Below are 72,089 nucleotides of genomic sequence, written 5' to 3' on the forward strand. Positions count from 1 at the left end.
GTAAAATGTTTTGTAATCGGCATCCCGAGTATTTTTGTACAAATATTTTATAAGTTTAATTAAAAAGCGAAAATTTTAATTAATCACGATTTTCATAAACCTCGTTGGTTAGAAACGAGCTGCACAGTATGTTTAAAAATCACGTAATACGCCTATGCTAGTTAGGGTGTTACAGTAATCTACAACAGAGTTTACTTGCATTTGGAGAAATGCTATGTTCTTCCCAGAGCATTGGTTAAAGTAAAGCTCAGGTTGGATGCATGGAGTATGCATCGGAAGGGACCGATATTGAACTTTGACTTAGATTTATTAAACTTACCGTAATATCTATTCAAGTCAATATCGCTTAGTTGATCCTAGATCAGATGATCTTAATCCTTTTATGATTAGGCTCAATCTCAAGAGGCTATTCGTGTTCTTTGGTTTGTTAGTTAAGCCTACTTTTAGGTCAGGTTGATACGTACATTTTGGGAACACGGTAGTGCAATTGAGTGGGAGCGCTAACATAAACATGGAATCTATAGCTTCTATTAAGCGAATAGTAAGTAAAGGATGATCTCCTTCGAGCTTGACCAAGCGAAAATAAATGGTCGAGATCTCATTTCACATAAGCTGAAATATCATTTATACGGGGTTAAGTATTTTAAGGATTAAATACATTGTAGGGTGTAACGGTAATCTAATCCCTTTACAGTGTAGATCATTCATATAGAGGATCATTGATCAAATTAGGATTATAACAATGGATAACTATTGATGTGTCTATATGGTGGTACATATAGAGAATTCTATATACTGAGAGTGCAATTTTAAGTTCTATGCGTGGATTCAACGAAGAATTAATAAGTCAGTGAATTTAGGTTATAAATTCTTGATCTGCTTATTGGAAGCTCGGTTATATAGACCCATGGTCCCCCCACTAGTTGAGATAATATTGCTTGTAAGACTCATATAATTGGTATTGATTAATCAATTATAATTCTCAAATTAGACTATGTCTATTTGTGAATTTTTCACTAAGTAAGGGCGAAATTGTAAAGAAAGAGTTTTAGGGGCATATTGGTTAATTATGATACTTCGTATGGATCAATTAATAAATATGATAATTGACAATATTATTTAATAATTATTTATAGTTATAAATAGTTAGAATTGGCATTTATACGGTGGAATTAGAAAATTGGCGTTTTTGAGAAAATCAGATGCAGAATTGAGAAAACTGCAAAATCCAAGTAAGGCCCATTACTCTACACGGCCGGCCACTTGGAATGATTTTTAAACTGATATTTTCATTATTTTAATACCAAATAATTCAAACCTAACCCTAGTGGAATGCTATAAATAGATAGTGAAGGCTTCAGAAAATACACACTTAATTTTCTACTTTTTCATTCAGAAAAAAAACTAAGCCTCTCTCTCTCCCTATCTTTGGCCGACCACTCCCTCTCTCTCTTCTTCCTAAAGATTTCGAAATTCTTTGTGTTAGAGTAGTGCCCATACACAGCAAGTGATACCTCAATCATAGTGAGGAAGATCGTGAAGAAAGACTTTTCGCAAGAAGGAGTTTCAGCACCAAAGAATTAGAGAAAGAGATCCAGGTTCAGATATTGATAATGCTCTGCTACAGAAAGGAATCAAGGGCTAGATATCTGAACGGAAGGAGTCATTATATTCCGCTGCACCCAATGTAAGGTTTACTAAACTTTATATGTGTTTATTTCATCGTTTTAGAAAGTTCATATTTAGGGTGTTAATCAACATACTTGTGAGTAGATCTAAGATCCTGGTAAAATAATTTCCAACAATGCACAAGAAATTTGAAATGTTTGAAAAATTTCATGAATTTCAAGCAATGGTGAAAAAACATTAAGGTAAGTGGATAAAGATCTTGCGAACTAATAGGGGTGGAGAAATAGTTAGTAGATATGCAGTTCAAAGATCATTAAATTGATTTTTTGAATTATATCCAAACTTACCTCTCCAGAAATTTGAGTTGCATATTGATGATTTTTTTGAATTATATCCAAACTTACCTCCCCAGAAATTCGAGTTGCATATTGAAGATTAGTTACTAGTCGTTTCCTAAATCCTTCTATGGTAATACAATTTCAGAATGATGCAATTGTTGGGTACTTAGTGTAAACCATTACTAGATTCATGGACGACCTAATCGAAATCTTAAGAAAACCTTGAACTGTTAATCATGGTTTTCATGTATGTTAGCTATTCTAAGTGATTAGGGGTGGAACATCCCATAGTCAATAGATAAGAAAGTGTTTGTTTAAACAAATACTACTTTTCTAAGAAAATGACTAAGTCTGAAAAACAAGTAGCAAATAAAGGAGATATTTAATTCTTGATTCCAAAAGTGTATCATCTTATATAACATATGATGATCCCACTGCCTCTGTTGTCTTGACACAACCAAAGAGGTCAATACCATTTAGTTTTCTTAGACACAATTCACGGTACCTTGTCGTAGTGGGAGGGTTTCTAGGAACTCACCTTCTTATGACTTGGAAGACACTAGTGATTAAAATCCATTGTGAGTTTAAACAAGTAATGGATTGTCAAGATAAGAAACTAAGAAGAAAAGCCAATAGAACTGTGGTTTGATCCATTCACATGGAGTAACCTAAAGTTTTCTATTACAAGGACATAAAAGGAAATTTTCGTTAATAAGTCTATTCAATGGACTTAACAAAACTTCCTGTTCGTAGTATTATAGGTTTGAGTTTATCTAAAGCTATGCTTATGGTATACCTGGTAATTACTTACCCTAATGCAAGCAATTTACTTTAGTAAGATGGTGAAGCATTTTCTTTTCTAATTGCAATCTATAGAAGCTTCACGACTTCTAGGCATAGATTTTATTTATCTAAGGAGAAGTCTCAACTATTCTAGAAAAGATAAAGCCATGAAAGGATTCCTTGAATCAACAGTGAGAGGTCTTAGATATGCTTTAGTATGCCTTAGACCAGACACCTGCTGTTGAGTGGGAGTAATGAGTAGGTTGTTGGAAATTATTTTACCAGGATCTATTTACTATCATGTATGTTGGATTAACAACCTAATATGTATTCTAAAAACAATGAAAATAAACACATATCAAGTTAGAAAACCTTACAGTGGGTGCAGCGGAATATTATGACTCCTTCCGTTCAGATCTCTAGCCCTTGATTCCTTTCTGTAGCAGAGCATCACCAAGATCTGAACCTGGATCTTCTTTTCTCCTTCTTTGATGCAGAATTTCCATAGTCTTACATACTATGATTGAGGTACCACTTGATGTGTGTGGGCACTACTCATCTCACAAGGATTTCAAAATTTTCTCTCTCTTTTCTCTCTTGAATTCGTGTGATCTAAAGATTGAAGAGAAGCGAACAAGGGCTAATATATATAGGGAAAAGGGAGAGCACAACTTTCCAAATAAGCAGTTTCCTCTTTTACTGTGTAATTGATTAACTGCTTTATTTTGTGTGATCGACCACTTTCCTATTATTGCTAGGCTTTGATTAGCAATTACATGGCAATTAAAATTGAAAATAATAATTGGGAAACGCTCTATATGTTCCATGATATAGACACGTCATTAGTTATCCATTGTTATAACCCTAATGTGATCAATGATCCTCTATATAGATGATTTACACTGTAAATGGATTAAATTACCGTAACACCCTACAATCTATTTTATCCTTAGAACACTTAACCCTGTATAAATGATATTTCAGCTAAGTGAAATGAGATCTCCACCATTTATTTTCGTTTTGTTAAGCTCGAAGGAACTCATCCTTTACTTTCTATTCGCCAGATAGAAGCTATAGATTCCATATTTATGTTAGCGCTCCCACTCAATTGCATTACCGTGTTCCCAAAATGTACGTATCACCCTGACCCAAAAGTAGGCTTAACTAACAAATCAAAGAACACGGATAACACTCTTGAGATTGAACCTAACCATATCAGGATTAAGATCATTTGATCTAGGATCAACAGGTGATATTGAATTGAATAGATATTACGGTAAGTTTTAATATATCTAATCAAAGTTCAATATCGGTCCCTTCCGATGTATACTCCATACATCCGATACTGGTAAACTTTGCCAATGTCCTGGAAAGGACATAACACTTTTCCAAGGTGTAAGAAGAATACATATCGCTGATTATACCATGTTAGTCTAAATCCAGTGTTCTGACAAATCAGGAAATATACTTTTGAACATATACTTAAGATTATATTCCACTGTGCTGACAACACTATATTTAACAAACTCATATGTTCTGGACTTAAAAAGAATTCATACATTATATACATATAATCATGAAATAAATCATGTGAACCATGCAATATAAAATGTTATTTCTGATCTTTATTAATAAGTAAATCTAATTATATTGAAATGAGTTTTATTTAGGGCACAAAACCCAACAAACTCCCACTTACAATAATATAAAACAAACACTTTCTTGTCTAATGAGTATGGGATGGTCCACCCATAATCTTTTAGAATAGCTAACAAACATGCAAACCAGGGTTAGCAGTTCTAGATTTTCTTAAGATTTTGATTAGGTCATCCATGAATCTAGTAATGATTTACATTAAGTATACAACCATTGCATCATTCTGAAATTTTATTGCCATAGAAAGATTTAGGCAACGACTAGTAACTAATCATCAATATGCAACTCGAATTTCTGGGGAGGTAAGTTTGTATATAATTCAAAATCAAATTAATGATCTTTGAACTGCATATCTACTAACTTTTTCTCCACCCCTATCAGTTCGCAAGATCTTTAACCACTTACCATTGCTAGAAATTCATGAAATTTTTCAAACATTTCAAATTTCTTTTTGCATAAGGTAAAATCTAGAGTGATCGTTTTAATGAAAACTCATATCTACCCCTGAATGTACATCGATCTGCGAATGATGTGAACTTAATTTCAGTGGATATAGGCATATTAACTCTTTGCAGAAAATGATCTTGTCAAAACCACTATGAACAAGATACAAATGCCATAGATTTATAAAATATGTGGTTGTATCTTTTGATGACTTAAGTTTAGTTACATCAAAGAGTTCTTAGAAAAGTGCAAGTGGATTCTGGTCACAGAGTACTAAACTCATACAGTTTTAATCCACTGATAGAAAATGGTTATGAAACACTTGTGAAAGTGTAACTGTATAATTACTAATTCTTTCTTGGACCACCACTACTAATCAAACTCTATGATTTGCCTATACAAGTAGGAGATTTCTAAGGTTGAGGATTTATATCATTTTGGGATAGAATTTCATGAATATAATCATATGCGTCATTTAATTTATTAAGACAAAAAAATGAATGACTTTATATGATTTATAGACCATTCATCCAATGATATGTTATTAAGCTGATTCGAAATGAATAAGCTAAGAGGAATTAGGATAATTTCGTTTTAAATAAGAATCCAACGATGCTCTGATTAGCGTGAGTCAAAGTAAACTTATTTATACAATCTTCTTGTTTCATATTGTAAAATACTAGTCTAAGGTGTCATCAATTGATGAACAGCTAGATATTGCATATACAATATTTATCTTTCGAGATCTAACACTATTATGTTAGACTAATGGTGAAAATCTATTAGGAATTTATCTCATTAGAAAAACAAGCCAAGTTAGACCAACAATGAAGATTTGAAATTAAACTACAATTTAATAACAGAAAATAACATTGTTCAATAAAAATTCATACACAATTCAGAAATTATTAAAACATATAGCAAGTATGAATGACAAGTGAAAATACTAAAACATACAATCCTAAATAATTTCCAAGGTTTTCAACAAACTGATATCAGTGTCCCGTTTAGGCGAGAGTCAAAGCTACCATCCATTGAATAGAGTTGTCAGCTCATCTAAAATGATCAACATTCTAGCAACCTTTTATTCGATCAAGATTGGAATCCGCATTGTCCCGTTTAGGTGAGAGTCAAGGCTATTCTATCTTATGAGCTTCCACCATTGTTTCATATTCTTGCTAGTCTTATACAGTTGCCACCATTAGGGTGATCAAAACTATATAAAAAACTTACAAGATTACTTACCTTTCGAGATTAAACGGTGCTAACTTGCTAATGAACGTTCCTCCATTAGGGAGGATTACTCACTAAAACAATAGCTATGTAAAACCAAAAATGGAGATCGAATATCCTAATAATAATAAAGCTCATTATTTAATGAAGGTTGTATTTTCTTCTTATATTTATTTTAATCAATTTACTTTAAATATATATTTATTTTATTAAAATTTCCAATTTAGAATGAAAAATTCCAAATATAAATTTTAATTTAATATTTATAAATTATACTTAGATGGATATGAGAATAACGTGAATTATTTCTATTTTAGTAATAATTTCCATAAATATTTAGAAAATTATTCAATTTAAGTTGTTTCAAAATTAATTTAAATTAATTTACAACTCAAATTTAATTTTCTATAAATATATATTGCATTTCGAAAAATGAAGTGTATAAGAATACTACTTTCGAAAAAATGCTTAAAAATAGAATAAAAATAAATCCTGGGAAATTACTCTAATTTTATGTTGGCCCAAAATTAATAAAATTAATTTTCAACAAAAAATATAATTTTCCTATTTAATTAAATATCTAAGAAAAATTTCAAATATTTAAGTATCATGATAAAGAATCAACTTAAATATTAATTTTCTATTTAATTAAATACACTAGAAAAATACTTCAAGCAAAACAGATAATATCTATCTAGACTTTCATTGACTAATTAATTCAATTTCTAATTATAATATATTTTCGTTCATTTATTTTAATTAGTCATTTTAATGAAAAAATCATTGATTTAGTTGGTCCAAATTAATATAAATTAATTTTCAACTTTAATCTATTTTTTAAATAAAATTCAAAATTTCTACATTAAAGAAATGTAATTTCGAAATTTTTTGGGAAATGATTAATAAAATAAAATAAAATATATTTTGAAAACTATTCATTCTTAAGTTATTCTGAAATAAGATTCCAAACTTAAAATAATTTTTAAATTTAATTAAATAACATGAAAGTAACAATATTTAAGTATCATGCTGAAAATCAACTTAGATATTGAAATTTTCAATTTAATTAAATGTATTAAATTCAAGAAATAAATAATTAAGTAAAGAGGAAACTTAATTATTAATTCTAGTTTAATACTAGGAAAATATACTAAACTTAGATTGTACCAAAATTAATTATGAAACAATTAATTTCACAATCTATGATATTTTCCTATTTAATATTAGAAATAATAACTAGTACTAGAAATAATTATCTAGAATATATATCATTAACTAAGTGTTTTTCTAAAATTAACTTTAAAATATTACATGAAAAATAAATTTCATATATTTTAAAAGTTAATTATGTTGATTTCAATTTTGATTAGGTTAGACTAATATAATTAACCTAATACAATTATTTAAATAAGGCAAATGGGCCTTCACAATTGGGGTAGTTCATGTGAGGGGGAGCTGGGTTCAGTATGTCGTACCCACTTCTATGGGCCCCTAACTCTCACACAAGGCCCAAAAGGGAGAAATTTAACCTTTAAATAAATAATTGTTATTCATTGAATAAGCCCAAATCTAATTGGACCTAAATAAATTTCCTTATGTCAAAATTTATTTTAGCAACCTAGTCCATTTACTTAGTAAAAACTTAAGTCCATTTACTTAGTAAAAACTTAAATGGGCTTCCTATATGCATCTAAGCCCAAAAGTAAACATATAGGCTCACACAGGTCAAATGATTTGGATGGGCCTTATCATGTAACTAGGTTTACACAGATGAAAGAAGTACAAAATTTACCTGTTACAAATTATTTATAAGATCTATCGTCAATTGGACTATGATTAAAATCAGATCATTGGATCTGTCAACAAGTTAATCTTGGCAATTTAGATCAAATAAATAATAGGTTTGTTAAAAAGAAATTTGAATAAACAATATCAGATAAATATACAAACATTGTCCATGTAACAGATGTGAAATAAGATATTAATATAATTAAATTATTATTCTTAAACTAACCAAATAAAGGAAACTAATTTAAAAATATCTAGGTTTATTTGAACCAAATTAATTTAAATATCTAATAAGATCAATGATTTGAAAGGAAAGAATCTCCAATATCACTTTCAGATCTTATAATTTAATAAAATAAAACAATTTTAAAATAGATTTGGCGAGATAATTATTATTTTAGGAATAAAATAATAAATGAATGATAATTACCATAATTATATGTCAAAATATCTCAAATAAAGCAATATTCAACTCTCTACAAAAATATCTATGTTACTTAAATATTTAAGATATGATTTATAAATTTCTAATAAGAAAAAAATGATATATATATAGAAAAAATATTACTTTTAAACTTATAATTTATAAATAATTAAATATTTAACAAAATAACAAAATTTTGAATTTGAAAAACATTATGGTAAGTATATCTATAAAAATATCTATGTTAATTTCAAATTTATTAATTATTTAATTTGACATATAAGATAATTTTAATATAATATTTTAAATAAAAAGACAAAGTTATCTTTTAATTTAAAATATCTTAAATATCAAAATATCTAATCTTATAATTAAATAATAAATAAATATTAAAGAAGTTAACAAATTTTTTAAATCTGACCATAATAGGAAATATTTAAAATTGGAAACATTCTAAAATAGAAATATTTAAAAAATCGAAAAATTCCAAATTGAAAATATTTAAAATTGGAAATATTTCAATTTAGAAATATTTAAAAAGGAAAAATGAATTTTGGGAAACAATCCCATGAAAAAATTGAATTTTGGGGAAAAATCCCACAAAATTCGTTTTTTTGGGAAAGGGCTACCCAGGAGGCTGCATGCAGCAGCCCCCTGCGCGCGCGGAGGTGATGCACCCAGCCAAGGTTTCTCGGCGTCTGCAGGGTGCGTGGGCGACAACTCTCGGCGCATGCAGGGTGACACGGACGTGTCACGCACGCGCTGATGGGTTGAAATTGAGCACCCATGCATACCCGAAATCCCGATTTTCCAAAATTCATAACTTTTTCAATTTTTGGCGGAATCAAGTTTCGTAAAAAACAAAATTGCTTAATTTTTCACAAGGAATCCAAAGAAAATATTTTGAAAAATCGAAAAAAGATTTTTCATTGAAAAACGTACGGTACAACATCAACATTCATCAAACAACACATAAACCAACATGAAACCATCCAAATCAACACAAAAACATATCAATCATCGTTTTAATTCATATGACATGAAATTAAATCATTACCATGGCTCTGGTGCCAGTTGTTGGAAATTATTTTACGAGGATCTATTTACTATCATGTATGTTGGATTAACAACCTAATATGAATTCTAAAAACAATGAAAATAAACACATATAAAGTTAGAAAATCTTACAGTGGGTGCAGCTGTAAAGCCCGCTTAGTTAATTTGGAAATTAGCAGTTATTTATGTTAATCAGGAAATTATTTATAGCTATTTAAATAATTTATCATGGATATTTATGGAATTCAGATATGCATGTGTATGTTATCAGCAGTTTTATATTTCGTATTTCCGGTGTCCGGTATTTTGGAACGCGGCGTTTGGCTCAGTAGAAATCACAACTTAGTATGTTAGTATTTTGGGGACGGGTTTTAGACATTGGGAATGTCGGGAATGGCCGGGAATTTAGAATGTCCCAAAAATACCCCTCAAGTATGATTTATGTGGTTTTTGTGTGGAGGGGCAAAATGGTCTTTTTGCCCCAATGATATTTTGTCTTATGTGACTTTTAATTGAAATTAAATGTTTAATTTATGCATGTTAATTTGGCTGAAAGAATTAGTGTGTAAAGACTCCTTTTATTCATTTTCATTTAACTTAGAAAAATTTAGAAAAAAATTCAAAAAGAAGCTCTTTTCCTCTCTCTCTCTATTCGGCCATTAGAGGCAGCCTCTTGGGTGATTTTTCTTCTTCAAATCCTTGTTGATTTCAGCTTGTGGTGTGTCTCTAATCAAGGTATTTCTTGGCTTTAATCTTTCCTTGTTTTTCTTGAAAAGAATATTGAAAATGGATAAAAATGCATGTAATTTTGGATGTTGTTGCTGCTGATTTCTGTGGTTGTTTTATGTGGTTGAAAAGCATGATTCTTAGAGATTAATTAAGCTAATTGTGGTGTGTAATTCCTGGGTTGAGCATGCTAGAATTTCTTATGCAAAGTTTAGTTTTCAAAGTAAAAAGTTGAGAAATAGTGGCTGTAGTTGTTGCATGATGTAGGTTTTGTTTTCTGCTATGTTTCTATGTTTGTTTAAGTGATTCTATGCTAGCTTAGAGGCTTGTGGGTGAGCTTTAGCCAAGTTTGAGTTCTAACTCAAAGCTTGGAGCTCACATGGTGAATTTTGCCTCTGTGTTTTCTGGGTGGTTTTGAGGCCTTAGAATTGTTTATTAGGACCTATGTAGGAGGTCTGGAAAGTTTGGGACCATTTGGGTTCGAAATGGTCGAGATATGGAATTTTTTGGTTGCTGCCTGCGAGGAACCGGAATTCCGGTTGAGCATCCGGAATTCGGATGGGGGTTCGAATTTTCAGAACCGGAATTCGGTTGGGCAACCGGACTTCCGGATGGGGGATTTTTCCGAACCCTAGTTTTCCTCGTTTTTGGGTTTTTAGGGGTATTGCCATGCTTTTTATCGATAGGGAAACTTTTAGTTTCGAGTTTTAGTCCCCGGGAAGTGATTTAGCGTGTCACTTATAGCGTTGTGGTTTTTATGGTTTAGGAGCCAGTAATCCGCCGTTCGGCTTCGGTTCCGGTCGGGTTGACCAAGACACCCGAAATCGGAATCCGGGTAAGATTAGTATAACAGTATGCATATGTAGATTACATGTTTATCGTGCGTGTAGGAAGCCTGCTAGATTACATTAGATATGTATTAGGCTTCGAACAATCCAACCCTGTCACGTCGGTACAGCCGGAGTATGACCAAGAATGAGTATGACCGGCTCGACCGATCAGCCGACACTTGGTTGGTGGTTCCGTGCTATTGACGTATCCCGTCGGGACAGCCGGAGTATGACCAAGACGGAGTATGACCGGTTCGCCCGATCGGGAGGATATAGTAACACGTCGGTACAGCCGGAGTATGACCAGACGGCGGAGTATGACCGGCTCGACCGATCGGGTTGTTACGTGTCAATAGTACCGTCCCCCGAACGTTCAAAACTCGGCACCATGTTGGACATGGCGGTAGTGCTCGGTACCATGTTGGACATGGCGATGGCGGGACTCGGCATCGTGTTGGACACGGCGGTCGGTTTTATGTATGATATTATTATGCTTTTCTTACCGAGTCCGTCGACTCACGCGCTTACGTTGCATGTGTAGGTAAAGGCAAGGCAGTTGCTGATGGACCGTGAGCGAGCTTATGGGATTGTACATGTCGGGGCGGTTAGGCCTGGAGCGTACGATCCTCGGGACAGCACGGCTGAGATTTTTGTAAATGGTCGTTAGACGACTTTATTTTGATGTAAAAGTTGAACAGTGAAAACGTTTGTAAATATTTTATAAATCGGGATCCCGTGACTTTTTGCAAAATGGTTTATAAGTCAATGAAAAAGCAAAAATTTTAATTAATCACGTTTTTCCATAAACCTCGTTGATTAGCAACGAGCTGCACAGTACGTTTAAAAATCACGTAATACGCCTAAATTAGTTAGGGTGTTACAACTTGGTATCAGAGCCGCCAGGTTGTCTTCCGAAGATCGTCACGACATGTACAATCTTCATCAGCAGTTAGCTCGGTTCACGGTTCAGTAAGCCTTTATTGCTTTAGCAGTTTATTTTATTCAGTTATGAAAAAGAAAAGCCTGTTAGGAAGCATGTTAGTAGCCTGATAGTAGAATAGGCGCATGTTTCATTTCTAATTTCCAAATTAAGCGGCATTAGTAAGCTCGCCCTGAATACGACCTGATATGCCAACTCTTGGTTTCGCAGGCGGTTCTAGCTAGATGGACGCCAGGCGGACCACGAGGAGTCAGGGCAACTCAGTGGGGTCGAATCAGGGAGAGGGAGCTCGGTTTCCCCCACCTGCTAGGGGCCGAGGTAGAGGTCCCCGAGGCAGGGCTCGTGGTCGGGGTGATGAGAACCCGCCACAGGCTGCCCAGGCTCCCCCAGCCGATCAGGGAGCCCCGAACTGGGAGTTACGGTTTGCGGAGATGCAAGCCAGATCGAAGAGCAAGACCTCGAGATTCGCAGGTTGAGACGACCAGGTGCTCCCGCAGCTCCCGTGCCGGCAGTTCCGGTGGCACCCGCCCTGCCGCCTGTGCCGAGATGGTAGTGGCGGCCCACAGATTGGAACCTTTATATGAGCGGTTCCGGAAGCAAGCACCTCCGGTATTCCTGGGAGGTCCAGATGTGTCGAAAGCCGAGCAGTGGCTTACGGTGATCACCAGAATTCTGAATTTTATGGGTGTCACCGGCAACGACAGAGTGGTGTGCGCCACATTTCAGTTCCAGGAGGATGCCCTGGTATGGTGGGACATGGTGTCTCAGATTCATGATGTCACCACCATGACTTGGGAGAGGTTCCAGGAACTTTTCAACGCGAAGTACTACAACGAGGCGGTTAGAAGCGCCAAGAGAAAGGAATTCGTTCACCTGACCCAGCGGGAGAACATGAGTGTCACTGAGTATACCACTCAGTTTGACCGGTTGGCGAGGTTAGCCTCGGGTATTGTGCCGACCGACTTCAGCAGGAAGGAGAAGTATCTGGACGGGTTGAATCCCAAGATCAGGCATGACCTGATGATTACCACTGACGACAGCACCACCTACGCTCAGATGGTGGAGAAGGCACTGCGAGCCGAGGCGCGGTGGGGTGTATGTCGCATTTAACCGCATCTCGGTTGGTGGCGGAGCTCCTACCCCTCCCCGCATCGGGCTTTAGCAGGGGGAGTAGTGGTTCGGCCATTGATCGAGGAAGAGGGCACCCACTTGCTTCGGCGGCTCGAGTCGAACAAGAGGTTCGGGGGAACCGCAACGCAGGAAGTCGTCCCGGTGGTAATGAGACTCGCTTCTCCTATCCCGAGTGCCCTATCCGCAAGAGGCATCATCGGGGAGAGTGCAAGGGGCGGGGATGCTTCCATTGTGGCATGCCCGGCACTTCAAGAGGGAATGTCCCCGGCTCGGCCGGAGGCACCGAGAGCTCCGGCGATGCCCACTCCGGCCCGGGGTATTCGCGATCACGCAGCCGATGCGGATGCCGGCCCATCGGTTGTTACAGTCGATTCTTATTAACGACTCGTTTTATTCGGTCTTTGTTTGATTCTGGGGCTACACGTTCTTATGTGGCGGCCAGAGTCTTTAGTAAGTTGGGTAGACCCTTTGATAGATATGAGTCAGGGTTTGGAACCCTGTTACCTGGCGGAGAGTTGGTTATCTCCAATAGGTGGATTAGGTCTATGCCAATCAGGATAGATGGTAGAGAGTTGAGCGCTGATCTGATAGAGATGAGCTTAGTCGAATTTGATATTATTTTAGGAATGGATTTCCTATCTAAATATTCGGCGAGCATTGATTGCAAGAGGAAGATGGTGGTCTTCCAACCAGAAAGTGAAGAACCGTTCGTATTTGTGGGTTCGGTTCAGGGATCTCGGATCCCGGTGATCTCGGCTATGTCAGCGAGAGAATTATTGCACGGTGGGTGCTTAGGGTTTCTGGCCGTGGTGGTGGACACCACTCGGCCAGACACCATTCGGCCAGAGGACATCAATGTGGTTCGGGAATTTTTGGACGTTTTTCCCGAAGAACTTCCAGGGTTACCACCTCAACGGGAGATTGACTTCGTGATTGACTTGGCACCAGGGGTGGATCCGGTTTCTAAAGCCCCGTATAGGATGGCTCCAGCTGAACTTAAGGAGTTAAAGATTCAGCTCCAGGGGTTGCTTGACATAGGGTTCATTCGGCCCAGTGTATCACCTTGGGGAGCCCCGGTTTTGTTCGTGAAGAAAAAGGATGGATCTATGAGGATGTGCATTGACTACAGAGAGTTGAACAAGCTGACGGTGAAGAATAAATATCCATTACCTAGGATCGATGACTTGTTCGATCAGCTTCAGGGGAAGACGGTCTTTTCTAAGATTGATCTCCGTTCGGGTTATCATCAGTTGAGAATCCGAGAGGAGGACATTCCAAAGACGGCTTTCCGCACTAGGTATGGACACTACGAGTTCCTAGTTATGTCATTCGGACTAACCAATGCTCCTGCAGCATTCATGGACCTGATGAATAGAGTATTCAAGGATTTCCTCGATATCTGTGTGATTGTGTTTATCGACGACATCCTCGTGTACTCTCGCCGAAGAGGAGCATGAGTTACATCTTCAGATGGTACTGCAACGACTTCGAGAACATAGACTCTACGCCAAGTTCAAGAAATGTGAGTTCTGGTTGTCTCAGGTGTCCTTCCTAGGGCACATAGTGAGTAAAGATGGGATCAAGGTGGATCCCGGGAAGATCGAATCCGTCAGGGATTGGCCGAGACCGAAGACAGTGACAGAGATCAGAAGTTTCTTGGGGTTAGCTGGGTACTACCGTAGGTTCGTGGAGGGGTTCTCCAAAATTTCAATGCCCCTAACCGAGCTTACAAAGAAGAATCAGCGATTTATCTGGTCAGATAAATGCGAAGCTAGTTTTCAGGAGCTGAAACAGAGGTTGATTACTGCTCCGGTACTAGCTTTGCCTTCGGACGAGGAGAAGTTCGTGGTCTTTTGTGACGCATCCAATCAGGGTTTGGGGTGCGTATTGATGCAAGCTGATCGGGTTATCGCTTACGCCTCCCGTCAGTTAAAGGATTATGAACAGCGATACCCGACTCATGATTTAGAATTGGCCGCAGTAGTATTTGCACTGAAGATTTGGCGGCATTACTTGTATGGTGAGAAGTGCGAGATCTACACCGACCATAAGAGTCTCAAGTATTTCTTTACTCAGAAAGAATTGAACATGAGACAGAGGCGTTGGTTGGAACTAGTGAAGGATTATGATTGCGAGATCCTCTACCATCCCGGGAAAGCCAATGTAGTGGCCGATGCCCTGAGCAGAAAGGGTCCCGGGCAAGTGGCTAGTATGGTTCAGATCTCACCTCAGCTAGCAGAGGATATGGTTAGATCCAGCATTGAGTTTGTGGTAGGTCAGCTTCACAACTTAACGCTGCAGTCTGATCTATTGGAAAGAATAAAGGTTGCCCAGACAACAGATCCGGAGTTAGTGAAGATCCGAGATGAGGTATTGGCTGGTCAAGCCAAAGACTTTTCAGTGTCAGATAGTGGGATGCTTTTGTATAAAGCCAGGGTTTGCGTCCCGAACAGTGTGGACTTGAGGAACGAGATCTTTGAGGAGGCTCATTCTACTCCATATTCTCTACATCCCGGCACCACCAAGATGTACCAAGACTTGAAACCGTACTTCTGGTGGAACGGTATGAAGAAGAATTTGGTAGAATTCGTATCGAGATGCCTCACATGTCAGCAGATCAAGGCTGAACATCAGAGACCAGCAGGGTTGTTGCAGCCTCTAACCCTACCAGAATGGAAATGGGAGGATATTACGATGGATTTTGTGGTCGGGTTACCTAGGACCACGGGTATGTTTGATTCCATCTGGGTAGTGGTGGACCGATTTACGAAATCTGCTCATTTTCTGCCGGTCAGAACAACGCTTACAGTGGATCAGTTGGCAGAACTGTACGTCAGGGAGATAGTGAGACTTCACGGGGTACCGAAGTCTATAGTTTCGGACAGGGATCCGAAATTCACCTCCAAGTTTTGGCAGAGTTTGCAACGGGCAATGGGTACGAAACTAAAATTCAGTACAGCATTTCATCCTCAGACAGATGGTCAGTCCGAAAGGACAATTCAGATATTGGAGGATATGCTGAGAGCCTGTGTTATGGACTTTGAGGGTTCATGGAGTAAATACCTACCGTTAGTGGAGTTCTCGTACAACAACAGTTATCAGAGTACGATAGGGATGGCACCCTATGAACTGTTGTACGGTAGGAAGTGCAGATCCCCTATCCACTGGGATGAGACAGGGGAGAGGAAATACCTAGGTCCGGAGTCAGTTCAGCGGACCAATGAGGCAATAGAGAAGATTAAAGCCAGAATGCTTGCCTCCCGAGGAGCGGTACGGAGAAGAGTTACGCAGATCCGAAACGTCGAGATGTTGAGTTCCGAGTAGGGGACCATGTGTTTTTGCGAGTATCTCCGATGAAGGGGATTAAACGTTTCGGGAAAAGAGGCAAGTTATGCCCTAGATTTACCGGACCTTTCGAGATTCTCGAGAAGATAGGTCAAGTAGCATATCGGTTAGCATTGCCTCCAGCTTTATCAGCAGTGCACAACGTATTTCATGTCTCAATGTTGAGAAAATACGTTTCAGACCCCTCTCATATACTCAGTTATGAGAGCCTTCAGCTTCAGTCAGATATGTCCTATGAGGAACAGCCAGTGCAGATCCTGGATAGAAAGGATAAAGTCCTTCGGAATAAGACCATAGCGTTGGTCAAGGTTCTCTGGAGAAACAGTAAGGTGGAAGAAGCCACCTGGGAGCTAGAATCAGATATGCGAGCTCAATATCCAGAGTTATTCAGGTTAGATTTCGGGGACGAAATCCTTTTAAGGGGGGGATAGTTGTAAAGCCCGCTTAGTTAATTTGGAAATTAGCAGTTATTTATGTTAATCAGGAAATTATTTATAGCTATTTAAATAATTTATCATGGATATTTATGGAATTCAGATATGCATGTGTATGTTATCAGCAGTTTTATATTTCGTATTTCCGGTGTCCGGTATTTTGGAACGCGGCGTTTGGCTCAGTAGAAATCACAACTTAGTATGTTAGTATTTTGGGGACGGGTTTTAGACATTGGGAATGTCGGGAATGGCCGGGAATTTAGAATGTCCCAAAAATACCCCTCAAGTATGATTTATGTGGTTTTTGTGTGGATGGGCAAAATGGTCTTTTTGCCCCAATGATATTTTGTCTTATGTGACTTTTAATTGAAATTAAATGTTTAATTTATGCATGTTAATTTGGCTGAAAGAATTAGTGTGTAAAGACTCCTTTTATTCATTTTCATTTAACTTAGAAAAATTTAGAAAAAAATTCAAAAAGAAGCTCTTTTCCTCTCTCTCTCTATTCGGCCATTAGAGGCAGCCTCTTGGGTGATTTTTCTTCTTCAAATCCTTGTTGATTTCAGCTTGTGGTGTGTCTCTAATCAAGGTATTTCTTGGCTTTAATCTTTCCTTGTTTTTCTTGAAAAGAATATTGAAAATGGATGAAAATGCATGTAATTTTGGATGTTGTTGCTGCTGATTTCTGTGGTTGTTTTATGTGGTTGAAAAGCATGATTCTTAGAGATTAATTAAGCTAATTGTGGTGTGTAATTCCTGGGTTGAGCATGCTAGAATTTCTTATGCAAAGTTTAGTTTTCAAAGTAAAAAGTTGAGAAATAGTGGCTGTAGTTGTTGCATGATGTAGGTTTTGTTTTCTGCTATGTTTCTATGTTTGTTTAAGTGATTCTATGCTAGCTTAGAGGCTTGTGGGTGAGCTTTAGCCAAGTTTGAGTTCTAACTCAAAGCTTGGAGCTCACATGGTGAATTTTGCCTCTGTGTTTTCTGGGTGGTTTTGAGGCCTTAGAATTGTTTATTAGGACCTATGTAGGAGGTCTGGAAAGTTTGGGACCATTTGGGTTCGAAATGGTCGAGATATGGAATTTTTTGGTTGCTGCCTGCGAGGAACCGGAATTCCGGTTGAGCATCCGGAATTCCGGATGGGGGTTCAGATTTTCCCAGAACCGGAATTCCGGTTGGGCAACCGGACTTCCGGATGGGGGATTTTTCCGAACCCTAGTTTTCCTCGTTTTTGGGTTTTTAGGGGTATTGCCATGCTTTTTATCGATAGGGAAACTTTTAGTTTCGAGTTTTAGTCCCCGGGAAGTGATTTAGCGTGTCACTTATAGCGTTGTGGTTTTTATGGTTTAGGAGCCAGTAATCCGCCGTTCAGCTTCAGTTCCAGTCAGGTTGACCGGCACACCTGAAATCGGAATCCAGGTAAGATTAGTATAACAGTATGCATATGTAGATTACATGTTTAGCGTGCATGTAGGAAGCCTGCTAGATTACATTAGATATGTATTAGGCTTCGAACCATCCAACCCTGTCACGTCGGTACAGGCTGGAGTATGACCAGCAGCCGGAGTATGACCGGTTCGACCGATCAGGCTGACACTTGGTTGGTGGTTCCGTGCTATTGACGTATCCCGTCGGGACAGGCTGGAGTATGACCGGCGGCGGAGTATGACCGGTTCGCCCGATCAGAGGATATAGTAACACGTCGGTACAGCCGGAGTATGACCCGGCGGCGGAGTATGACCGGTTCGACCGATCAGGTTGTTACGTGTCAATAGTACCGTCCCCTGAACGTTCAAAACTCAGTACCATGTTGGACATGGCAGTAGTGCTCAGTACCATGTTGGACATGGCAGTAGCGGGACTCAGTATCGTGTTGGACACGGCAGTCAGTTTTATGTATGATATTATTATGCTTTTCTTACTGAGTCTGTCGACTCACAGTTTACGTTGCATGTGTAGGTAAAGGCAAGGCAGTTGCTGATGGACCGTGAGCGAGCTTATGGGATTGTACATGTCGGGGCGGTTAGGCCTGGAGCGTACGATCCTCGGGACAGCACGGCTGAGATTTTTGTAAATGGTCGTTAGACGACTTTATTTTGATGTAAAAGTTGAACAGTGAAAACGTTTGTAAATATTTTATAAATCGGGATCCCGTGACTTTTTGCAAAATGGTTTATAAGTCAATGAAAAAGCAAAAATTTTAATTAATCACGTTTTTCCATAAACCTCGTTGATTAGCAACGAGCTGCACAGTACGTTTAAAAATCACGTAATACGCCTAAATTAGTTAGGGTGTTACAGCAGCGGAATATTATGACTCCTTCCGTTCAGATCTCTAGCCCTTGAATTCGTGTGATCTGAAGCTTGAAGAGAAGAGAACAAGGGCTGCTATATATAGGGAAAAGGGAGAGCACAACTTACCAAATAAGCAGTTTCCTCTTTTACTGTGTAATTGATTAACTGCCTTATTTAGTGTGATCCACCACTTTCTTATTATTGCTAGGCTTTGATTAGCAATTACATGGCAATTAAAATTGAAAATAATAATGGGGAAGCACACAAAGAGGTGGTCGGCCATAGGGTGAAATGGGCCTCACTTGGATTTTGCAGTTTCCTCAATTTTATTTCTATTCCTCCAAAAATGCAATTTTCCAATTCTAATCATTTAAATGCCAAAACTAATTATTTAATAACTAAAATAGATTATTAAATAATATTGTCATTTAAAATAATTATTAATTAGACATACAAAGTCTCTTAATTAATAATTAAACCTAGAAACCCTTTTATTTACGATTTCATCCTTACTAAGTGAGAATTCATAAAGTAGACATAGTCTAACTTTTAGAATTATAATTGATTAATTAAAATCAATTAACTGAGTCTTACAAGCAGTATGGTCTCAACTAGTATAGGGACCATGGGTCTATATAACCGAGCTTCCAATAAGTTAAACCGAATTTACCAAGTAAATTCCCTAACTTATTAATTCCTCATTGAATCCACACTTAGAACTTGGAATTGCACTCTTAGTCATATAGAACGCTCTATATGTTCCATGATATAGACACGTCATTAGTTATCCATTGTTATAACCCTAATGTGATCAATGATCCTCTATATAGATGATTTACACTGTAAAGGGATTAAATTACCGTAACACCCTACAATGTATTTTATCCTTAAAACACTTAACCCTGTATAAATGATATTTCAGCTAAGTGAAATGAGATCTCCACCATTTATTTTCGTTTGGTTAAGCTCGAAGGAAATCATCCTTTACTTTCTATAGATTCCATATTTATGTTAGCGCTCCCACTCAATTGCATTACCGTGTTCCCAAAATGTACGTATTACCCTGACCCAAAAGTAGGCTTAACTAACAAATCAAAGAACACGGATAACACTCTTGAGATTGAACCTAACCATATCAGGATTAAGATCATTTGATCTAGGATCAGCAAGTGATATTGAATTGAATAGATATTACGGTAAGTTTTAATATATCTAATCAAAGTTCAATATCAGTCCCTTCCGATGTATACTCCATACATCCGATACTGGTAAACTTTGCAAATATCCTGGAAAGGACATAACACTTTTCCAAGGTGTAAGAATACCTATCGCTGATTATACCATGTCAGTCCAAATCCAGTGTTTTGACAAATCATGGAATAAACTTTTGAACATATACTTAAGATTATATTCCACTGTGCTGACAACACTATAATCTTTAGCAAACTCATATGTTCTGGACTTAAAAAGAATTCATACATTATATACATATAATCATGAAATAAATCATGTGAACCATGCAACATAAAACGTTATTTCTGATCTTTATTAATAAGTAAATTTGATTATATTGAAATGTGTTTTATTTAGGGCACAAAAGCCAACATAGGTATCAGATTAATCCAGGAGAGGAACATTGGAAGACAATCAAGTAAATCTTAAGATTAAGAAGTTGAACTATATGTTAGTCGATAAGGGTGTGTTTAAAACTCATAGACTACACCACATCCAATTTTGAGACTTGCCTTTATGGTAGAAAGTCTGCTGATAAGATGGTGATTACTCTGGGGTGGAGTAGTAATTTTGGAGAAGTGTAAAAACCTATCTGAAGTCTCTTAGTCTACTAGAGAAAGACTGAATGTTAAAGTTGCAGGAAAGGTACTTATTAAGTCTAAGGAAAGTTCTATACATTTGTGGCACCATTCCAACATTTCTTAACTACTAGTGTTACTTCCTGAATAACCAAAAAGTAGTTGCCAAAAGTATAGAATCCAACATCCCAAGAGAGTAGACATATAGAGAGGAATTTCACTAAATCAAGGATTTTGTGATTAAGGAAGAGTAATGGTGGAGAAAAGGTTGTGGTTAATTCAACCTGTCAAATCCTATTACGAGGAGTACACTACTACTACACTTGATTTGTATATGAAGGTGTCGAGATTATTTGAAATGCACATTTTGTTTTATATTAGTGCAAGTGGGAGTTTGTTGGGTTTTGTGCCCTAAATAAAACCCATTTCAATATAATCAGATTTACTTATTAATAAATATCAGAAATAACATTTTATGTTGCATGGTTCACATGATTTATTTCATGATTCTATATATATAATGTATAAATTCTATTTAAGTCCAGAACATATGAATTTGTTAATGATTATAGTGTTGTCAGCACAGTGGAATATAATCTTCATTATATGTTCGAAAGTTTATTCCTTGATTTGTCAGTTCACTGGATTTAGACTTGCATGATATAATCAGCGATAGGTATTCTTACACCTTGGATAAGTGTTATGTCTTTTCTAGGGCATTGGCAAACTTTACCAGTATAAGATGTATGGAGTATACATCGGAAGGGACCGATATTGAACTTTGATTAGATATATTAAAATTTACCGTAATATCTATTCAATTCAATATAACCTGTTGATCCTAGATCAAAATGATCTTAATCCTGATATGGTTAGGTTCGATCTCCAGAGTATTATACATGTTCTTTGATTTGTTAGTTAAGCAGACTTTTGGGTCAGGCTGATACGTACATTTTGGGAACATGATAGTATAATTGAGTGGGAGCGCTAACATAAATATGGAGTCTATAAGTTCTATAGGAATTTAGAAGTGAAATGATGATATCCTTTGAGCTTGGCTAAACAGAGATAAATGGTTGAGATCTCATTTCACTTCGCTGAAATATCATTTATACGGAGCTAAGTGTTTTAAGGATAAAATACATTGAAGGTGTAACAGTAATTTAGTTCCTATTCAATGTTGATCATCTATTAGAGGGTCATTGATCAAATTAGGATTATAACAATGGATAACTAATAGCACATCTATATCGTTGAACATATAGAGCGTTCTATATGACTGAGAGTGCAATTCCAAGTTCTAGGTGTGGATTCAATAAGGATTTAATAAGTTAGGGAATTTACTTGGTAAATTCGGTTCGACTTATTGGAAACTCAGTTATATAGGCCCATGGTCCCCATACTAGTTGAGACCATACAGCTTGTAAGACTCAGTTAATTGATTTTGATTAATCAATTATAATTCTAAAGTTAGACTATGTCTACTTTATGAATTTTCACTAAGCCAGGGCAAAATTGTAAAGAAAAGAGATTCTAGGTTTTATTTGTTAATTAAGAGACTTAATATGTCTAATAAATAAATATATTAAATGACAATATTATTTAATAATTAATTTTTAGTTATTTAATAATTAGAATGGGCATTTAAATGGTTGAATTGGAAAATTGACTTTTTTGAGAAAATGTGATTGAGAAATGAGAAAATGGCAAAATTGCAAAGTGAGGCCCATTATCCATATATGGCCGGCCAATTTGTATAGGGTTTACCATTTATATTTTTCATTATTTTAATGCCATACAGTTCTAACCTAAACCTAAATGGCATTCTATAAATAGAAAGTGATGGCTTCAGGAAACAATACACTTGCTTCTTATTCTTTTTCAGAGAAAAACCTGAGCCTCCTAGCCACCCTCTCTTCTCTTTTCTTCTCTTCAATTTCGAAATACCCTAGTGATAGAGTAGTGCCCACACACATCCAGTGGTATCTCAATCATAGTGTGGAAGATTGTGTAGAATCCAAGAAGGAGAATCAGCATCAAGGAAGGAGAGAAAGAGATCCAGGTTCAGATCTTGATTATGTTCTGCTACAGAAAGGAATCAAGGGCTAGATATCTGAACGAAAGGAGTCATTATATTTCGCTGCACCCAATGTAAGGTTTCTTAAACTTTATATGTGTTTATTTCATTATTTTAGAATTCATATTAGGATGTTAATGAAACATACATGGTAGTAAATCTAGATCCTGGTAAAATATTTCCAACAGTAACCTCACTATCTCTTTCACATATAAATGTACATACTGATTCACTGTAAAGGTTGTTTTTACCGGTAGAAAATGTGCAGACTTCGTAAATCAATCTACCACACCCCAAATCAAATAGTACATTCCTGTGGTTCTAGGTAATCCAACCAAAAAGTCCATGGTGACGTCCTCCCACTTCCACGCCTCAAGTGCAGTGGTTACAATAATCCAGCTTGTCTCTGATGCTCAGCCTTTATCTATTGACAAGTCAAGCACCGTGATACAAATTCCACCACATCTTTCTTCATCCCGCACCACCAGAAGTAAGGTTTAAGATTTTGATACATCTTTGTAGTGCCAAGATGCAGTGAATATGGAGTGGTATGAGCCTCCTCAAGAATCTCACTTTTGAGTTCTACACTACTTGGTACACAAACCCTGGTCTTATACAACAACATTTTGTTATCTGATATCGTAAAATCTTTAGCTTGACCGGCTACAACCTCTTCTCGCATCTTCACTAATTCTAGATCAGTTAACTGAGAAACTTTAATTCGTTCTAACAAATCATATTGCAGCGTCAAATTATGAAGTTAGGCTACAATAAAATCAATGCCAGATCTGAGCATGTCTTCTGCTAGCTGATGTGAAATCTTAATCATATTAGTTACCTACTCGGGACCCTTCCTACTCAGCGCATCAGCCATAGCATTGGCCTTACAAGGATGGTAAAGGATTTCATAGTCATAATCCTTAGCCAACTCCAACCAACGCCTCTACCACATATTCAAATCTTTCTATGTGATGGTAAAGGATTTTATAGTCATAATCCTTAGCCAACTCCAACCAATGCCTCTGCCTCATATTCAAATCTTTCTATGTAAAGAAGTATTTGAGGCTCTTATAGTCGGTATAAATCTCACATTTCTTTCCGTACAGATAATGCTGCCAAATCTTCACAGGAAACACTACTGCGGTAAGTTCTAAATCGTGAGTTGGGTATCGCTGTTCATATTCCTTTAATTGACAGGAGGCATAAGCGATGACTCGATTGGCCTGCATCAGTACACACCACATACCTTTTTTGGATGCATCGCATTAAACTATGAACTTTTCCTTATCAGATTGTAGGGCTAATACCAGAGCCATAATCAATCTCTGTTTCCGCTCCTGAAAGCTTGATTCATACTTGTCCGTCCACACAAATTGCTGATTCTTTTTGGTGAGTTCGGTTAAGGGTGTTGAGGATCTTAGAAAATCCCTCAACACACTGATGATAATAACCAGCCAAAGTTAGGAAACTTCTAACTTCTGTAAATGTCTTTGGTCTCGGCCAATCCTTGACGGACTCAATCTTCCCTGGATTCACTTTGATTCCATCTTTACAGACAATGTGCCCAAGAAAAGACACCTGAGATAGCCAAAACTCAAACTTCTTAAATTTGTTATATAGTTTATGTTCTCGTAGCCGTTATAGAACAATTCAAAGATGTTACCCGTGCTCCTCTTCTGATTGAGAGTACACAAGGACGTCATCGATAAAAACATTCACACAGATATCGAGGAAATCCATGAATACCCTATTCATTATATCCATCAAAGCTGCAGGAGCATTGGTTAGTCCAAAAGAGATGACAAGAAATTCATAGTGCCCATACTTAATGCAGAAAGCAGTCTTTGGAATGTCCTCCTCTTTGATTCTCAACTGATGATAGCCTGATCGAAGATCAATCTTTGAGAAGATCGTCTTCCCCTGAAGTTGATCGAAAAGATCATTGATCCTAGGTAAAGGATGCTTGTTGCTGACAATAGTTTATTTAATTCCCAGTAGTCAATACACATGCATAAGGATCCGTCTTTCTTCTTAACAAACAAAATGCAAGCTCCCCAGGCTGACATAATAGGCCGCAAAACCCTAGGTCAAGCAACCCTTGAAGATGAATTTTCAATTTTTTAAGTTCTGTTGGAGCCATTCTGTAAGGTGCCTTAGAAACTGGTTCTGATCTAGGTGCTAGATCGATAAAAAAATCAATTTCTCTTTGCGGTGGTAAACTTAGAAGTTCATCATGAAAAACATCTAAAAATTCCCGAACCACCCTAATATCCTCTGGCCAAACTATCTCAGGTCGTGTGGTATCCAATACCACGACCAGAAATCCTAAACACCCTGTGATAAATCTCTAGTTGTTAATACTAAAATCATTGGAATTTGGGATCCCTGAACCAATCCCACAAAAATAAACGGTTCCTTGCCCTCAGGTTGGAAGATCACAATCTTCCGTTTACTGTCAATACTAGTTGAGTACTTGGATATGAAATCCATTCAAATTATAATATCGAAATCCACTAAACCCATTTCTATTAAGTCAGCTCTCAACTCCCTATCCTCAATTCTGATCGGCATAGACCTAATCAATCTTTTGGAGATGACTAATTCTCCGTCAAGCATTATTCAAAACCCTTTATCATAACTATCATGCGGTATATCCAACTATCTAAAAATCCTTGCTGCCACATAAGACTAAGTGGCCCTAGAGTCAAACAATACAAAAAAGTAAGAGTTGTTGACCAATAGCTGACATGTAACAACTAGGGGCTAGCTTCTGTATCAACCTTAGTTAAAGCAAACACCCTTGCTGGAGCGGGGTTTGCAGCTGTCTTCTGTTCCTCTCTCTTAAGTTGTGGCCAATCTCTTTTATAATGTCCTGGCAACCCGCACTGCAAACATCCTTGCCCTCTACACTCACTCATATGATGTTTCTTACAACTGAGACACTCCGAGTAAGTGTATCAAGTTTTAGATTCACCCTAACAATTTCCTCGACCCTGGTTCCCTCAGAACCTCTTATTTTGACATGAACCATCGGGTGCAAATGGTGCCTTTTATTTATGTTCAGTGGTCAAGTGACTACAACCCCTTCAAAAATAAGGGGTAGCAAGAGTAGGGGCTCCACAAGAAACCTGAGTGCATTCAACTATGCCCCTACCTCGCAGTGCCTTTCCAACCATGTCAGCATACGTGGTGTTGTCGTCAGTAGTAATCATAAGGTCATGCTTTATTTTTGTATTCAAGCCATCCAAGTACTTTCCTTTATTGCTGAAATTTGTTGGCACAATCCCGAGGCCAACCTAGCTAATTAGTCAAACTATGTTGTGTATTCAGTAACACTCATATTCTTTTTCTAGGTCAGTTGAGTAAATTTATTTCTTTTTGCACTTCTAACCACTTCGTGATAGTACTTTGCATTAAACAACTCCTGGAACTATTCCCAAGTCATAGTAGTAACATCGCAAGCAAGGGACACCATGTCCCCCCAAACCACGGCATCCTCCTAGAACTAGAATGTGGCACAAGCCACTCTGTCATTGTCGGTGACGCCCATAAAATTAAAGATCCTTGTAATAACTGTCAGCCACTACTCGACTTTCATCACATCAGGACCTCCCAAGAAGATTGGAGGTGCCTCTTTTTGGAACCTTTCATATAGTGGTTCCATCCGGTTCACTACAACAACCGGTCCTACCTACACAGTTTGGGTAGGAGCCACCTGCATTTTTGGAGCAGGCATTATAGGAGCACCCTGCTGCCTCAGGCGTCTTATTTCTTCCTCTTGCACATTAATTCAGGCTTGCATTACTGCAAACCTATTTTCCCATTCCTGGGTAACCTGTGGCGGCTCAACATCACCCTGACTGCGTGCCCTGCCTCTAGGGCCTCTACCTCCACCATGAACATATAGGGGAATCTGAGCTCCCTGACTTCAACTAGACCCGACCAAGTTACCCTGACTCCTAGTGTTTTTCCTGGCATCCATACTATTAAAATAGCTCGCGTAACTACGAGCTAGTCTTGTTAGATCGCAATTAAGAATAACTTACTAATTACCGCTTATTTTGGAAATTTAAAACATGCACCTATTCAATTAACAGGCTACTAACATGCTTCCTATCAGGCTTTTCCTAAAACAGGCTCTCAAAATAAACTACTAAAGCAATTAAAGCTTACTGAACCGTGAGACGAGCTTTCAGAGATGATGATTGTACATGTCGTGACGATCTTCGGAAGACAACTTGGCAGCTCTGATACCAAATTGTAAAACCCTACTAGTTAATGCGTATTAACGTGATTTTTAACATAATCGTGTAACTCATTGCTAATTAACGAGTTTATTGAAAATTGTGTTTAATTAAAACTTTATTTAACTAATGATGAATACCAAAATAACATATGTATATTATATTGAGATCCCATAACAAAATATTTACAACAGTTTTACAGAGCATAATACGAAAGTTTGTCGACTAGCAACTACACAAAATAAGCCCAGCTGTCCCAATGACAATACGCTCTAGGCCTAATCGCTCCGACATGTGCGATCTTCATTTGCTTCCTCTCATGGCTACTCAACCTTAGCTTTGATCTTACCTACACATGCAAACAATATCTATGAGTTGACAGACTCAGTAAGAAAAGCATAAATAATATCATAGTAATTACCCGGATTATAATCAGGTGCTCATACACCCAACGATAACCCTGTCCCCGTGTCCAACACAGTAATGAGTCTAGAAAGTTTGTACAAAAATACTATTGACCATAATATCAGTCTATAATCAGTATGCTAGTCATACTCTAGCCATGCTGATGTGATAGCGTCGATCAATGTCTAGCCAACATACATCTATCAGTATCCAATATAACTCTACGTATACTGATACCGCTATCGATATAATCTAACATGCATAAAAAACATGTAAACTAAACATGTAAATAGATATGCATATCATAATACTAATCTTACCTCGTTGCCAAATTCAAGTTTGCTGGCCAACCTGAGTGGAACAGCTGCTCAACAATTTACAGGCCCCTAAATCACATTATTCATAAAATTAGTGAGTGACACGCTAAATAAATTTTTGGGGACATAAACTTGAAACTTAAAGTTTCCCTATTGATGAATAACATGGCAATACTATAATTATTGAAAAAACTGGAAAAACTATGGTTCCCTAAAATGCCCCAACCGGTAGACTAGTACCCCAACTGGAATTCCAATTCAGTTGGGTTTCTTGGGGACCAACCGGTCGACTAGTTCCTACAGGTCCCCTAAACAAGTCAACCAGTTCAGTGCGAGAAACACACAATAAACAACTACAACCTCAGATTGACCACAAACCTCACCAAACCTTCAAGACCTGCTTATTATACCATAATGAACATAAACCAAGCAACAAAACATCTCCACATACAGAGAATCAAAAATTACCATTAAAGACCAAAGTTTGAGTTCTAAAACTCAAACATTTTCTAACAACCAAATCAAGCCACAAACTAACATCAATTCAACTCAATTCACCTAATTTTAAGCTTAGAATATAGTCTCAAACAACATGAATCACTACAGAACCTAACTAATAAAAAAACATAACACACCTAACTTGAAACTTAAGAAAAACAATAAGAGATGAGCAAGAACATTACCTTGAGTTTGAAATCACTAAAAGCTTGCTAGAAATCCTTGAATTAAGCATAAAAGTTCCCAACCCTAGCTGGTTCTAGGTACCTCGAGAGAAAGAGAGAGAGTTTAGCTTTTCTTGATTTTTCTTACTTTTGGACAAAATGAATAAATCTAATGGTTTTCTAATTTAATTAAAACAATATTCAGATTATTAAAACATAAGTAAAGATCACTAAAGGACATGAATTAAATGGCCGAAAAGATCATTTTACCCCTCATTAAATCCAAAAAACTTCTAAGTCACTTAGGAGTATTTTGGTCAATTCTAAAATCTCAACTAATCTCAACATTTTCAATGCCTAACTATACTGCCTCGCTACTACTACATACCAAAATTTGATTCTATTGGACAAATGCCGCGTTCTAATATTGTCAGGCACAAAACATGCAACAACATAAAATTTTATGTATGACATAAACAATACATCTCGAATTCAAATCAATCTCCAGAAAATGATAAATAATAATTCTTATTCTAGTTTCATAATTAAACCCTAATTATCTACTAATTTCTAAGTGAAAACTAAGCGGTCTTTACACTATTGGTGTCAGTTGTGTGCTGAAGCAAATAACTTTTCTTCAAACTGTAATCAGTGTTAATTTGTTTATTGCATTAGTTATAGTTCGACGCATATGTGTACGCAATTTAGATTTACTTTTAGTGTCGGTTATAAAACGACGAATAGTTGTAGGTAAGGGTAAATTGCAAATAAATCTACAATTTTCCCCACCTGCATTTTCAGATTTTACAATTGGTTTGTTAACAATATTTTCATGCACTAACAATAACATTTATAATATAATAAAGATAATATTTTTCATGTAACAAATAATTAATATAAAAATAAAATATATCTAATCTAACCAAAAGGAACAACCATAAAAGTTTTATTCTATACATCATAACAAAAAATTGATATAACTATAATGTATATCAATAATACAATGTATAACCAAAATAATATTTATATAAAAATATTGTAACATATTACGTTTATCAGAGTTACTTACACTTAAAAATTGCAATTGATGATTTTCTCATCAAACCCAACAATGATGGTTAGCATTAGGACAAAAATACCACCACCACCAACCCCTTCAACACTCCAATGATGCCCCAAGAAATCCAGTTATACCTCCCACCACAATTCTCCAACCAAATTTTATGTCTTGAACAAAATTTCAACCTTATTTTCTTAGAAGAAAAACATTGAAAACACAAGAATAATTCAAAGCAAAATACCAAATACCAACATATTTATATATTTGTAGAACTTACTTGCCAAACATGACTACATCCTGATCGAGTGACTAGATGTGAAGAATTATTCTTGGAGAGTCTTGTAATATAATTGGGATCAATAATATATTTTTTATTCAATACTACATAATTGTGTTAGAAGAGAGGATTTTAGAGAGAGAAAAAGTTTATTTTATTGATTTGTATCTTATGAATATTACAAGAGAAAGAATACAATTATTTATAGGCAAGGAAGTCGGCTTAGAAGCCAACTGAACCTTGTAACAGAAAAACAGAAAAAACAAAATAAACGGTAAAAACCAGAAAAATAACAGACTTGGACTAAACTAACTCTTAACAGGCCCCTTCAAGTTGGAGCGTATAGATCTCGAACGCCCAGTTAGAGCGTATAGATCTAGAACGCCCAACTTGAATACAATATCTTTAAAGTGACTGGGAAAAAGAGGTTTAGTAACTATGTCTGCTAAGTTGGCTTTGGATGGAACATGGCTCATTCGAAGAACACCTTGGTTGATCTTTTCTCGAACTGAATGGCAATCGATCTCAACATGTTTTGTTCGTTTGTGATAGACTGGATTTTCAGAGATATGGATGGCAGCATTGTTATCACAGTGAAGGGTGGAAGGGAGTGACATGTTGATGTTGAAATCCTTGGGAATTGAGGTGAGCCACCTGAGTTCACAAGTTGCATGAGCCATTGCTCGATATTCTGCCTCTCCGGATGATCGAGAGATGGTTTGTTGTTTCTTAGACTTCCAGGATATGAGTGATTGGCTGAGAAAAATGCAGTAGCATGTTATAGATCGTCGTGTGTCGAGGCATGCTCCCCAATCTGCATCAGAAAAAGCTTAGAGCTGAATAGTGTTAGTTGGAGAAGCTTAGAAGAAAAGGCCTTGTCCTGGGGAGTTCTTTAAGTAATGTAGAATGCGTGTTGCAGAAAAGGCCTTGTCAGGGGAGGTAGTGGTTCGCGCATGGACCAGAAGAGGAAATCATCCACTGCATCCGGTGGCTCAAGGTAGAACAAGAGGTTCTGAGGGAACCAGAATCGAGGCGGTCGTCAGGGTAGTGTTGAGACCCGCTATTCCTACCCGGAGTGTCCCATTTGTAAGAGGCATCATCCGGGTGAGTGTAAAGGTCAGGGATGCTTTCAGTGTGGCATGCCCAGGCACTACAAGAGGGATTTTCCCCAGTTCCGACCAGAGGCACCGAGGGCTCCGACGAGACCCACTCCTGCTAGGGTGTTCGCCATCACTCAGGCTGATGCAGAAGCCAGCCCCTCAGTTGTAACAGGTCAGCTCTCAGTTAATAACTCATATTACTCAGTGCTGTTTGATTTTGGGGCCACACATTCTTATGTGGCAGCCAGAATCTTTAGTAAATTGGATAGACCGTATGATAGTTATGAATCAGGGTTTGGAACCCTATTACCTGGTGGAGAGTTAGTTATCTCCAAAAGGTGGATCAGGTCTATGCCGATCAGAATAGATTGTAGAGAGTTAAGTGCTGACTTGATAGAGATGAGCCTAGTAGATTTCGATATTATTTTAGGAATGGATTTCCTATCTAAATACTCAGCTAGTATTGATTGCAAGAGGAAAATGGTGATCTTCCAACCGGAAAGTGATGAACCATTTGTGTTTGTTGGTTCAGTTCGCGGATCTCGGATCCCGATGATTTTGGCCATTTCAGCTAAGGAATTACTGCATGGAGGTTGTTTAGGGTTTCTGGCCGTGGTGATGGAGACCACTCGGCCAGATACCATTCGTCTAGTAAACATCAAGGTTGTTCGGGAATTTCTAGATGTTTTTCCCGAAGAATTTCCAGGGTTACCACCTCAGTGGGAGATTGATTTCGTGATAGATTTGGCACCAGGAGTGGAACCGGTTTCCAAGGCTTCGTATAGAATGGCTCCAACTGAACTTAAGGAATTAAAGATTCAGCTTCAGGGGTTGCTTGACATAGGGTTTATTCGGCCTAGTGTGTCACCCTGGGGAGCCCCGATTTTGTTCGTAAAGAAGAAGGATGGTACTATGAGGATGTGCATCAATTACCGTGAGTTAAACAATCTAACAGTGAAGAATAAATATCCACTACCTAGAATCGATGATCTGTTCGATCAACTTCACGGGAAAACGGTCTTTTCCAAGATTGATCTCCGTTCGGGTTATCATCAGTTGAAAATCCGAGAGGAGGACATTCCGAAGACGGCTTTCCGTACTAGGTATGGACATTACAAATTCTTGGTTATTCCGTTTGGACTAACCAATGCTCCTGCAGCATTTATGGATTTGATGAATAGGGTATTCAAGGATTTCCTCGATATCTGTGTTATCATGTTTATCGACGACATCCTTGTGTACTCTCAGTCAGAAGAGGAGCATGAGTTACATCTTCAGATGGTTTTGTAGCGGCTTCGGGAACACAAGCTTTACGCCAAATTCATGAAATGTGAATTCTGGCTATCACAGGTGTCCTTCTTAGGGCATATTGTTAGCAAAGATGGGATCAAGGTGGATCCCGGGAAGATAGAATCCGTCAGGGATTGGCCGAGACCGAAGACAGTGACAGAAATTAGAAGCTTCTTGGGTTTAGCCGGGTATTATCGTAGGTTCGTGGAAGGGTTTTCTAAGATTTCAACACCCTTAACCGAACTTACAAAGAAGGATCAGCGGTTTGTCTGGTCAGATAAGTGCGAAGCTAGTTTTCAGGAGCTGAAATAGAGATTGATTACCGCTCCAGTGCTAGCTTTGCCTTCAGACAACGAGAAATTTGTAGTTTATTGCGATGCATCTAGATAGGGTCTGGGGTGTGTGCTGATGCAAGTCGATCGGGTTATCGCTTATGCCTCCCGTCAGTTAAAGGATTATGAACAGCGATACCCGACTCATGATCTAGAGTTGGCCGCGGTGGTTTTTGATTGAAGATCTGGCAGCATTACCTGTACGGAGAAAGGTGTGAAATCTATACCGACCATAAAAGTCTCAAGTATTTCTTTACTCAGAAAGATTTGAATATGAGACAGAGATGTTGGTTGGAATTAGTGAAAGATTACGACTGTGAGATTCTCTATCACCCTGGGAAGGCCAATGTAGTGGCCGATGCCCTGAGGAGGAAGGGTCCCGGGCAGGTAGCTAGCATGATTCAGATCTCACCTCCGTTAGCAGAGGACACGGTTAGATCCATCATTGAGTTTGTGGTAGGTCAGCTTCACAACTTAACGCTGCAATCTGATCTGTTGGAAAGAATTAAAGCAGCTCAGATGACTAATCCAGGGTTAGTGAAAATCAGAGATGAGGTTTTGGCTGGTCAAGTCAGGGATTTCTCAGTGTCAGATAATGGGATGCTTCTGTATAAAGTCAGGGTTGGTGTTCCGAGTAGTATGGAACTCTGGAATGAAATCTTTGAGGAGGCTCATTCTACCCCTTATTCTCTGCATCCCGGCACCACCAAGATGTACCAGGATCTTAAACCGTACTTCTGGTGGAGCGGTATGAAGAAGAATTTGGTAGAATTCGTATTGAGATGCCTCACCTGTCAGCAGATTAAGGCTGAACATCAGAGACCAGCAGGGTTGTTGCAGCCTTTAACCCTACCTGAATGGAAGTGGGAAGATATCACGATGGAGTTCGTGGTCGGGTTACCTAGAACCACGGGTTTGTTCGATTCCATCTGGGTTGTGGTGGATCGATTCACAAAATCTGCTCATTTTCTGCCTGTTAGAACAACCTTTACAGTGGATCAGTTGGCTGAATTGTATGTTAGAGAGATTGTAAGACTTCACGGGGTACCGAAGTCTATAGTTTCGGATAGAGATTTGAAGTTCACCTCCAAGTTTTGGTAGAGTTTGCAACGAGTAATGGGTGCAAAACTGAAATTCAGTACATCATTCCATCCTCAGACAGATGGGCAGTCCGAAAGGACAATTCAGATGTTGGAAGACATGTTACGAGCCTGTGTTATGGATTTTGAAGGCTCTTGGAATAAATACCTACCGTTGATAGAAATTTCTTACAACAACAGTTATCAGAGTACGATAGGGATGGCTCCCTATGAACTGTTATACGCTAGGAAGTGTAGATCTCCCATCCACTGGGATGAGACAGGGGAGAGGAAATACCTTGGTCCGGAGTCAGTACAACGGACCAATTAGGCAATAGAGAAAATAAAAGCTAGAATGCTTGCCTCACAGAGTAGACAGAAAAGTTACGCAGATCCGAAACGCAAAGATGTTGAGTTTCGAGTAGGGGACCATGTGTTTTTACGGGTATCTCCAATGAAGGGGATCAAATGTTTCGGGAAAAGAGGTAAATTATGCCCTAGATTTACAGGACCTTTCAATATTCTCGAGAAGATAGGTCAAGTGGCATACCGGTTAGCATTGCCTCCAGCTTTATCAGCAGTTCACAACGTATTCCATGTCTCTATGTTGAGAAAATACGTTTCAGATCCCTCTCATATACTCAGTTATGAGAACCTTGAACTGCAGCCAGATATGACTTACGAAGAACAACCAGTGCAGATCCTGGATAGAAAGGATAAAGTCATTCAGAATAAGACCATAGCATTGGTAAAAGTACTCTGGAGAAACAGCAAGGTGGAGGAAGCCACCTGGGAGCTAGAGTCAGATATGAGAGCTCAATATCCAAAGTTGTTCAGGTTAGATTTCGGGGACGAAATCCTTTTAAGGGGGGAATAGTTGTAAAGACAGCTTAGTTTAATTTGGAAATTAGCAGTAAATTATGTTTGATTATGAAAATTATTTATAGATATTTAAATAACTATTTATGCTGTTATTATTGAATTCTGAAATGCATTTTATGTCATATAGTGATTTTTCATAATTTTGCATTTTCGGTGTCTGGTAACATGGAACTCGGTGTTTGGCTCAGTAAAATCACAACTTAGTATGTTAGTATTTTGGGACGGTTATTTAGACATTGGGAATGTCGGGATTGGCCGGGAATTTAGAATTTCCCAAAATACCCCTTTAGTGCCCTTTATGTTATTTTAGTGTGAAGGGGCAAAATAGTCATTTTGCCCCAATATTAGTTTGTCCTTTAGTGGACTTTAAATGGTCAATTATATGGTTTTAAATGATAAGTGATGGTTGAATAAAAGAGTTTAATTTTCATTTGGTCTCTTATTTCAAAAGTTAGAAAAATTAGAAAAGAAAAGCAAAAATCTCTTTTTCTCTCCTTCTTCTCTTTTTCGGTTTTGAGCAGCTAGGATTGGGGGATTTCTTTGTGTGTTTTCTTGCTGGATTTATCAAGTTCTTTTGGTCTCAACTCTTGGTAAGTCTCTTGCTTTTGTTCTTGAAGTTTTTGAAGAAAAGTGGATAGGTTGCATGCTAGTTTTTGATGTTGTTCCTGCTGTTAGTTGTTGTTGTTGTTTCTGTGTTTAAAATGCTGAATTAAATGTGATTAGATAGGTTGAAATGCATGCCAGTTATCCTTGATCTAGTTTGAGAATTTTTGGTTCAAAAGCTTTGGTTTTTCAAAGAGAAAAGGTGAAAATAGTTGCTGTAAAGTTTGGTTGTGTTTGAGAATGGTTTTTGCAGCTTTGTTATGCATGAATATGTAGTTTGATTCTAGTTTTGATGCTTGTAGGTGAGCTTTACCCAAGTTTGAGTTTGAAACTCAAAGCTTGGAGCTCACATGGCATTTTTAATATCTGTGTGTTCTGGGCTATTTTTGTTCTTTGGATTTGTTCTTTGGGGTATTTAGAACAGGTCTGGAAGGTTTGGGGTTAATTGGATTTGATTTGAAAGAGTTATGAATTTTTGAATCTTTCCTGCGAGGAACCGGAATTCCAGTTGTGCAACCGGAATTCCGGATGAGGGTTCAGGATTTCCCTGAACCGGAATTCCGGTTGTGCAAGCGGTCTGCCGGTTGGGAAATTTTTAGGAACCCTAGATTTCTCGTTTTTATGTTATTTGGGGTATTGCCATGCTTTTTATCAATAGGGAAACTTTTAGTTTCTAGTATAAGTCCCCGCGAAGTGATTTAGCGTATCACTTATTAGTGTTGTGATTGTTATGGTTTAGGAGCCTGTAAACCGTCGTGCAGTTCGTTCCAGTCAGGTTGACCGGCACACCTGTATTCGAAATTGAGGTAAGATTAGTATAACAGTATGCATATGTATTACATGTTTAGCGTGCATGTGGGAAGCCTGTTAGATTACATTAGATATGTATGTTGGCTTCGAACCATCCGACTGTGTCACATCGGTACAGGCTAGAGTATGACTAGCAGCTGGAGTATGACCAGTGTACCGAGTATAGGCTGACACTGTATCACATCGGTACAGGCTAGAGTATGACTAGCAGCTGGAGTATGACCAGTGTACCGAGTGTAGGCTGATACTAGGGTTGGTGGTTCTATACTATTTGACGTATCACATCAGTACGGGCTAGAGTATGACTAGCAGCTGTAGTATGACCAGTGTACTGAGTATAGGCTGATACTGTAACACATCGGTATAGGCTAGAGTATGACTAGCAGCTGGAGTATGACCAGTGTGCCGAGTATAGGCTGTTACTTGTCAATAGTACCGTCTTATGAACGTTCAGGACTCAGTATCGTGTGGGACACGGGAGTTAGGGTTATGGTCAGGGGTATGGGCGTCTGATCATAACCCGAGATTTCTGTATGTTTATGATTGATGCTTTTCTTACTGAGTCTATCGACTCACAGTGCTATGTTTATGTGTAGGTAAGGGCAAGGCTAAGGCTGAAGGACCGTGAGAGCGAGCCGGTGAAGATTGTACATGTCGGGGCGGTTAGGCCTGGAGCGTACGATCCTCGGGACAGCAAGGCTTTTTGTAATTGGTCGCTAGGCAACAAGTAGTTTGTTTAGTCAGTAAACTTTTATAAAGTGTTTTGTAATCGGGATCCCGAGTATTTTTGTATAAATATTTTATAAGTTTAATTAAAAAGCAAAAATTTTAATTAATCACGATTTCCATAAACCTCGTTGACTTAGCAACGAGCTGCACAATACGTTTAAAAATCACGTAATACGCCTATACTAGTTAGGGTGTTACAATAACCTTGGGGAAGATTCATGTAAACTTCCTCATTGAAATCCCCATGTAAAAACGCGTTGTTTATGTCCAAGTGATGTAAGTTCCAATCACGAATGGCTGCTAAAGCAAATATGAGTCTTAAAGTGTTGAATTTGGCCACGGGGGGCATATGTGTCGAAATAATCGATACCAGGTAATTGAGTGTAACCTTTAGCTACTAAACGTGATTTGCAACGTTGAAGAGAGCCATCAGGATTTAGTTTCCTTTTCTATACCCATTTATTGCCAATTACATGTTGGTTAGGTGTAAGTGGGACAACAACCCATGTATGATTTTTTTTGAGAGCATCTATTTCTACATCATTGCAGTGTTCCAAATTTTGAATTTGGAAGCTGGTTTGTAGGATGTAGGTTCTGGTATGAGACTTAGAGATAGGATAGCTGCTTAAAATTTAAGAGAAAATTTGTGGTATGAGATGTAATTGAGGAGAGGGTGATCTGTGCTGGTGTTAGCAGACACAAAATCACATTGATAATCCTTTAAGTAACTAGGAGGATGTTGTACACGACCAGATTTGGTCCATGGTCTGTTAGCCCTGGAAGGAGGAACTGTAATTGATGGTTCAGGATTTTGTGTTGTATCCTCGGAGATGTCTGGTGAGGATGTTGGAATATTGTTGTTCTGTTGCTGAGATGGACTGATCTCAGTAGTATTGAGAGGGTTTAAGTGAGACTGAGAAGGGTGAATCTCAGAAGTTTGGGAGAAAAAATGGTCTATGTGTTGTGTTTGAGACACACGGCCAAATGGGTAAATATGCTCATAGAAGAGGACATCCCGTGACTGAAATCTCTTCTTGGTTTGAAGATCTAATGGAGTGTAAGCCTTCATATTGGGAGGATAACCCAGGAAGGCACAAGCTCTAGCTCGAGAAGAGAGTTTGGCTGCTGGTGTGACATGCGATGCATATGCAAGACAACTAAAATTCCTCAAATGTGAATATTGAGGTTGTTTGTTATGTAGTATCTGAAAAGATGTTTGGTCTTTTAATAGAAGAGAAGGGGTTCTATTTAAAAGATACACAGCAGTAGCAATAATAAAGGACTAGTATTGCAGTGGTACGTTTGATTGGAAGGCTAGAGCTCGAGCAACATTTACTATATGCTGATGTTTTCTTTCTACCACAACATTTTGTTGTGGTCTTCCTACACATGAAGTGTAGTGTATTTTGCCTTTGGTAGCATAGAAATTAGTAAGTGTAAGGTCTTTGGCATTATCAGTACGAACTACTTTGATATTGGTCTTGAATTGTGTATGTATGAGTTGAAAAATATTTGGGATTGCCAAAGTGGCATCCGATTTTGAATGTAAAAAATATAACCAAGTGTGTCGTGAGTGATCAGCCACTATGGTTAAAAAATATTTTTTGCCTTCAATGGAAGGAAGGGAATATGGTCCCAAATGTCCATATGGACAAGATCAAAGTTTGCCAAAGTAATGTTATTATTGGATTGGAAAGGTAATTTCTTTTGCTTGGCAATGTGACAAGTAGGACAATTAAAAGAACTTGGAATATGAGGAATCTGTAACTGTTTATTGATTTTATTAGAGACCATTACAGATGGATGTCCAAGGCATGTAAGCCATTGGATATCATTCAACTGAGTATTACAAGTTTGTACTAAATGTTTGTCCTCAATGTCTGATTGTTGTAGGTAGTATAGGTTGCCAACTCTCTTAGCTATCCCAATCCTCGATGTCATTGTAGGTTCCTGGATATAGCAGCTGTTAGATTGGAAAATAGCAGCAATGTTTGTGTTGTGTGTGAGTGCACTAACAGAAATCAAATTGTACTTAAAATTGGGTACAAACAAGACATTTTTAAGAGTCATATGAGGGTTAAGGACCACAGTACCAATTTTGTGAATTTTTGCTTTTGAACTAGTAGGTAAGTGGACAGAAAGATCACTAGGAATAGATTCAATAGAAAAAAAACACTCAACGTGGCAACACACATGATGTGTTGCACCACTATCCATAATCCAATAATACCTGAAAAATTGTTTATCACGACTTTGTCAGATGTAGAGGCATTGTTGGCTGTAGTTGTTGTGCTAACATTGATATTAGTTGTAGGCATTGTGCTAGTGTAAACTGTGTGTTAAGATTAGGTGTTGAAGATGTAACTTGAGAAGCTTGTGGGTTATTGTTAGGAGTGGTGCTCATATCAGATTTTCTTGTATTGTTGGAATCATATTTCTTATTGCCATAGCAAGGAGGAAATCCGATTAAGAAGTAGCATTTATCTTTGTAGTGGCCTGGCTTTTGGCAATTGGTACAATGTGGGCGTGGCCTTTTATTCTTCGATGCTGCATTGGCTGCAAGAGCTGTTTCTTGGGGAGTAGAGGAGCTGGAAGCAGCCATGGGGGGAAGCAATCGATGGCCTAAAGACCTTTGTCTTTCTTGGTTGATTACCATAGAAAAGACCTTAATCAAGGCAGGGCAGGGATCAAGAAGGAGTATCTGATCTCGCACAGCCTGATATGAATCATTTAGACCCTTAAGGAATTGTAATAGTTGGTCCTGATTTTGATGAGCCAAGTGTTGTGTAGCAGCAGCACAAGTACATGGGATGCAGGATCTGAGTTGATGTATTTCATCCCATATAGCTGTGAGTTTTGTAAAATATGCACTAACCGAATCATCTCCTTGATTGAGATAGGTCAGTGTTTCATTCAATTCGAAAATTCTGGGACCATTTCCTTGGTTAAAGCGATTATTTAACACTGTCCACATCTCATGAGTAGTATCAAAGTACATGATGCTACTCTTAATTTCAGGAGAAACCGAATGTAAAATTCAAGACATGACAAGTTGATTACAACGAGTCCAATGATCAAAAAGAAAGTCATTTTCAGGAGGTTGAAGAAGAGTACCTTCTAAGAATGGAGTCTTGTTTTTTGCTCCAATAGAGAGCTTGAAATCTCATTTCCAAGGTTGGAAGTTCTTATCCGAGAGAACCGGAGTGACAAGAGAGAGACCAGGATGATCAGCCGTAGTGATGTAGTAGGGAGATCGAATATCTTCATAAGCTGGTCTGTCGATTAGAGTTGATCGAGGCAGAATAGGAAAAGATTGATGAGTTGTTTGTGGAGGGTTGTCAGCGGAAGTGTTCGATGGTGGAGGAGCCATTGGTGCTTCAACTCTGGAAGGATCATCAGATGTTGTTGCACAACTGCTGGCCCGAGTACGCACCATGATCTGAGGAGAAAGATCTTGATTCTTGAAGCTCAAAGTGGACTGCTTGAAGCTTTAGTTTATTTCATCTAATACCATGTTAGAACAGAGGATTTAAGAGAGAGGAAAAGATTGTTTTATTGATTTGTATCTTATGAATATTACAACAGAAAGAATACAATTATTTATAGGCAAGGAAGTCGGCTTAGAAGCCAACTGAACCTTGTAACAGAAAAACAGAAAAAACAGAATAAACGGTAAAAACCAGAAAAATAATTGACTTATTCTAAACTAACTCTTAACAAATTGGGATCAATAATATCTTTTTTTATTCGGCGCTGATTTCATTCACTGAAACTAATAAGACTAATGAATCTACAACATAAACTCCAATCACCTTCATATTATTACACTATTTTGGTCCAATAATCTTAGCCATATGATATGATGAGACACCTCACCTCAGGCCTCTAAAGATTTACTCTTTCTTTTCACAAACTCAAATCGATTTTTCTAGTTCTATATATCTATTTCTTCCTACCTAATATCTAAATAGGTTGTCCTCCTCATAATAGTACTTTCAATGCTCAAGATGTAAGTAGAATCTGACACGTACTTCTTTAATATGGGAATGTGAAATTAGGACAGGAATTAAACCATAAACATACTCCATTATCGTCCTATCTTATCTACCTTTCTTTCTAAATCTCTAAATTTTCTTAGGAGAATAACAAAGTCCACACTTGGAACCTATTATCCCTATGTTTCAACTCAATGCAACTTCTCTGTTTACTCTTGGAGACGAGCATATGGGCTCAAATCTTTTCAATAGCCTCATTAGTTCTCTGAACCTTCTTGATTTAATGCACACTTTCTCACTGGCTTCATTCTAGTGAATTAGTCTATTTTCGCTATAAAACATAAACCCAGTTAGAGAAAATAAATTTATTCTAAAACACTCTTTTATATGTCATACATACCGTAGACATATCTTCAATTATTTGAGTATTCCTCTCGAATTGTCCATTCATTTGTGGACAAAGAGAACTATATTAACCTTTAATTTGATACCTATTTGTTTCTCAAAACATACAGATAAATTTAAAATCATGACTTAAGTCATTCGACTTTGGAAGTCCATGAATTCCAACCATCTCCTTAAACCCTATTTCAATATTTTGACTCACTACACATGTCATCCGCACTGACAGCAAGTGCATTGACCTAGTGTATCTTATCCACTATTATCCTTGTGGAGTCATAAAACTCTATAGTCTTCAGTAATCCTACTACATAATCCATAATTATATCTTCCATTTCATTTGGGGTCTTCTAAGACTGATGTAATCCTGCTAGTCATCCATTCTCTACTTTTATTTACTGACAACTATACATGTTGACATTTTTCCAATCATATCATTCTTCATTCTCAACCACTAATATATTCTCGTTCCAATATACATTCTTATTCTGATACCTCGTGCCAAACACTACTCTCAGTTGATTCCTAGAACGTTACTAGTGTAAAGCCCGCTTAGTTAATTTGGAAATTAGCAGTTATTTATGTTAATCAGGAAATTATTTATAGCTATTTAAATAATTTATCATTGTTAATTATGAAATTCAGATATGCATAATTATGTCATCAGCAGTTTTTATATTTCGCATTTCCAGTGTCCGGTATTTTGGAACTCGGCGTTTGACTCAGTAGAAATCACAACTTAGTATGTTAGTATTTTGGGGACGGGTTTTAGACATTGGGAATGTCGGGAATGGCCGGGAATTTAGAATGTCCCAAAAATACCCCTTTAGTATGATTTTTAGTGATTTTATGGTGGAGGGGCAAAATGGTCTTTTTGCCCCATTAGTGTTTTGTCTTTTAGTGACTTTTAATTGGAATTAAATGTTTATTTATTTAATTGTTTTTGGCTGAAAAAGGATTTAATAAATGGTATTATATTGCTTTATTCTTTAGTTTTCTTCATTTTCCAAACTTAGTCAAAAAATTAGAAATTCAAAAATAGAAACTCTCTCTCTCTTTTCCTCTCTTTCGGCTGAGCTTGGGGGGGGGTTCAAAGCTGGGATTTTGGTTGGTGATTTCTAGTAATTTTGCTAGATCAAAGTGTATTTTCTTTAAGGTAATTCTTGGCTTTAATCTCTTACTTGTTTTCTTGGAAAAATTGATGAAAAGAGGATGAATGCATGTTGTTTTGGGATGTTGTTGGCTGCTGTGTTTTGTGATTATTGTGTGTGATTCAAGCATGTTTATGTGAGGTTATTTAGGTTGTTTTGAAGCATGAATGTTAGATTGAGTTAAGCTTTGGTTTTCTATGTAAAATATGTGAATTCTTGAATGAAATGGTTGTGTTCTGTTGCTGTGTTATTGTTGATGTTTTGGGTTGTTTTCAGAGGCTTAGTTAAGCTTGTCTAAGTAGGTTTTGATGGGTTTGGTTGCATGCTAGCTAGGTTTGCTCAAGTTTGAGTTTAGAACTCAAAGCTTGAGCTCTAATGGTGGTTTTTGAATTCGTGCAATCTGGGTGGTTTTGTTGCCTTAGAAATGTTCTAGGGGAGGTATAGAACAGGTCTGGAAGGTTTCATGTAATTTGGGGTTGAATTGTGCAAGTTATGAATTTTTGATGTTGCTTTGCGAGGAACCGGAATTCGGTTGAGCATCCGGAATTCCGGATGGGGGTTCGAATTTCCCGAACCGGAATTCGGTTGGGCAACCGATCACGGTTGGGGGATTTTTCAGAACCCTAGTTTTCCTCGTTTTTGGGTTTTTAGGGGTATTGCCATGCTTTTTATCGATAGGGAAACTTTTAGTATCGAGTTTTAGTCCCCGGGAAGTGATTTAGCGTGTCACTTATAGCGTTGTGATTTTTATGGTTTAGGAGCCAGTAATCCGCCGTTCAGCTTCAGTTCCAGTCAGGTTGGCCAAGCACACCCGAAATCGGAATCCGGGTAAGATTAGTATAACGGTATGCATATGTAGATTACATGTTTAGCGTGCATGTAGGAAGCCACGTTAGATTACATTAGATATGTATTTAGGCTTCGAACCACCCAACCCCGTCACGTCGGTACGAGCCGGAGTATGACCAGCAGCGGAGTATGACCGGCTCGACCGATCAGCCGACACCGGTTGGTGGTTCGGTGCTATTGACCTATCTCGTCGGTACAGTGGAGTATGACCGGCGGCGGAGTATGACCGGTTCGACCGATCGGGAGGATACTTGTCAATAGTACCGTCCCCCGAACGTTCAAAACTCGGTACCATGTTGGACATGGCGGTAGTGCTCGGTACCATGTTGGACATGGCGTATGGCGGGACTCGGTATCGTGTTGGACACGGCGATCGGTTTTATGTATGATATTATTATGCTTTTCTTACTGAGTCTGTCGACTCACAGTTTATGTTCATGTGTAGGTAAAGGCAAGGCTGTAGCTGATGGACCGTGACCGAGCATATGAGATTGTACATGTCGGGGCGGTTAGGCCTGGAGCGTACGATCCTCGGGACAGCAGGGCTGAGATTTTAGTAACTGTCGTTAGACGACTTTCATTTTGATGTAAAAGTTGAACAGTTAAAACGTTTGTAAATATTTTTATAAATCGGGATCCCGAGACTTTTGTAAAATGGTTTAAAAGTTAATGAAAAAGCAAAATTTTTAATTAATCACGTTTTTCCATAAACCTCGTTGATTAGCAACGAGCTGCACAGTACGTTTAAAAATCACGTAATACGCCTAAAATAGTTAGGGTGTTACAATTTGGTATCAGAGCCGCCAGGTTGTCTTCCGAAGATCGTCACGACATGTACAATCATCATCAGCAGTTAGCTCGGTTCACGGTTCAGTAAGCCTTTATTGCTTTAGTAGTTTATTTTATTCAGTTATGAAAAAGAAAAGCCTGTTAGGAAGCATGTTAGTAGCCTGATAGTAGAATAGGCACATGTTTCATTTCTAATTTCCAAATTAAGCGGCATTAGTAAGCTCGCCTTGAATACGACCTGATATGCCAACTCTTGGTTTCGCAGGCGGTTCTAACTAGATGGACGCCAGGCGGACTACCACGAGTCGGGGCAACTCCGTGGGGTCGAATCAGGGAGAGGGAGCTCGGTTTCCCCCACCTGCTAGGGGCCGAGGTAGAGGTCCCCGAGGCAGGGCTCGTGGTCGGGGTGATGAGAACCCGCCACAGGCTGCCCGAGCTCCCGGCCGATCGGGGAGCCCCGGGTGGGAGTTGCGGTTTGCGGAGATGCAAGCCCGGATCGAAGAACAAGACCTCGAGATTCGGAGGTTGAGACGGCGGGGTGCTCCCGCAGGTTCCGTGCCCGTAGTTCCGGTGGCACACCCTGCGCCGCCTGTGCCGAGATAGTGGTGGCGGCCCATAGGCGGAACCATTGTATGAGCGGTTCGGAAGCAAGCACCTCCGTATTCTGGGAGGTCCGGATGTGTCGAAAGCCGAGCGGTGGCTTACGGTGATCACCGAATCTTGAACTTTATGGGTGTCACCGTAATGACAGAGTGGTGTGCGCCACATTCCGGTTCCGGGAGGATGCCCCGGTATGGTGGGACATGGTGTCTCGGATTCACGATGTCACCACCATGACACAGGAAAGGTTCCGGGAACTCTTCAACGCGAAGTACTATAATGAGGCGGTCAGAAGCGCCAAGAGGAAAGAGTTCGTTCACCACGACCCGGCGGGAGAACATGAGTGTCACCGAGTATACTACTCGGTTTGGCCGGCTGGCGAGGTTAGCCTCGGGAATTGTGCCGACCGACTTCGGCGGGGAAGGAGAAGTATCCGGACGGGTTGAGTCCCAAGATCGAGCATGACCCGATGATTACCATCGACGACGGCACCACCTATGCTCGGATGGTGGAGAAGGCACGCGAGGCGAGGGCGCGGTGGGGTGTATGTCGAGAATCGGCCCGGTACTCGGTTAGTGGCGGAGCTCCTACCCCTCCCGCATCGGGCTTCGGCGGGGAGTAGTGGTTCGGCCATTGATCGGAGGAAGAGGGCACCCACCGGCTTCCGGCGGCTCGAGTCAGAACAAGAGGTTCCGGGGGAACCAGAACAGAGGGAGTCGTCCTGGTGGTAATGAGACCCGATTCTCCTATCCCGAGTGCCCTAGCTGCAAGAGGCACCATCGGGGCGAGTGCAAGGGGCAGGGATGCTTCCATTGTGGCATGCCCGGGCACTTCAAGAGGGAATGTCCCCAGCTCCGGCCAGAGGCACCGAGAGCTCCAGCGATACCCACTCCAGCCAGGGTATTCGCGATCACGCAGCCGATGCGGATGCCGGCCCATCGGTTGTTACGAGTCGGCTCTTTATTAACAACTCGTTTTATTCGATCTTTGTTTGATTACGGGGCTACACATTCTTATGTGGCGGCCGAGTCTTTAGTAAGTTGGGTAGACCCTTTGATAGATATGAATCGGGGTTTGGAACCCCGTTACACAGCGGAGAATTGGTTATCTCCAATAGGTGGATTAGGTCTATGCCGATCAGGATAGATGGTAGAGAGTTAAGCGCTGATCTGATAGAGATGAGCTTAGTCGAATTTGATATTATTTTAGGAATGGATTTCCTATCTAAATATTCGGCGAGCATTGACTGTAAGAGGAAGATGGTGGTCTTCCAACCGGAAAGTGAAGAACCGTTCGTATTTGTGGGTTCGGTTCAGGGATCTCGGATCCCGGTGATCTCGGCTATGTCAGCGAGAGAATTATTGCACGGTGGGTGCTTAGGGTTTCTGGCCGTGGTGGTGGACACCACTCGGCCAGACACCATTCGGCCAGAGGACATCAGAGTGGTTCGGGAATTTTTGGACGTTTTTCCCGAAGAACTTCCAGGGTTACCACCTCAGAGGGAGATTGACTTCGTGATTGACTTGGCACCAGGGGTGGATCCGGTTTCCAAAGCCCCGTATAGGATGGCTCCAGCTGAACTTAAGGAATTGAAGATTCAGCTCCAAGGGTTGCTTGACATAGGGTTCATTCGGCCCAGTGTGTCACCCTGGGGAGCCCCGGTTTTGTTCGTCAAGAAGAAGGATGGATCTATGAGGATGTACATCGACTACAGAGAGTTGAACAAGCTGTCGGTGAAGAATAAATATCCATTACCTAGGATCGATGACTTGTTCGATCAGCTTCAGGGGAAGACGGTCTTTTCTAAGATTGATCTCCGTTCGGGTTATCATCAGTTGAGGATCCGAGAGGAGGACATTCCAAAGACGGCTTTCCGCACTAGGTATGGACACTACGAGTTCCTGGTTATGTCATTCGGACTAACCAACGCTCCTGCAGCATTCATGGACCTGATGAATAGAGTATTCAAGGATTTCCTCGATATCTGTGTGATTGTATTTATCGACGACATCCTCGTGTACTCTCAGTCAGAAGAGGAGCATGAGATACATCTTTAAATGGTACTGCAACGACTTCGAGAACATAGACTCTACGCCAAGTTCAAGAAATGTGAGTTCTGGTTGTCTCAGGTGTCCTTCCTAGGACACATTGTGGGTAAAGATGGGATCAAGGTGGACCCCGGGAAGATTGAATCCGTCAGGGATTGGCCGAGACCGAAGACAGTGACAGAGATCAGAAGCTTCTTGGGATTAGCTGGGTACTACCGTAGGTTCGTGGAGGGGTTCTCCAAAATTTCAATGCCCCTAACCGAGCTTACAAAGAAGAATCAGCGATTTATCTGGTCAGATAAATGCGAAGCTAGTTTTCAAGAGCTGAAACAGAGGTTGATTACTGCCCCGGTACTAGCTTTGCCTTCGGACGAGGAGAAGTTCGTGGTCTATTGTGACGCATCCAAACAGGGTTTGGGGTGCGTATTGATGCAAGCCGATCGGGTTATCGCTTATGCCTCCCGTCAGTTAAAGGATTATGAGCAGCGATACCCGACTCATGATTTAGAATTGGCCGCAGTGGTTTTTGCACTGAAGATTTGGCGGCATTACTTGTATGGGGAGAAGTGTGAAATCTATACCGACCATAAAAGTCTCAAGTATTTCTTTACTCAGAAAGATTTGAACATGAGACAAAGGCGTTGGTTGGAATTAGTGAAGGATTATGATTGTGAGATCCTTTACCATCCCGGGAAAGCCAATGTAGTGGCCGATGCCCTGAGCAGAAAGGGTCCCGGGCAGGTAACTAGCATGGTTCAGATCTCACCTCAGCTAGCAGAGGATATGGTTAGATCCAGCATTGAGTTTGTGGTAGGTCAGCTTCACAACTTAACGCTGCAATCTGATCTGTTAGAAAGAATAAAGGTTGCTCAGACAACAGATCCGGAGTTAGTGAAGATCCGAGATGAGGTATTGGCTGGTCAAGCCAAAGACTTTTCAGTGTCAGACAGTGGGATGCTTTTGTATAAAGCCAGGGTTTGTGTCCCGAACAGTGTGGACTTGAGAAACGAGATCTTTGAGGAGGCTCATTCTACTCCATATTCTCTGCATCCCGGCACCACCAAGATGTACCAAGACTTGAAACCGTACTTCTGGTGGAACGGTATGAAGAAGAATTTGGTAGAATTCGTTTCGAGATGCCTCACGTGTCAGCAGATCAAGGCTGAACATCAGAGACCAGCAGGGTTGTTGCAGCCTCTAACCCTACCAGAATGGAAATGGGAGGATATTACGATGGATTTTGTGGTCGGGTTACCTAGGACCACGGGTATGTATGACTCCATCTGGGTAGTGGTGGATCGATTTACGAAATCTGCTCATTTTCTGCCGGTTAGAACAACGTTTACAGTGGATCAGTGAGACCTCACGGGGTACCGAAGTCTATAGTTTCGGACAGGGATCCGAAATTCACCTCCAAATTTTGGCAAAGTTTGCAACGGGCAATGGGTACGAAGCTAAAATTCAGTACAGCATTCCATCCTCAGACAGATGGTCAGTCCGAAAGGACAATTCAGATATTGGAGGATATGTTGAGAGCCTGTGTTATGGACTTTGAGGGTTCATGGAGTAAATATCTACCGTTAATAGAATTTTCATACAACAACAATTACCAGAGTACGATAGGGATGGCACCCTACGAACTGTTGTACGGCAGGAAATGTAGATCCCCTATCCACTGGGATGAGACAGGGGAGAGGAAATACCTAGGTCCAGAGTCAGTTCAGCGGACCAATGAGGCAATAGAGAAGATTAAAGCTAGAATGCTTGCCTCCCAGAGCAGACAGAAGAGTTACGCAGATCCGAAACGTAGGGATGTTGAGTTCCGAGTAGGGGACCATGTGTTTTTGCGAGTATCTCCGATGAAGGGGATTAAACGTTTCGGGAAAAGAGGCAAGTTATGCCCTAGGTTTACAGGACCTTTCGAGATTCTCGAGAAGATAGGTCAAGTGGCATATCGGTTAGCATTGCCTCCAGCGTTATCAGCAGTGCACAACGTATTTCATGTCTCAATGTTGAGAAAATACGTTTCAGACCCCTCTCATATACTCAGTTATGAGAGCCTTCAGCTTCAGTCAGACATGTCTTATGAGGAACAGCCAGTGCAGATCCTGGATAGGAAGGATAAAGTCCTTCGGAATAAGACCATAGCGTTGGTCAAGGTTCTGCGGAGAAACGGAAGGTGGAAGAAGCCACCTGGGAGCTTGAGTCAGATATGCGAGCTCAATATCCAGAGTTATTCAGGTTAGATTTCGGGGACGAAATCCTTTTAAGGGGGGAATAGTTGTAAAGCCCGCTTAGTTAATTTGGAAATTAGCAGTTATTTATGTTAATCAGGAAATTATTTATAGCTATTTAAATAATTTATCATTGTTAATTATGAAATTCAGATATGCATAATTATGTCATCAGCAGTTTTTATATTTCGCATTTCCAGTGTCCGGTATTTTGGAACTCGGCGTTTGACTCAGTAGAAATCACAACTTAGTATGTTAGTATTTTGGGGACGGGTTTTAGACATTGGGAATGTCGGGAATGGCCGGGAATTTAGAATGTCCCAAAAATACCCCTTTAGTATGATTTTTAGTGATTTTATGGTGGAGGGGCAAAATGGTCTTTTTGCCCCATTAGTGTTTTGTCTTTTAGTGACTTTTAATTGGAATTAAATGTTTATTTATTTAATTGTTTTTGGCTGAAAAAGGATTTAATAAATGGTATTATATGGCTTTATTCTTTAGTTTTCTTCATTTTCCAAACTTAGTCAAAAAATTAGAAATTCAAAAATAGAAACTCTCTCTCTCTTTTCCTCTCTTTCGGCTGAGCTTGGGGGGGGTTCAAAGCTGGGATTTTGGTTGGTTATTTCTAGTAATTTTGCTAGATCAAAGTGTATTTTCTTTAAGGTAATTCTTGGCTTTAATCTCTTACTTGTTTTCTTGGAAAAATTGATGAAAAGAGGATGAATGCATGTTGTTTTGGGATGTTGTTGGCTGCTGTGTTTTGTGATTATTGTGTGTGATTCAAGCATGTTTATGTGAGGTTATTTAGGTTGTTTTGAAGCATGAATGTTAGATTGAGTTAAGCTTTGGTTTTCTATGTAAAATATGTGAATTCTTGAATGAAATGGTTGTGTTCTGTTGCTGTGTTATTGTTGATGTTTTGGGTTGTTTTCAGAGGCTTAGTTAAGCTTGTCTAAGTAGGTTTTGATGGGTTTGGTTGCATGCTAGCTAGGTTTGCTCAAGTTTGAGTTTAGAACTCAAAGCTTGAGCTCTAATGGTGGTTTTTGAATTCGTGCAATCTGGGTGGTTTTGTTGCCTTAGAAATGTTCTAGGGGAGGTATAGAACAGGTCTGGAAGGTTTCATGTAATTTGGGGTTGAATTGTGCAAGTTATGAATTTTTGATGTTCTTTGCGAGGAACCGGAATTCGGTTGAGCATCCGAATTCGGATGGGGGTTCGAAATTTCCCGAACCGAATTCCGGTTGGGCAACCGGTCACGGTTGGGGGATTTTTCGTAACCCTAGTTTTCCTCGTTTTTGGGTTTTTAGGGGTATTGCCATGCTTTTTATCGATAGGGAAACTTTTAGTTTCGAGTTTTAGTCCCGGGAAGTGATTTAGCGTGTCACTTATAGCGTTGTGATTTTTATGGTTTAGGAGCCGATCCGCCGTTCGGCTTCGGTTCCGGTCGAGTTGGCCTAAGACACCGAAATCGGAATCCAGGTAAGATTAGTATAACAGTATGCATATGTAGATTACATGTTTAGCGTGCATGTAGGCAGCCTGTTAGATTACATTAGATATGTATTTAGGCTTCGAACCACCCAACCCCGTCACGTCGGTACGGCCGGAGTATGACCCGACGGCGGAGTATGACCGGTTCGACCGATCAGCCGACACCGGTTGGTGGTTCGGTGCTATTGACCTATCTCGTCGGTACGAGCCGGAGTATGACCAAGGCGGCGGAGTATGACCGGTTCGACCGATCAGGAGGATACTTGTCAATAGTACCGTCCCCTGAACGTTCAAAACTCAGTACCATGTTGGACATGGCAGTAGTGCTCAGTACCATGTTGGACATGGCAGTAGCGGGACTCAGTATCGTGTTGGACACGGCAGTCAGTTTTATGTATGATATTATTATGCTTTTCTTACTGAGTCTGTCGACTCACAGTTTATGTTCATGTGTAGGTAAAGGCAAGGCTGTAGCTGATGGACCGTGACCGAGCATATGAGATTGTACATGTCGGGGCGGTTAGGCCTGGAGCGTACGATCCTCGGGACAGCAGGGCTGAGATTTTAGTAACTGTCGTTAGACGACTTTCATTTTGATGTAAAAGTTGAACAGTTAAAACGTTTGTAAATATTTTTATAAATCGGGATCCCGAGACTTTTGTAAAATGGTTTAAAAGTTAATGAAAAAGCAAAATTTTTAATTAATCACGTTTTTCCATAAACCTCGTTGATTAGCAACGAGCTGCACAGTACGTTTAAAAATCACGTAATACGCCTAAAATAGTTAGGGTGTTACAACTAGTCTCCAAATCTAATATGTCTTTCCAACGTGCTTTGTCCTCACTCACACACTTCCTGACAAAACTTCTCAGGAGATCACCCATCCTGAGATTACTTCAAGTTAAGTACGCTTAACTCTAGAGTAAGCTCATGGTGGGGTACCTAATACACAATACATCTTGTTGTTCCCAAATGTAACAAGTATTGCATAACATAAAACTCGTCAAGTATTTCTTGCTTCAATCTTTTCATCAACTGAAATCTATAATCAATCTTTTGTTACTCAATAATCTTTCTCTTTGCTACATCATATTAATCCCTTTCAATAAATTTGACTACTCAGTCGTGTTAACAAATCTTTTAAATTCCAAACTCTGTTCCCATACTAGTTATACCCTTTGCCAATGACAGATAAATTGCTCCAAACCTTAACTTTTCAATTCTCTTGATACATAGGCAGTGCCCTTTTCAAACTATTGTAAAACTGAGTTTAGCACCACAATCAATCTCTACTTCAACTTAAGAAGGCATTACTCATAAAACCCTTTTGCAAATATCCTTCCATAGTATCGAACTAAGCTAGACAAGTATTGTCTTCAATAATTGATTCATATCTTGGCAAATATAACATTGTTGGGTTTTATGGCCTAAATAAAACTCCATTTCAATGTAATCTCTATTATTCAATATCAATAAAGAAATAGAAGTATTTTCATCACTCTTTTGTGTCTCATTTGGTTCATATTATCATTTACTTGTTTATTTGATTTGTAAATTCATCTGAACCCCTATCACATTTATATTCTTATTTATTGTGTCGTCAGCACAGTGGAAATTAATCAAGATTATGTGATTAAATTTATAATCCTAGATTTATCAGTACACAGGGTTTAACTGATATGAAAATCTACAACATAGTTTGCTTGCACCTTGGATAAGTGCTATGTTCTTTCTAGAGCATTAGTTAAAGTAAAGCTTGGGTTGGATGCATGGAGTATGCATCGTAATATCTATTCAATTCAATATGACCTAGTTGATCCTAGATCAAATGATCTTAATCCTGATATGGTTAGGTTCGATCTCAAGAGTATTATACGTGTTCTTTGATTTGTTAGTTGAGCCTACTTTTTGGTCAGGATGATACGTACATCTTGGGAACATAGTAGTGCAATTGAGTGGGAGCAGTAAACATAGATAAGGAATCTATAGCTTCTATCTAGCAAATAGAAGTGAAATGATGATTTCCTTTGAGCTTGGCTAAACAGAGATAGATTATTAAGTACTCATTTTAGTTCGCTAAAATATCATTTATACGGGGCTAAGTGTTTTAAGGATAAAATACATTGAAGGGTGTAACGGTAATTTAATCCCTATACAATGTAGATCATCTATACAGGATCATTGATTATTGGGATTATAACAATGGATAATTGATAGCGTATCTATATGGTGGAACATATAGAGCATTCTATATAGCTAAGAGTGCAATTCTAAGTTCTATGCGTGGATGCAACAAGGAATTAATAAGTCGATGAATTTACTTGGTGAGTTCTTGGTCTGCTTATTGGAAGCTCGGATATATCGGCCCATGGTCCCCATACTAGTTGAGACAATACTACTTGTAAGACTCACTTAATTGATTTTGATAAATCAATTATAATTCTAAAATTAGACTATGTCTAGTTTGTGAATTTTCACTAAGCAAGGGTTTAATTGTGAAGAAAGAGTTTCTAGGGCTTATTTGTTAATTAAGAGACTTTGGCTAGTCTAATTAATAAATAAATTAAATGACAATATTATTTAATAATTACTTTTAGTTATTAAATAATTGGAATTGGCATTTAAATGGTTAAATTGGAAAATTGGTGTTTTTGAGAAAATGAGATCTAGATATGATAAAACAGCAAAATTGAAAAAGTGGGGCCCAATATCCTAAGCCTTGGCCGGCCACTTATGTAGGTGTTTATCATATATTCTTTTTTTATTTTAATGCCAAATAAATCTAACCTAACACTAGGTGGTTGACTATAAATAGGTAGTGATGGCTTCAGACAAAGATGATGCATCTTATTCCTTCAGAGAAAAATTGAGTGCCTTTTCCCTAAACCTAGCCACCACTCTCTATTCCTCTTCTTCACTGCTAAAACCGAACCCTTGAGTGATAGAGTGAGTGCCCACACACATCAAGTGGTACCTCAATCATAGTGTGGAAGATTATGAAGGATCCTGATTCAAGAGAAGGACATTCGGGCTCAGATTTTTGTGATACTCTGCAACAGAAAGGATACAAGGGTTAGAGATCTGAGTGGAAGGAGACATTATATTCCGCTACAACCACTGTAAGGTTTCTCATACTTTATATGTGTTTATTTAATATCGTTTTAGAAATTCATATTTAGGATGTTTAAAAAACATACTTGTTAGTAAATCTAAGATCTTGGTAAAATATTTCCAACAACTTGTATCAGAGCCATGGTAATTGGTTTACTTTCAAGAATTTTTTACTTAAAACGATTTGTGTGTGATTTGGATGGCTTCATGTTGATCTGTGTGTTATTTGATGATGGATTGATGCCTGTGCAATTTTATGAAAAATAATTGAATTTTTATTTCTGGAATTATTTTTATTGGATAGTTTGAAAAAAAATTAAGCAATTCACTTTTTACAGAACTTAATTTTGATTTTATTTGAATTAGTTATGATTTTTTGAAGTTTTGAAAAAGGATAGAGTGATCACTCTCCCTCACGCGCGCGGAACTGAGGTGCACTTGGTCAGCAGCGTGTTCGAACAGGCTTTGCAAGATGGAACACGCGCAGGGATGTCTGAAATCCCCTTCTGTGCAGGCAAAAATCCTGCCAGCAGCCCCTGGCATCGAGTTTTCTCGGCTGAGCACTCTATGGGCACGCGCGGATGAGTATGCAAGCCATACCATCCGTACAGCTCACATTTTTTTCGTTTTTCTTCGATTTTTCATGCTATTTCATGGAATTAACTTTCGATTTTTGGTGTAGTTTTGTATTTTGATTTTTACTTGTTATATTTCAAATCTAATTATCAGAATTAAATTAATTGGATTTTTTTTTTTAAATTAATTTAAGATATTCGTGTTATAATAAAATTATTTTAATCATGATATTTTGAATGGAAATAGGATATTATGCTAACTTTTAAATTTTGTTACATTTTTATATAAATTAAATTATAAAATGAGAAAAAGGATATTAAATTATCATTTTATTTTATTGAATATTTAATTTATAAAATAACATAAATTTGAAAGATAGTTAGCATTTTTTTTTTTGAAATGATATTTAGATTAGTTGAAACATAATTTTTCAAAATTGTAGGTTAAATTTTAAATTTATTTTAATTTATTTTTTTATTTAAACCAAAAATATTTTTTTTATTATTTATTTATTTTCGAAATTCTAAATAAATAAATTAATTTAAAATTAAATAAATCCTACATCCAACTATCCAACTTGTTGTAGGAGTATGTGTTTTAGCTTGGTAGTAAGTTTTATAAAACCTATTATTGCTTGATCTAAATTTCCATGGTTAACTTGTTGACAAATCCAATGATCTCATTTTAACCTATGGTTTAATTATCAATAGGTCAAGACAATAATTTGTAACAGGTAAATTTTACCTTCTTCTTTCATCTATGTATGACCTAGTAACATGATAGGATCCATCGAAATTTTTGTGCCTGTGTGAGCCTATATGTTTACTTTAGATGCATATAGGTAGTTCATTTAATTTTTTTTTTATTTAAGATGAACTAGGTTGCTAAATAAAATGTCACACCATGATACATTTTATTTAGGCCCTTTTAATTTTTGCGCATATTCAATTAATAGCAGTTGTTCATTTTAAGGTTAAATTCCTTTCTTTTGGGCCTTCTGTGAGAGTTAGGGGGCCAATAGAAGTGGGTGCGACATACTGAACGCAGCTCTCCCTCACATGAACAAACCCAACTATGAAGGCCCATTTGCCTGATTTGAAAAACTGTACTAGGTTAATTAAATTAGTTTAACCTAATAAAATTTATTAGCAACGTAATTAATTTCAAAGTAAATGGAATTATTTTTCATTCATATCTTTTGAAATTAATTTAAGAAAAACACACTTAGTTTAATGAAATTATTTCTCGATAAACTATATGTATTTTTCTTGTATTTAATTAAATATGAATTATAACTAACTAGATTCTTTCTGAAGCTTATTTTAATTATTCATTAAATATTCCTCTTTAAGTTGTAAATTGGTTATTTCTAACTAATTTTATTTGTCAACTTAAATTTGAATATCTTTTGAATTTTAAAATTAAGTTGAGGAATTCTCGGAATTGATTATTGAAGATTCTTAAGATATTTTGCTTAAGTTGATTTTTTTTTTTTAAATTTTGGATCAACTTAGAATGGAATATTTTTCAAATTAGGTGGTTACAAATTAATTTTGATATTTAAATAAATTTTTTAGAAAAATAATTAAGTTGGATATTTTAGATTTTTCTAGAACAACTTAAATTACATATTTTTTTAGATTTTATTTTATTTTATTTTAATTATTTATTTAATTTCGAATTTTATGTATATAATTTTTGAATATTAAATAATTTAAAAATTTAATAAAAGTTGGAAATTTTTTTATATTAAATTTCTTTTAGACCAACTTTAATTTAAAATTTTCATTATTAAAATATAGGATAAAATAAATGATTAAATAAAATACATATTTTAAATAATGAGCTTTAATCAAGAGATATTCGATCTCCATTGTTTGTTTTACATAGTTATTGTTTTAGTGAGTAATCCTCCCTAATGGAGGAACGTTCATTAGCAATTTAACACCGTAGAATCTCAAAAGATAAGTATTTTTTGTAAGTGTTTATTTTACTATAGATCACCTTAATGGTGGCGACTATTATAGGGCTTACAAAAGTATGAAATAATGGTGGTGGCTCATGAAATAGGAATGACCTTGACCCTCGCCTAAACGGGACAACGTCGGATTTTCTTTTCGATCGAATAAAAGGTTACAAGAATGTTTATCATTTTAGATGAATTGACAACTTTATTCAATGGAGGATGCTTTGACTCTGGCCTAAACGAGACACTGTATCAGTTTGTTGAAAACCTTGCAAAATAAAATATGTTAGAATTTTGGTATTTTTATAAACATATGTGATTACTTGTTATTTTCTGAACTTGTGTATGAATTTATTGAGCCAAAAACCTTGCTTCTATTTATTGATATTTGTAGTGCCAATATGAATAACCCACACCCCGACATACTCTTAGTCAATGTCTTAGCCAATGAACTCTATAGTGTGAAAATGCACCCTGGTAGTTGCATAAAGTCGCACCTATTGATGATGAATCTGAAGTTCTAAAAGGCAAATCTACTTGCAATTGAATTATCAAAGGAACAATGGGTTCAATTCATACTTAATAGTCTTCCTCTAGAGTATAATGCATTTGTTGTATCTTACATGATCAACAATTTTAACTCTTCCGACATGGATAAGCTCGAAGAAGAATTACGAGCTCATGAACGGAATCTGATTGCAATGCCACCTCCTAGTTTTGCAAACTTTAATCAGAGGAAAAGGATTAAGCATGAAGCTTCTAACAAAGCTGCTTCTTCAAATACAATTGATAGTCATATTCTTCTATGTTCAAATTGGAATCAGAAGGGACATCAGGAAGAACGATGTCCCAGGCTTCTAAACAATTCCAACGAAGGTAATGCTTTTGTCTTTGAATCATGTGTTTTAGAGAATAACAAATCCATATGGATTGTTGATTCTGGATCTACTAACCATGTTTGTTCTTCATTACAGCTGCTTGAAACTTGGGAAAATTTGCACCCAAAAGAGTTAAAGCTTAAAGTTGGAAATGGCGAGTTAGTATCGGTCCAAGCCAAAGGAAAAGCCCGCCTCAAGTTTCAAAAGAGATTTTTACTTTTAGAAAATATTTTATTTATTCCAAACTTTAGTAGAAACTTGATTAGTATTTCATGTTTACAAACACATCTTTATAAATTGAATTTTTCGAGTACTATTTGCACAATTTCTCGTAATGGATTTCAATTATGTGTTGCTCACATGGAACAAGGGCTTTATGTTTTGAGACTGGATATACAAATCACACTAAACAATGAACTTTTCAATGTTGCTAGACCTAGAAACCTTAAAAGAAAAGAGATTGATAATGATGAACAAACATATCTATGGCATTTACGTTTAGGTCACATAGGCTATGATAGACTCAATAGGCTAACCAAAGACGGTCCATTGAAAAATGTCGTCTTAGGTGAATTACCTATATGCGAGTCTTGCCTTGAAAGAAAAATGACAAAACGTTCTTCCTCTACAAAGGGAGAGCGTGCCACACAACCCGTAGGGTTAGTACATTCAGATGTCTACGGACCCCTGAATGTCAAAGCCCAAGGAGGTTATGAGTATTTCGTCACGTTCACTAATGATTTCTCTAGATATAGTTTCCTTTACCTAATGCAAAAGAAATCTGATACGTTTGAAAAGTTTCAGGAATTTCATGCTTTGGCTCAAAACCAATTAAGTAAGACATTAAAGATCTTGCGAACTGATAGGGGTGGAGAGTATATGGATATGCAGTTCAAAGATCATTTAATTGAACTTGGAATTGAATCTCAATATACTGCCCTTAGCACTCCACAGCAAAAGGGTGTAGCAGAGAGAAGAAATCGCACTCTTTTGGAAATGGTCAGGTCTATGCTGAAGTATTCAACACTATCTACGTCCTTCTTGGGATATGCAATACAGATGGCAAACGACATTCTAAATGTTGTTCCATCTAAAGCAGTCCCTAAGACACCCGTCGAATTAAGGAATGGTCGTACACCTAGTTTACGCCATTATAGGAGTTGGGAATGCCCTGCTCATGTCTTGAGAAAGAAAGAAGGCAAACTTGAATCGCGAACTGAAGTTTGCATGTTTGTCGGAAATTCTAAAGAGACTAGGGGTGGACTATTTTATAGTTACAAGGATAACAAAGTGTTTGTCTCAACAAATGCTGCTTTCCTTGAAGAAAACTATATTAAAGACTACAAACAAAAAAGTAAAATTGTGTTAGAGGAAATGCTTTCAGATATAACTCCTTCTAATGTTCCGTCCTCTTCTACTAAAGAAGAGGATAATCCCACTCCCTCAGTCAAAACAACTGAGAGAATTACCACTATAGTTCCTGTTCATAAGATCACCGCTCCTCGTCGTAGTGGGAGGGTTTGTACTAAACTGTCTCATTATGGCTTGGATGGTGAAATCAATATGGTCGTTGGTGACAATATTGAAGACGACCCATTAACCTATAAATAGGCAATGGCAAGTCTAGATCGGAAACGATGGTCAACCGGCATGGATTCAGAAATGGATTCCATGAAAAAGAACAAAGTGTGGGAATATGTAGACGCACCAGATGACTATCGTCCAATCGGATGTAAGTGGGTCTACAAGAAGAAAAGAGTCGCTGGAGGCGAAGTTGAAACTTTTAAAGCTAGACTGGTCGCCAAGGGTTATACCCAAAGAGAAGGTGTGGACTATGAGGAAAGTTTAAGTTCAGTCGCCATGCTCAAATCCATCTGAATTCTTCTCTCCATCGCAGCCGCTTTCGATTAACAAATCTGGAAAATGGATGTCAAGACAGCCTTCCTTAATGGAATTCTTGAAGAAACCATCTATATGGAGCAACCAGAAGGTTATGTTCTTCTAGGGCAGGAAAAGAAAGTTTGCAAACTCAATAGGTCCATTTATGGACTTAAGCAAGCTTCTCGCTCCTGGAAAAAAAGGTTTGATGAAATCATCAAGACCTACAGCTTTCTTCAGAATGAAGATGAACCTTGTGTTTTCCAACTCAAGGAAAACCAAGTGGTAGTATTTCTGGTACTTTATGTTGAAGACATTTTGATCATTGGCAACAATGTCAAGAAAATGACTGACATCAAGTAATGGCTAGACACTCAATTCAAAATGAAAGATTTGGGTGAAGCTGCCTATGTTCTCGGTATTTAGATTATCAGAAACCGGAAGAACAAATCCCTTTCTCTATCTCAAAAAACTTACGTTGATAAAGTTTTAGAGAGATTCTCAATGGCAAACACCAAAGGGGCAACTATGCCTTCTAGATATGGTATTTGTCTATCTAAGGAACAGTGTCCCACTGATCCTCAAGAGGTAGAGGACACGAGAAGAGTTCCTTATGGTTCTGCAGTTTGGGAGTCTAATGTATGCAATACTATGCACTAGACCTAACATCTGTTATGCAGTAGGAATCGTCTGCAGGTATCAGACAAATCCAGGACAAGAACATTGGAGTGTTGTTAAGCATATCTTGAAGTACTTGAAGAGTACAAGGCAATTCCTGTTAGTCTACAATGGTGGTGCTCTAAATCCCGTAGGCTATACCGATTCAGATTTCGAGGCATGTCTTGATGACAGGAAATCCACATCTGGGATGGTGTTTACTCTTGGGGGTGGAGTAGTGGTTTGAAGAAGTGCTAAACAAACCGCAATTTCAGACTCTACCATGGAGGCAGAATTTAGGATTAAGTGAAATGTACTGATTGGTTTTATATTAGTGCAAGTGGGAGTTTATTGGGTTTTATGCCCTAAATAAAACTCGATTTCAATGTAATCTCTATTATTCAATATCAATAAAGAAATAGAAGCATTTTCATCACTCTTTTGTGTGTCATTTGGTTCATGTTATCATTGACTTGTTTGTTTGATTTATAAATTCATCCGAACCCTTATCACATTCATATACTTGTTTATTGTGTCGTCAGCATAGTGGAAAGTAATCAAGATTATGTGATTAAATTTATATTTCTAGATTTATAAGTACACATGGTTTAATTGATATGACAATCTACAACATAGTTTACTTGCACCTTGGATAAGTGTTATGTTCTTTCCAGAGCATTGGTTAAAGGAAAGCTTGGGTTGGATGCAAGGAGTATGCATCGGAAGAGACCGATATTGAACTTTCAATCAGATATATTAAACTTACCGTAATATCTATTCAATTCAATATGACCTAGTTGATCCTAGATCAAATGATCTTAATCCTGATATGGTTAGGTTCGATCTCAAGAGTATTATACAATTTCTTTGATTTGTTAGTTAAGCCTACTTTTTGGTCAGGGTGATACGTACATTTTAGGAACATGGTAGTGCAATTGAGTGGGAGCGCTAAACATAGATATGGAATCTATAGCTTCTATTTAGCAAATAGAAGTGAAATGATGATTTCCTTCGAGCTTGAATAAACAGAGATAAATGGTTTAGTACTCATTTCAGTTCGCTGAAATATCATTTATACGGGGCTAAGTGTTTTAAGGATAAAATACATTGAAGGGTGTAACGATAAATTAATCCTTATACAATGTAGATCATCTATAGAGGATCATTGATTATTGGGATTATAACAATGGATAATTGATAGTGTATCCATATGGCGCAACATATAGAGTGTTATATATAGCTAAGAGTGCAATTGTATGCGTGGATGCAAGGAATTAATAAGTCAGTGAATTTACTTGGTGAGTTCTTGGTCTGCTTATTGGAAGCTCGGATATATAGGCCCATGGTCCCCATACTAGTTGAGTCAATACTACTTGTAAGACTCAGTTAATTGATTTTGATTAATCAATTATAATTCTAAAATTACACTATGTCTAGTTTGTGAATTTTCACTAAGGAAGGGCTTAATTGTGAAGAAAGAGTTTCTAGGGCTTATTTGTTAATTAAGAGACTTTGGCTAGTCTAATTAATAAAAAAATTAAATGACAATATTATTTAATAATAATTTTTAGTTATTAAATAATTAGAATTGACATTTAAATGGTTAAATTAGAAATAAGCATTTTTGAGAAAATGAGATGTAGAAATGATAAAACAGTAAAATTGCAAAAGTGGGGCCCAATATCCTAATCCTTGGCCGGCCACTTATTTAGTGTTTATCATTTATTTTTTTATTATTTTAATGCCAAATAAATCTAACCTAATCCTAGGTGGTTGACTATATATAGGTAGTGATGGCCTTAGAAAAAGATGATGCATCTTATTCCTTCACAGAAAAACTAAGTGCCTTCTCCCTAAACCTAGCCGCCACTCTCTATTCCTCGTCTTCACTACTAAAACTGAACCATTGAGTGATAGAGTGAGTGCCCACACACATCAAGTGGTATCTCAATCATAGTGTGGAAGATTATGAAGGATGCAGATTCAAGAGAAGGACATTCGGGCTCAGATCTTGGTGATACTCTGCGACAGAAAGGATACAAGGGTTAGAGATCTGAGTGGAAGGAGACATTATATTCCGCTGCAACCACTGTAAGGTTTCTCATACTTTATATGTGTTTATTTAATATCGTTTTAGAAGTTCATATTTAGGATGTTTAAACAACATACTTGTTAATAAATCTTAGATCCTTGTAAAATATTTCCAACAAAAATTTCTTCAATTTGTACCAAACCTTCACTCTCAATGAAGTCTTTAAATTCGTAATTCATCAAATCCATAAGTATCTCTATAGAGTTTTAATCAACCCAAGGAATACTCTAAGAATAAAATACTCATAGCAAGTACCAAAAGTAAATTTATAAGTATTCATTTCTCAATTCTTCAACTGATAATCATCATATTGAAAATCAACCTTAAGAAAAATGATCTTCCCTTGAATTAGTCAATTAGATGACCCATCCTTAATAAAGGATGCTTACCTTAATAGACCATTTATAAACTCTTTGGTTATCCATACTATTTTTAGTGACCTATCCTTTATCTTAACGAATACTCTGATGTATCCCGGATCAAGTGCACAGTCTAGTATACCGTAAGTCAAGCATATCTATAACTGAATCCTTAATTCATTTTATTTTACCAATACTATTTAATACAGATCTTAGGACCTAACTCTATCCCTCAACATTACTTTAATTTTAAAATAACTTTATCGTTTAGTAGTAACCCTGATAGCTTTCTATGTACACATTTACAAATTTATGTTCTTCTTGTACACCCCTATTCCTTTTGATAACCCTTGTGTATTAGTTACCATACTAACTTGTAAGGAGTCTCTCGTTGTTGGTGCTATCTTATTGGAATCTGTAGTTCTTATATTCTTTCAAAGATATGAATGGAGCTTTGTTCTCTTTTTCAAACATTTCTTTCCCTTTCCTCCAGTTAATAATATCTCCATATTAAGCAAACTGATCCAAGCCTCATATTATATCTAATTATACACTTTATTGTTTAATAAAACAAACAAACTATGTTATCTAATAAGATAATTGATGACCACTATTACTTAATGAAGTAACCAATTATCTTATGTTGTCTAGTAAAATAACTATATCTACCAAACAACGTGATTGTAGAGTATTAACTCTATCAGTCTCATTGTTACTTAATAAACTAACATGATATCTCTGGTCGTTTCATAAGACAACCATACATACATAACCCATTCTCTATACTCAATAGAGAAATTAACCTCACTTACAGGAGGTAATCAATTATCTCGTAGGTTAAAACATACAACACACTCTTGATAATATGCCACATGGTCAAAAAATCCTACCATGAAATAAGTTTAAACTGAATTCTCTCTTTAAAAAAAAAAACACCTTTCATTTTTTTTCTAAGACATCTTGGGTAAACTTACCCGTCTTATTTTTGTTCCAACAGAAAATTCATTACCCTAATTCTTTTAATTAAGACCCACATCAAGAAGGTCATTTCAGTCATAATCCTTGGCTAATTAAAAATTGAATAGAGTTCTAAGAATCCTTCTGGATATTACTTTCTCTTACAGTAGATTTCTAGTCCAGTCCAATAGAAATTCCTAGCTCAACCACTTGAGTATATATTTGTTAAACGATGGGTTGCTTGGTCATCCCAATCATAGCCCAGGCTATGAACTCTTCCATTCTTTGGGTGAACCCTGCCTTTCTCAAGTCTTATGTTGCCTCTACGTACACCAAGTTGACCATCTAGTCAAACTTAGGGGCATATTCCAACATCATCATGTTACATTGAACGATCTAAATAATCTCCTTCATCCTTGTAACACCACAGATCTCATAATCATTCTGTTGGGTTTTATGCCTTAAATAAAACTCATTTCAATATAATCAGATTTACTTATTAATATAGATCAGAAATAACATTTAATGTTGCATGGTTCACATGATTTATTCCATGATTATATATACATAATGTATAAATTCATCTGAAACCCTTTTCACATACTTGATCCTGTTTATTGTGTTGTCAACACATTGGAAAGTAAACATGACTATGTGAATAAAGTTTCCTAGATATATCAGACACAGGGTTTTTACTGATATGATAATCTACAACAGAGTTTACTTGCATTTGGGAAGCGTTATGTTCTTCCCAGAGCATTTGTTAAAGTAAAGCTCAGGTTGGATGCATGGAGTATGCATCGGAAGGGACCGATATTGAACTTTGACTTAGATTTATTTAACTTACCGTAATATCTATTCAAGTCAATATCGCCTAGTTGATCCTCGATCAAATGATCTTAATCCTGTTATGATTAGGCTCAATCTCGAGAGGCTATTTCTGTTCTTTGATTTTTTAGTTAAGCCTACTTTTGGGTCAGGGTGATACGTACATTTTGGGAACACGGTAGTGCAATTAAGTGGGAGCGCTAACATAAACATGGAATCTATAGCTTCTATCTGGCGAATAGGAAGTAAAGGATGATCTCCTTCGAGCTTGACCAAACGAAAATAAATGGTGGAGATCTCATTTCACATAAGCTGAAATATCATTTATATGGGGTTAAGTGTTTTAAGGATTAAATACATTGTACGGTGTAACGGTAATCTAATCCCTTTACAGTGTAGATCATTCATATAGAGGATCATTGATCAAATTAGGATTATAACAATGGATAACTAATGATGTGTCTATATGGTGGAACATATAGAGCATTCTATATACTGAGAGTGTAATTCTAAGTTCTATCCGTGGATTCAACGAAGAATTAATAAGTTAAGGAATTTCAGTAATAAATTCTTGCTCTACTTATTGGAAGCTCGGTTATATAGACCCATGGTCCCCGCACTAGTTGAGATAATATTGCTTTTAGGACTCATATAATTGGTTTTGATTAATCAATTGCAATTCTCAAATTAGACTATGTCTATTTGTGAATTTTTCACTAAGTAAGGGCGAAATTGTAAAGAAAGAGTTTTAGGGGCATATTTGTTAATTATGATACTTTGTATGATTCAATTAACAAATATGATAAATGACAATATTATTTAATAATTATTTATAGTTATTAAATAGTTAGAATTGGCATTTAAATGGTTGAATTTGAAAATTGGCGTTTTTGAGAAAATCAGATGCAGAAAAAGATAAAACTGCAAAACTGCAAAAAGTGAGGCCCAAATCCACTATGCATTGCCGGCAACATTAGTAGGCAATTTAAACTGATATTTTCATTATTTTAGTGCCAAATAATTCAAACCTAGCCCTAGTGGAATGCTATAAATAGATAGTGAAGGCTTTAGGAAATTTACACTTAAATTTTCTATTTTTTCCTTCAGAGAAAAACCTGAGCCTTTCTCTCTCCCTATCTTTAGCCGCCACTTCTTCTCCGTCTTCTCTCTTGAATTTCGAAATTCTTAGTGTGAGAGTAGTGCCCACACACAGCAAGTGATACCTCAATCATAGTGAGGAAGATCGTGAAGAAAGACTTTCAGCAAGAAGGAGTTTCAGCACTAAAGATTCAGAGAAAGAGATCCAGGTTCAGATATTGATAATGCTCTGCTACAGAAAGGAATCAAGGGCTAGATATCTGAATGGAAGGAGTCATATTATTTCGCTGCACCCAATGTAAGGTTTACTAAACTTTATATGTGTTTATTTTATCGTTTTAGAAAGTTCATATTTAGGGTGTTAATCAACATACTTGTGAGTAGAACTAAGATCCTGGTAAAATAATTTCCAACAACTGGCCTCAGAGCCATGGTAATTGATTTACTTGCAAGAAATTTGGACTTTAAAATGATTGTTTGATGTTTTGGACGGTATCATATTGTATTGAGTGTTATTTGATGATTGATTGATGTTTGTGAATTTTCGTGAAAAATAATTAAATATCTATTTCTGGAATTAATTGTATTGGATAGTATGGAAAAAGTTAAGCAAGTTACTTTTTTACAGAACTCAGTTTCGATTTAATTTGAATTAGTTATGATTTTTTGAAGTTTCGAAAAAATCGGGGTTGAGCAACAGGGATACGCGCGCGGAACAGGCTGCATGCAGCCTCCTGCGCCCACATCCCTCGCCCATGCAGCCCCTTGCGCGCCCATGGACAGTATGCGAACATACTGTCCGTACAGCTCGCAATTTTTTCGTTTTTCATCGTTTTTTCATGCTTTTTCATGGAATTAACTTCCGATTTTTTCTGTAGTTCTTTATTTATACATTTACTATTCCTAATTCAATTCTAATTATCATAATTAATTTAATTAATATTTTTTAAATTTAATTCATGATATTAGTGTAATTTGAATTTGAAATAGTCAATATCTATCTTTTTTACTTAATTATCTATCTTATTTTTAAATTTGATTATATCTTATCTTATTTTTAAATTTAAGGTCAGATTTTAAATTTTTAAATTAAATCTTTTTTTTTAAATAATTTGACCTTATTTAAATTTAAAATAAGATAACTATAATCATGTAATTTTAAATAGATGTAAGATATTTTGCTAACTTTTAAATTTTGTTATTTTATTTATTTAAATTACATTTAAAATCTGAAAAAGATATTCATTTATCTTTTATTTAATTTTTATTTATAAAATAACATTAAATTTTTAAAAGTAGTTAGCAAATTTTGAAATAATATTTAGGTTGGTTGTGTTGGAAATTATTTTACCAGGATCTTAGATCTACTCACAAGTATGTTTATTAACACCCCAAATATGAACTTTCTAAAACGATGAAACAAACACGTATAAAGTTTAAGAAACCTTACATTAGGTGCAGCGGAATTAAATGACTCATTCAGTTCAGATCTCTAACCCTTGTATCCTTTCTGTAGCAGAGTATTATCAAGATCTGAACCTGGATCTCTTTCTCTAAATCCTTGATACTGAAACTCCTTTGCTGATGATCTTTCTTCACGATCTTCCTCACTATGATTGAGGTATTGCTTGTTGTGTGTGGGCACTACTCTAATCAATAAGGAAATTTCGAAATATGAAGGAAGAAGAGAGAGAGTGGCGGCCAAGGTAGAGAGAGAAAGGCTCAGGTTTTCTGATTCAGAAGTGTAATTTTCCTGAAGCCTTCACTATCTATTTATAGCATTCCACTAGGGTTAGGTTTGAATTATTTGGCATTAAAATAATGAAAATATCAGTTTAAAATGCCTACAAAAGTGGCCGGCCATGGCTTGATGGATTTGGGCCTTGCTTTTTGCAATTTTGCAATTTTAACACTTTTGTCTCTAATTTTCTCAAAAATTCCAATTTTCTAATTCAACCATTTAAATGCCAATTCTAACTATTTAATTGTTGGGTTTTATGCCCTAAATAAAACTCGTTTCAATATAATCAAATTTACTTATTAATATAGATTAGAAATAACTTTTAATGCTGCATGGTTCACATGATTTATTTCATGATTATATGTAAATAATGTATAAATTCATCTGAAACTCTTTCACATACTTGATCCTGTTTATTGTGTCGTCAACACATTGGAAAGTAAACATGACTATGTGAATAAAGTTTCCTACATTTATCAGACATAGGGTTTTACTGATATGATAATCTACAACAGAGTTTACTTGCATTTGGAGAAATGTTATGTTCTTTCCAGAGCATTGGTTAAAGTAAAGCTCAGGTTGGATGCATGGAGTATGCATCGGAAGGGACCGATATTGAACTTTGACATAGATTTATTAAACTTACCGTAATATTTATTCAAGTCAATATCGCCTAGTTGATCCTAGATCAAATGTTCTTAATCCTGTTATGATTAGGCTCAATCTTGAAAGGCTATTCGTGTTCTTTGATTTGTTAGTTAAGCCTACTTTTAGGTCAGGGTGATACGTACATTTTGGGAACACGGTAGTGCAATTGAGTGGGAGCGCTAACATAAACATGGAATCTATAGCTTCTATCTGGCGAATAGTAAGCAAAGGATGATCTCCTTCGAGCTTGACCAAACGAACATAAATGGTGGAGTACTCATTTCACATAAGCTGAAATATCATTTATACGGGGTCAAGTGTTTTAAGGATAAAATACATAGTAGGGTGTAACGGTAATCTAATCCCTTTACAGTGTAGATCATTCATATAGAGGAACATTAATCAAATTAGGATTATAACAATGGATAAATAATGATGTGTCTATATGGTGGAACATATAGAGCATTCTATATAACTGAGAGTGCAATTCTAAGTTCTATGCGTGGATTCAACGAAGAATTAATAAGTTAGTGAATTTTAGTAATAAATTCTTGATCTACTTATTGGATGCTCGGTTATATAGACCCATGGTCCCCGCACTAGTTGAGATAATATTGCTTGTAAAACTCATGTAATTGGTTTTGATTAATCAATTATAATTCTCAAATTAGACTATGTCTATTTGTGAATTTTTCTTTAAGTAAGGGCGAAATTGTAAAGAAAGAGTTTTAGGGGCATATTTGTTAATTATGATACTTTGTATGGTTCAATTAATAAATATGATAAATGACAATATTATTTAATAATTATTTATAGTTATTAAATAGTTAGAATTGGCATTTAAATGGTTTAATTTGAAAATTGTCGTTTTTGAGAAAATCAGATGCAGAATTGAGAAAACTGCAAAATCCAAGTAAGGCCCATTACTGTACATGGCCGGCCACTTGGTTTGAATTTTTAAACTGATATTTTCATTATTTAATGCCAAGTAATTCAAACCTAACCCTAGTGGAATGCTATAAATAGATAGTGAAGTGTTGCTCCAGAATTCGCCCAAAATACGTGGACCAGTCGAGAGGGGACACGTGGACCAGATAACTTGTAAACATTTGCTAAGTCTTTGCGCGTCACAAGAAAGGGCTGTTAGCATGGGTCCTGGAGTAGGCTCCCGGAGTACAAGGTACTCCAGGAGGCGTGCATAGCGTGAAGGCTCTCCGGGATGTGTCAGGTCTCTCCCGAGCAATCAAGTCGCATTTAATGCTGCATGGGAGGAAGCGTGTTGGGACTGTAACACGCAATAAAGTCTGACGGCACAACCCCCAAGCAGCAACGCTACAGTAATGATCATTTAAGTCTAGCGACGGCTACTATGCGAAGAGTCACGTCAATCACAAGGCAAAAAGGACATTCTTCATAAAAGCCCTACAGCACCTAGGGATTTGACCATGCATCACCCATGGTATATTCATTGGAAATGCCCAACTTTATGGATACTTACAGATACATGTGTAAGAACAATTCTAGGGATTACCCCACCAAAACACTATAAATACCCCCTCAAAGCTCATTTAATGGGGTCGAGAATCTTGGTTTGCAAAAGAGCAAGAACAGAAAATATTCACCAAGAACATTCTCTGTATTTAAGAGAAAGACATTCTCTCAAGTGTAGAATCTGTATTAAATACATCCATTAATAACAGAGGCTCGTGGACTAAGGCTCATTAACGCCCCAACCACGTAAAAAATCTTCATCTCACTTTCTTACAGCTCTTTATTATAATCATATCTTAATAGTTGCCGAAAACCTCGGTCAACATTTTGGTGCTTTCATTGAGAGCTGAGGAAAGCTGCTACATAACAAGCGTTTGACTTCACAACAATGGTGGAGACAAGGGCTACACGTCATCCTCGCCCTCTAGAAGACGCTCAAGATCCCAATGAGGAAGATGTAGCCTCAAGGGGAGCAGAGGAGTCCGGGGAAGAAGAAGAAGAGATAGTTCCCGACGAGAACTACGAGGAACACCTCGACGAGTATGCCTATGACGGAGGAAGCTACTCGGAGTTGGTGCTCCTTAGACAAAAAGCTATCGATCATGAAGCTGAGATCGAAGCTCAGAAAGCGCAGAATCAAAAAATGCAGGAAGTGATGCTAGCCATGCAGAAAGCAATGGAGGCAGCTGGTATTCACGTGCATCCCAAGGCGATGGCCGCTGGGCTCGACGGGGAGCCAGCGACGTCTTCGCCTAATTCCCAGCAGCAAAGACCTAGGGAACCTAGCCCTATAAGGCACCCTGTTGAGGAAAACCAAACAAAAAACCCTACTTCTACCCTTGGTCGGAAGAAAAAGGTGCAAGATCCGCGAAGGGTCCGCTCGGATTTCCCTAAAGGGAAAGGTCCGCAGAGGGGCAAGCCCCAAAGAGGGAGTCTTGGCCCTTAGGATCGAGGGGACCGGAAAAGCGTTTCCGTGCACCAGGAACCAGGGGGTAGAGGAAGAAGAGGACAGAGATGTCCTCCCATTGATCTGAGAAATCAAATCAATGGGAATCAAGGTGACCTCCGGGATCACCTTGACCAAAAAAGATACAGGCCCGTGGTCTCCTCGGGTACTGTAAACGAAGGGATTATGGCAGAACTTGCCATACTCCGAAAAGATATTGCTCGAGTCTCCCGGAGGCAGAAGGGAGACGACTCCGACTCGGACAGTGAGGATCGGGAGCCTTGTGCCAAACATATCCTGGAGGCGGAGCTCCCTAAAAACTTCAAGATGCCCGAAATGGCGGCATATACTGGGAACTCCGACCCCAGTGATCACTTGTCACGGTTCAACCGTGTCATGACAGTCGTGCGGGTCAGCAATGACGCCAAATGCTTATGCTTCCCCCTCACTCTGAGCGGATCAGCAGAGGAATGGTTCAAAAAACTGGAACCAGGATCGGTGGGTTGCTGGAACAAACTCCAAACCAACTTCCGGAGACAATTTGTCGCCGCCAGGAAGGTTAACTTGGAGGTTAGTGCCTTGACCAACATCAAGCAACTGCCCACCGAGACCTTGAAGAATTACATCAAGAGGTTCCGAGAGGAAGCCTCGAAGACCAAGAAGGTCGACGACGGACAACAGCTTGCGCTTCTCCAAGCAGGAATCCGCACTGGGACTCCCTTCTGGAACGAGTTGCAGCAAGAAGGCGCTGCTAGCCTTCAGGACTTCCAGAAGCGAGTCCAAAAATATATTAACCTCGAAGAAGCCAAGATCGTGGCTTACGGAGGCTACTATCCCACCGGGATAGCAGGATACATGCGAGGAGTGTCGCCCTCGGGTACTGTCCCGACCGCAACTCCACCAGTAAGTGGCATACAGTTCTCCGCTACTCCCGGATACAGCCATGGTCAAGCTTTGGCCCCGGCATCTTCCCATTACGGCAACCCGTCCGGGGTGAATGGACGAACTCCTTCACAGGCTGCCCCGACTGCTAGCTTAACAGGCCCTACCCAGGGGTCGAGGAGCAAAAGGTCCTCCAAGGGCAGCACCCGAACGGGAGAGAAGCGCCAAAAGAAGGGGTACACACCCCAATACACCCAGTACACAGAGCTCACGGACTCACAGGAACGTGTATATTTTGCCACAAGGCAGAATACGCACTACCGGAGACCCCAGCCGTTGTACAAAGACAGCTCCCGGAGAGATCCGAGTAAAAGATGCGAGTACCACAATGACATTGGTCATAGCACCAATGAGGGTAAAAATCTCAAAGACGAGATTGAAAATTTGATCCGTTTGGGCCACCTCTATGAGTGGATCAAAAATAGGTTGCCCCACCTTAATCCAGGGCAGGTGGCCGGGGGTATGCCTCCGGGAACGCCAGGGGGTACAGCAGGAGTATTGCCTCCAGCTGCTCCCGCAGGTGACACCCAGCATATCCCCGGACTACCGCCCCGGCCTAATGGACGGGTAGTAATGATCTCCGGAGGTCCCCATATCGGAGGAAACACTCGCAAGGAGCGACAAAGATATGCCGAGGCCGCAAGACACAGTGAGGTGTGGGAGGTTACTCAACTCCCGGCTCAAAGGCCCCGGCTAATGGACCAGCCCATAACGTTCACGGAAGAAGACGCCAAGACGGTGCGTTTTCCTCACCACGACCCATTGGTCATAGAGACCCCCATCGCAAATAAGGTGGTGGCTAGGGTCCTGATTGACAATGGGAGTTCCGTGAATTTGATCTTCAAAGAAGCCTTCACTGCAATAGGGTTGACTGACCGGGACCTCTCGCCTAGTGGGTCACAGCTCACAGGGTTTAACGGGACGACGCTAATCCCGATGGGAAAAGTCAGGCTCCCAGTTACCCTGTGCCCGGATACCCCCCAGAGCACATTTAAGTATTGCACCTTCGTGGTGGTAGACTGTCCAACAGCCTACAACGCGATCCTAGGCCGACCGGCCCTCGTCGACTTTGGCGCAATTACTTCAATCCGACATCTATGCCTGAAATTCCCTACCCAGGAAGCTGGAGTCGGAACGGTAAGGGGAAATCAGGGAGAGGCCAGGCCGTGTTACAATGTTGCCACCCACTTACCAGTATTCATGGTCCGGGGGCCCCCTGAGATAGAGAAGGCTGAAGAGGATGAGTTGGATCCTCGCATAGGGTCCGAAAGGGTCGTGGAACCAATGGAGGACGTCGAAGAAATACCAGTGTGCGACGACGACTCCACCAAAGTACTCCGGATAGGGAAGAGCCTGGATCCGGAGGAAAAAGATAAAATAATAAAAACACTGAAGGGCGCCATCGACATCTTTGCATGGCGCCAAGAAGACATGACCGGCATCAGCCCTCATGTCATCACCCATGTACTCAATGTCAACCCGGACATGCCCCCTATACAGCAAAAGAGACGCCCGCTCGACTCGGTGAAAGCCGAGGCCTTAGAGAAAGAGGTGGACAAACTCTTGTCCAATGGCATGATCCGCGACGTGTATTATCCGAAATGGCTGGCCAATCCGGTCCTGGTGCCCAAG

Source organism: Cannabis sativa, chromosome 6, assembly GCF_029168945.1.
Source record: "Cannabis sativa cultivar Pink pepper isolate KNU-18-1 chromosome 6, ASM2916894v1, whole genome shotgun sequence".
Taxonomy (NCBI): domain Eukaryota; kingdom Viridiplantae; phylum Streptophyta; class Magnoliopsida; order Rosales; family Cannabaceae; genus Cannabis; species Cannabis sativa.